General features: G+C 35.2%; 1 protein-coding gene and 1 long non-coding RNA gene across 2 annotated transcripts; both read right to left on the reverse strand.

The window, feature by feature from the left end:
- Positions 1 to 6,199: 6,199 nt before the first annotated feature.
- Positions 6,200 to 18,707, reverse strand: LOC145675835 (uncharacterized). Its single transcript, XR_014129223.1, has 2 exons — positions 18,580 to 18,707; positions 6,200 to 8,202 (listed from the first exon to the last, which is right to left on the reverse strand). It is a non-coding gene; the product is annotated as an uncharacterized LOC145675835 (long non-coding RNA).
- On the reverse strand, positions 18,580 to 55,623 carry LOC145675834 (uncharacterized). The gene is made up of 2 exons (XM_081746575.1): positions 54,870 to 55,623; positions 18,580 to 20,346 (listed from the first exon to the last, which is right to left on the reverse strand). The coding sequence occupies exons 1-2, from the start codon at positions 55,229 to 55,231 to the stop codon at positions 19,266 to 19,268; spliced, it is 1,443 nt and encodes a 480-aa protein (XP_081602701.1). The 5' UTR covers positions 55,232 to 55,623; the 3' UTR covers positions 18,580 to 19,265.
- Between the last annotated feature and the right edge of the window lie 16,466 nt (positions 55,624 to 72,089).

Here is a 72,089-nt window from a genome sequence, read left to right on the forward strand (position 1 = left end):
GTAAGTTTTACCAAATTTAGGACAACTTTAAAATGTATTATTATTATTGTTGTTATTATTATTGTTATTATTACTTAAGTGTTATTAATTTCATAGTTCACCCTGTTCCACCCAGCTCCCGCCTAGTGGGGATTGTGCTGCACAAACACTCTGTGTGTAGGTTTTCTCCGGGTTCAGCTTCCTCCCACTTTCTTAATTCCATTATTTCTTTCATTCTCATCATCGACGTCTTCTGTAACTTAACCGGCATAACCATTACTTAAAAACAAAATTTTCTTATGGCTCTTGTACGTTCTGTATCCCTAGTTTCTACATGAAATTTACCTCGAAACTTTCCGTTATAACATTTAGCTAGTTGTAGGGACGTATGGAGAGGGTGTGTCCTGATGGTCCTGACACTTCTCTTCAATCCCGGCTATTTTGTAACTTCCGCCTAACGCTACAGGCGATTTTACACATTTTAAAACAGTGTGTCGTCATACAGTATTTGTCCTTTATATTATTATTATTATTATTATTATTACTGTATATTTGAGATCTCAATATTACGTCCTATTCCAATGTAAATTAGCATATTCAAGTTAAGAAAAATAAAAAAAAATATTTTGGATCCTCTATAAGGATAAATTGTCTTAAAAGAGATACTTTGGAAAGAAAAAAGGATGAAAAAAGATGTCAGCTACTGGACTATATGAAAATCGAACCTTCGTATGCCTTAACAGAAACTAAATAGAATTTGTCTTAATCACGATACATAGTAACACGCCTTCTTTGGGTAAAAGACATTGGATTATGTATGCGTCATATTGATATGTTAACAAAATATAGAAACAAATATAAAAAAGTTTGTTGAACGAATATATGGAACGTGTTGAAAATGGCGAACAAAAATATTATTATTATTTCTAGTTAGAGTGGAAGAACTTAATAAGAATTCCACAATGACGTTCCACACAAATTTAAAACTCATACTAGGCCTGAAGGATGACCCGTTTGTATTCATGAATTGTTTTCGAAACACGCGAAGTTTTCAGAGAGTAGGATTCGAGATTGTAGACTGTGACTCCATATTTTTAATTTTACCCCTTTGGAGGAAGTCTTTTGTAACTCGCTCTAGCTTGTAAGAACGAGAGAAATTGACTATTTTTCATGTTATTATACTTCAGAAATATCTACATTTTAAATTATGATTTTTTTCTGAATATCCTAGGTGGGACGCAAACCGCGGACCACTAACTCATGAAACGAATGCTCAAGCCACCTCCCTAAGATCGCTCTTTTAAGTAAGAGTCAAGAAACACTCCTCTATGTAGCAAATTGCAAACGTTAACAATTCCAGTATTTTGTTAACGATGAAACACTGATTTCGGTCATGATGAAATACTATAGTCCAGATAATTCAAGTTTAATTTTTTTTTAGAAAAAAGACGGAAAGTATCTCCATAACTTATCTCTATTATATTCGGTTATTCTCGTTTTACATTTATTTCCAGTAAGCTTGAAAGACAGGGACACGAACAGATACAGCGAGGATATTTAATATTTCAAAGGCTCTCCCACCGGGAATCTAAACTGAGACCCCGCCTACTGAACTATCTGATGGGTGGTGTGCCTGGTTCGTTCCCAAGGCAAGTAAGCTTGAGACGGACAACATCGTGTTCGTGGGTTTCCTCGTGACACTCACACTTTCTCATTCCACTATTTCGTCCATCATAATTCCCTTTCTTCAATCATAGTCTTTCTGAACTTAACAGGCATAATCGTTGGACATTAAACGTAAAGATTTCATATTCAAGCTGTTAACCCAAACCAATTAGAATCGAAAAACAGTTGTATTTTCTATTGCGCATTAACGTGTTTTCACAAACTATATATATAAAAAAAACATGGGGAATCGTAATTCCATTCAAAAGTGAAACAGCAGACTCATAATACCTTAACCTAAAACGAAAATATTAAATTTTTGGAACTTTTCCAAAATATATACGGATATTCGGAAAAGTTTCAATATATTGTCTATTTTCAAACAAAACTGAACCAAATTAGGGTTCGTTTTCCGACATAAACCTGTTTTAAGTTTAAACCGAACCCAAACCAGTTAACCCAGAGATGGCGTGGTTCAATAAAACCTTGACCCAGGACCCACCGTAACAGTCTGATCCATAACCCATTGTGACCCACTATGACCCACTTTCCACCATGACTCACTCCGACCCACCATCCACCATGAAGCACTGAATAAACCAAAACACATTATCAACTCTGACACATGATCAACGGCCTCTTTACCGATTGAAGAGTTTACACTTGTAATACAATCAGGTTGTGAAATTCTAACTAATCCGAGTTTGAATTTCTACCGTCAATTGCTCAACCACCGCTCTTAAAATAACGATGGATTTTACCTTTACGATATAAGACGGTAAAATGTGTGTCATGGTTAAAATTACGAAGAATTTCAATTAAATTATCATGGTCTAATTATTTCCTTGTTGAATTATCGATACCTTTAAGTGGGAAAACGGATGAAATTGTTAATTCTGAATTCAATGTCAGTAAACCAACGTACAGATGCTTATATTACAAATTTTATGTCTTTTTTCTCACAATGATAATAATAATAATAATAATAATATAGAAGAGAAATTCTATATGAGGACACATTGTATTAAAATCTGTAAAATCGCTCGTAGAGTTAGGCAGAAGTTACAAAATAGCCGGGATTGGAGAGAAGTGCCAGAACCATCAGGACATACCCTCTGCATACGTCCCTACAACTAGCTAAATGTTATAACGGAAAGCTTCGAGGTAAATTTCATATAGAAACTAGGGATTCAGACCGTAGAAGAGCCATAAGAAAATTTGTTTTTTAGTAACGGTTATGACGGCTAAGCAACAGAAGACGTCGATGATGAGAATGAAAGAAATATTGGAATAAAGAAAGTGGGAGGAAGCGGAACCCGGAGAAAAATACACACCGGGTGTTTGTTCAGCACAATGCTTACTACGGGGAGCTGAGTGGAAGAGGGTGAACTATTAAATTAAGAAGTCTTTAGTAATAATAATAATAACAAATGATGGTATTAAAAGTTTTAAAGTTGCCCTAAAATTTGGCAAAACTTACTTAAAAGTAGGGATTTCGGAGAGGGAGTTCCGTACCTTCAAGACACAGCTCTGCAACTACCCACATTTTAAACAAAAGCTTTCAACTAAAGTTTCATGTAGAAAGTATTCTACTGTATGTTTTAATTGAAATAACTGTAATAAAAATAACTGAATATCACTCAACAGTACGGCATATAACAAAGTAATTTTTAGCATATGCAGAGGCAATTATAAAAGTTTTGCTATAAAAAAACCTACACAGACCATAATTTAATGAGCTCTGAAATACAAAGTAACAAAAAACCTATAAGATTCAGTCTACAAAGTAATTGTTACATAAAGAATGGTCATGCACTATTTAAAGAATCGAGAAAAGACGAGAAATGTTTACGATACTTTTCGTCTCGTCTCGATTCTCATCTCCAAATTGAGACGATAATTTGAGTTAGCCTTGTCCCGTCTCGAATGTAAAATGTTAGTTCTAATTTTTCGTTTGTGTTAGGAACGAGATAAAAAAAATTCTTTTCGTGGGCAACATTAAACAAAACCAACATAATCTTGCCAAATGTCAAGTTTCAGTTCGTAATGCTATGAACTAAGCGATAATTATCTTCTAGCTTTTAATCATCTACGAGATAATAATAAATATTATTAGTTTATTATTATCACTGTTATTATTCATGAATATTTTATAGTTCATTCATTCATAGTTATAGTATTATAGTTTTATAGTTATAGTATTGAAACATTCGAGTATTCAAATATTTGAATATAACAAAACGTGTGTCATCGTCAATCAATCACCATCAACAATTCTAAAGTAAAAAATGCCCGACGTGGATTCGAACCAAGAAACTCGAAATTACTGATCCAGCGCCTTGACCACTATGCGGTAAATGATTCGTCTTTAGTCTCGTTACTTTAGGTTTCTTTGCCTCCGCTCGCAAAGTTTTATTTCTTCGTTTCATAACGTGTTTCGTATTCCTTTCATGATGATATAATTGAATAATATTCGGCAAAGTTTATATTAATAACTTGAGTTGTTCTTAATCCATTGGTTCGCACGTATATTTGTTCTCCACACGAAACCACAGATATGACTCATTTAATTCTCATACTCTTCCTTTGTTTCAAAGCAGTCGCCTTTACCTGATCAACGATTTATATCCGCCACGATACATTGTAACTAAGTTACAAGAGGTTTAATTCATATCAAAACGGCGCCTCCACCGAGTCAAGTTTTGCAATATCCCAATAAGTTAGCTTTCAACGTAGCTAAAGGGAACGTATGTAAACGAGTACAAAGAGTTCTCCGTAGCAGAATGGATAAAGCCATGGTTTGGTAACTACAAGGTTCGTGTTCGAAACCAATCTCGGAAGTTCCAGATTTTTTAAAATCTTAATTCATCAGTTCTCAAGATCTTTCTCTGCCTTCGTAATCATCTGATGCTCTAAAAAGAGTTCTTCACCTTAATTCGAAAATTGCCTAATGTGATTCTTACAGTTCGAAACCTTTCCCTCTTCTGTTTCACAAAATCACAATTTTCGTCATAATACGAATGCTGACAGATCATTTTTCCCCAGTTCTAAATCTGTATATATAAATCATCCCTCTCTTTCTCCATACTTGAATCTCTTTGTCCCTCTCCCTCTCTCTCAATGTCGTCCAGGTACTCATAAGGCTTGAGATCAAACCTTCGACTCTTGAAAGAATATGTAAGCACTCTAGCAATGTGCTTTCGTAACTCTATAGGCTTTTGGCTAAAAACAGTGTCTTTTAGATTTTATTTGTGGAGGGTTTTCTTCGCCGACATGATTTTCATTTTTTGTTAGTGTATTACTATACATTTGATCAAACAATACGTACAGGTATTTATGAAGCTAGAGGGATGGGGAATTACACCCTCCTGTCCTGCCCAAAATACCCCCCTGGAACATTTGCTTGAAGTTATTGAAATGAACTGAAATGAACCATTGAATAATACTCATTTCTGTAAGTAGATACTTTAGAACTCTGTGCGTGCATTACCGACTTTAGGAAGCACACCACCTACTGCCGGTATTGCCAATTTCCATAGATTTCTTAGGGAGCATTTTACTAGCTTGCAGTCTTTAAAGAAGGGAAAGAATGAAACTAATGGTCTTTATGAAGCTCTGGGTACATTGAGTGACTTTTTATAAATTTAAGCTGTTACAAATATTTCAGAACAGACGAATGAAAAAGACTGTTTTAAAGTTTTAACGTTGTAAACTTGATTCCTGTTTCTTTTCAAGCTGAATGGAAAGAGTGAATTATGTCACAATCACTGCTTTAGACAAGGAGACATGGAGAGGGGGAGGAGTTGTATTGAATACTAGAAACATGTATTTCCAGCCAATCGATTGAAACAAGTATTTCTGGATGCGTAAGAAAACGGGGCAAGAGTTTGTTATTAATTTGGACTTAGAATTTTTGTAACAATTTCTATGCCGCGAGCTGTACATTGACTCTTTACATATTTCCTTTTTGATGCACACTTTGCTCATATTGGCTTGTAACATTCAATCTGAATACTGCTCTTTGTATTTGAATGGGGAACCATTTTCAGCGGCCATTTTGAAACAGGCTTGCCCGAGAACAAAATAAGCTTTGTACTAAGCTGTTTGGTTTTTCACCATCTATCAAAGAAGATATCACTCGATCTTTAGTCCCATTTGAAATTTTCAAGTTGGTCCCGGGGCCCCATGATTGGATCAATAAGGACACCGCAACAATACCATTCCGCGTTGACTATGGCTTTTTCTTTTTTCCTTTTTTGTTTCATCTGTTTCTAGTCAGATGTTTCAGATTTATAAGTACTGGTAATTTTATTTGACACGAGACCATTTTTCGGTTCATCTTCAAAACGGTGACCCATACCAAAAAAAATGTTTCTTACAAAAATTGTTCAATTTTATAAGCTCTTTCGAACGAGGTATCACTCGAGTTATGTTCCTATTTGAACATTTCACGTACATACTCCTCCCACAAAATGGGGGAATCTCGTGCTTGACTCATTTCTTAGGCCCCTTTGTATTGTACATTGACTCCTAATATTTTTCTTGATGTGTAGTTCGCGAGATATTGGCTTGCAACACTTATTTAAATATATAAATAAACTAGAAACTATAGTTATATATATATATATATATATATATATATATATATATATATATATATATATATATATACAGTGAATCAAAAGTCTGGACACGGTGGAATAACTCGAAAACTTAACTTTGGATCGAAAAACCAAAAAAACACATGTTTAGTATTATTAAAAGAACTATGTGATGAAACCAAACTCGACCCTACAGTTCCTACATAATACACTACACACTTTTTGATGTGAAATTTAAGAAATATAATATTACTGTTTTCAACATTCCCATTAATGTTTTCCCGTCCTATTTCGCAGAATTACTAAAGGATATATATACACAGTGTTCTCTAGAGAAAATACTGTCTTCGATTGAGGACTCTGAATTTGTAGCAACCTTCCTATTAGTTGTTGTAAATGAATTCTAATACCGACATCTCTTTCCCTTTAGCTTTGCAAAGCCTTCTTGTTTGGTTTCAACTTTTCTGCAGTTGCTGTTAGTATTCTTGTTTGACCACTACTCTTTTTCCCACGGTTGGTTTTATTAAGGGGGTAGGCAGCCTTCGGATAAGGACGGATATTCTGAGTGGTTACTAACGTAGTGGAAGATATTGCTCCAAAATATAACAAATGTAGTTTCTTGGATAGCTAATGTAAGCGAGCTTTAAGGCAGAAGCTCTGATGAACCATGATCCATACCCTCAGATGTGCCAGCAACATTCCGTGCCGTAAGGTTGTCTATAATTTTCGTTGGTGAGACGGTGCGTTTCTGTTCAACGAGGAATTTGGACGGTCATTTACTGAAGATATCAGGTATTAGTCTTCTGTAAAAGGAACACTGTTGAAAGGGTATTTTACAGCCTTTTTAAATTCAGATACGATATTCTATTGTGTCGTAGCACAGGGGTATACCGGTCCTATAAACTCATCAATAGAACGAGGAGAAATAGTTTTTTGTTGAATTGTTAATCAGCCAGTCATTGTACACCCGATTGTAATGGGTCTTCAGAGGTCCACAAACCGAAACTTCCAACAGTTGCATTTTGTGATCTCAATTAGGAGAAAATGTTCATAACACGCCATTTTGGTAAGCGTTCTCTACTTCAATGATATTTACGTGATTTTGTGGTGTTAGAGGAGCAATATGACTGGATTTTCTTTCGAATATTTTGAAATTTGGTTAATGTGTTCTAAACAAACACCAAATATCTCAGCAATCATCCATCCAGTGATCCTTGCTAATGTCAAGCTATGAGGTGGTATTTTCTTCAGGAAGAAATCCTTGTACCCTACTCTCGAATGTAGAAAAACTCGAGGAATGCTATTCCAAACTGCATTGAAAGTACATTGGACTGTCACTTGTTTAGCACGTTCCACTCAAGTTACCTGTCCGACTTGTTTCTGTCCTCGCGAAGCTATCACACGTGGCGTTGTGTGTACGGTACTAAATCCAGTTTGATCACAGTTAAAAGTACACTTCAAAGCGAAGTTACATTTCTCATATGCTAACTTCAAATTGTTCAAAAAGTCTGCTTATTGAAGCTGGTACTTCTTGATAAACTTTTGATTCCAGAGATCGCAGTGATAACTAAGGGGGATGCTCCATAAAGCCATTAAGCCAGCCATATCCCGCACTTTTGTGCACAGTTTAAGATTCCGGTATATTCTTCTTCAAGGCATTTTCGTATGCGTGAGTCAAAGTTCGTCCGCGCCTCGTTCTAAGCACATAGTTCATCTTACTTGCACTAAGGAGAGTTTCCCACAAAAAGATTTTCTTGAAATATTACAGCATCTATTTGAGTCTTCCTTGCACTTTTTAATATGTCTAGCAAAGGGTGATTTCGATATGTTGTGTTCTCTTGCTACCTCTCGTATACTCTTCTTTTTCTCTATTACTTTCTTTACGGCTTGCAGAATATCACTCTTTGTTGTTTGTATGTAGTCTAGGTTTATCTTCTTCCACTTGCGTGGCATTTTTCTGAAACAGATGTGAAAAATACTAAATAAATATAGCGTTATCCAAGCGGAAACATAGGAGTTATAATAAAGCTACCTAATGTTTTCACACTTGTGAGTAGAAAGGAGTGGGACAGTGTCCCAATCCTCCTCAATTAATCATGCCATAATCCTCCCTGTATACCCACTTTTACTACTGTCACTATAAAGCCACGAACTCTGGTATTAGAATGATACAAAAATGTTCTAAATATACTTTCAATACCTAACTTTCCACTCTTATATTAAATTCTCTACTACCTCTTCATATTTTATAATATACATCTCACATAATAGTTATCAGCGGTGAAGGAAAATTAGTCTTTGCTTCTAAAAATTGTGCACGTTCAGAACCTGGTAGCGATGGTCTGTTTAAATGTTGCCACCAGATCTGCTAGCAATCACTATGGCTTAACCCAAATCACCAGAGAGATATATCACTCTCCCACTTCTCCAACTTTCCCAAACCTCACACTTTTCCCATATATTTTTGTTGGCTCCCTGATACGGAATTTTATAAAAATTTCATTATCTGAAAGTGCCAACGGAGTATATATTTGAGCAAAATTTTACTTTCGGTTTCACAGCGACTTCAGTCTTGTGATAAAAGCATAAAACAAAGAACTCTATGTTGCTTCAAGAAACAAATTACCTATAAAACACCATTTAGAAATAACATCATAAGTGAAATTATAACGTAAAGGTATGGCCCATGTTTGTTTTAGCTAACCACCCGCTCGAGGTTTATGCCCTCAACGGGGGAAAGAGAAGTCAAGGGTATAGCGAGAAAGGAGTTAGACATGGTCTAAGGGATTTTCAACATTTTGTAATAACTTTATATCATAAATAACTTAAGTAAATAGAACATTACGGTCTTTACAATCGTAATCATAATGAGGGTGGAGAAAGGAAATTGTACAATGAATTATAGACATCATGATGAAAGTATTTGGATTTACATTTCATCATATTGCGTTGATGTGTGGAATATCTATGAGATGAGGTGCATTCGGACGAGACAAACTATAAGATATTGTAAAATGACGGATATAGGTTTTCTTCTCCCTTGGGAGCTGCTTGAAGCTTTAATCAAAGGAAATGGGACACTCTCGTAGTGACAAAAAATTATTGTGTAGAATATGATTGAATGATATTATGCGGAGGGGGATAGAGAAGAAACTTTCTGATGAGCGGAAGATCTTGATGATTCGGTGGTAAGGAATAATGATACATTGTAAAGAAGAGGAAGAGGTAGAATGACATGCTGTGAACGATATAAAAATGGATATGGGCGTTGATGGAATCGGAGAGGAGTGGATGATGAGGACTAAGCATTCCGGACGTATTTGAGGGAAAGTTTTTCTACATTTAACTAAATGTATGGAAAAGTCACGCGAGCATAGAGCTCTGAAGCAGAGCTCGGGAGTTTGATGTGCTATAGAATTCTGAGTGTGTGATCTTCGAGAACCTTAAGTTTTTGATTAAAGTTGGTAGCTGCCAAAACCTAACGGTATGGCCGTAACTAAGCACAGGTCGAAGGATGACTATATAAGTGCTTAAGAGTAGCTTTGCAGAAATACTCCAGGTTGTGCCAGTAAGTCGTTTTATTCGATTGAGTCGGTTATATGCCTTTTTGTTGATATCCTGGATATAAGTCTTCCATCTGAGGTATCTATCTATGGTGAGTCTTAAGTATTAACGGTTTTGGAGATTCTAAGACGGTTGTCGTTAAGAGTGATGGAAGTAAGTGTGAATTATTGTGAAATCTGGAGAGTTTCTTAGGAGGCAGACATACTGTAGTTTGGGTTTCAGCAGCATTGGATTTCAGTCGCCGTTTATTGCACTACAGAACAAAAGTGTGTATTATTGGTTGTAAGGCGTTGTTTACTTAGTGAATAATACGGCAAATTGCAAGAAAAGATGTATCATATGCGTATGGAAATAACTGAATATTTTGTGGGGGAAGAGGCATGTCAACAAAAAAGTAGATATAAAGTAGATATAAAAACGGTGAAAGTAAAGAGCCTTAGATATGCCTGAGTGCATAAATATGGTTTGATATGACTGTTGATTAATGTATTTGTAAATACGGTCGCCAAACAAGAAATTGTAAATAAAACGGATATATGCAATAAGAAGGCGAAAATGGAGCAGTTTTGAAAGCAAACACTAACGCTACACGTCAATAAATGCCTTCTCTAAATTAAAGAGTACCAGACAGGATGGCTTGGTGGTATTATATTGCTTATGGATGCAGTTGAGGAGACGCAGAAGCTGACCGTTGATACTAATTTGTGGGCGGGAACCTTCTTGATGGTGTGGTAAAGGTGGTAATGAGAAAGATGAACATGAAGTCATTTGACGATATTTTTTCCTAGGATTTTGGTGAAGATTCGGTTGAGCTGTATCTTGATTTTAAAAAACAAAGAGAAATTTGGATGATTTCTAAGATTGAGCAGTATTGATGAACTTCGTCTTACATGTCGATAGTAGTGATGGGTAAAACGATTCATTTCGGAGAATCGATTCATTTACTTTGATTCACTAAAATGATTCGATCATTTAATTTGTTCATATGAATTGGTCGTCCACGCATTTCTTTTGCGCAAGTGAATTGGTTGGGAATGATTCGCTAATTGAATCAGTTAGGTTTCCGCGCATCTCTTTTGCGCAACGAGTTATTAGATCATATGAATTGAGTGGGAATTATTCGATCATATGAATCGGTTGGGCTACTGCACTACTTTTATGCGCAACTTAATGAATTCCTTGTGAGGAAGTAGGACCTCGTGTATCATCTTTGCCATATGACACGGCCAGCATTGCATTGGGGTGAGTGGAGTGGCTCGGGAACTCTTAAGTTACAGTGCAATTATAAAGTTTCAATAATATGTTGATGCTTGTTGCCATTGTTGTTATTTTTGCATCCTGCTTTCATATTAAAGCTTGAGAAAAACACTAAAACTGTTGCAATCTCCACGTTTTTTTCTGCCAACTTCAGTTTTTCGAGGTAATATTTTGTTGAAATATACTCCGTAAGATTTTCACGGGATATGAGCAGTTATTACAATTTATTTTCAACTTCTTATTGTCGTACATATTAATATGGGGAAAAATATAGAGCTCTGTATAGGCGACATTCATGCTTTTGGTTTTAAATACAGAAAGCATTATACAATGAGTCTGTAGTGTTATATTCATTTTAGTAGGTATTATTTGCCCAGGTCATGTAAACTTTGTAAAGTACACATCACGTTAATGGATTTCTTTTGTTGTAAGTTAGAGTTACACCTTGTAGGGTAAAGGAGATGCGGATGATTAATTAAAGTAAATTGTTATCTCGCAGTCCATTCTATTCTACCCTAGGCGTCACCGTGGCTCACTGATAAAACTCTTGCCTCGTTTGCGCGGGGTCCCTGATTTGATCCACTGCTAAGTAAGTTTGTGGTGTAGATCATCATGTCCATGGGTTTTATGGGGTAAACCCACTCCCCTTTCCTTCCATACTCTCATTCCAACTATTCTCTCATCGTCATTTACTTGCCTTAATCATTCGTTTTCCTTAGTCTAATGGACATAAACATGGAACGTTAAACTGGAAGATTTCTATTTTATTCTATTTTATTCTAAAATATGTTCTATTTTATTCTTGACTGGAAAAGATACTGATCTTCGAGATAAAGAAAAAGAGGGAGTTGACACATGAACATATATTTAATACTATTGTGATAATTTTAAAAGATTTCGCTCGGGGAGACTATGAATAAACGCAAAATGAAATGAAATTTTAAAGTTGTACGTTCCTTGATTACCATCGTGTAGTCTAAATGAAACAATAATGATGAGAATCAATGAAATGGTGAAATGAAGAAAGTGAGAGAAAACTAGAGAACCCCGAGAAAATCCACACATATGGTGTTTGTCCACCATAAATCCCACTTGGCGCAAATAGAAAAAAAGGGACCCCATCCACCAGAAGTGAACGCTTTACCACTGAGCCACTACATCTTCAATAAGCAAAAGATGAACCTATAATTGCGAAAATACTGGTAATCCCAATTGAATCCAATCTGAGAAATGCTCCGGGAGAAATTTCTTGGCCTGGCGGATTTTCTCCCCGGCCACCCCTGTTATCATCAATGTTTGTCTACATTTCTAAGAGAAAACCGTTAGTTAGTTAAATTTCAGTTGATTTTCAGTTTAACGTCCAGTTCAGCAGCGAGGCTATATGAGGCGTGGACCTACTGATTAATATGAAACCTGAACTACGTGAGCTTCCGCCGGGAATCTATCCCGGGTCTCCAACATCTTGTTTACATGGAAGCTCAGAAAACTATTTTTGTCTTCATGTATGTTTCAATAGAAGTAAAGGGAAAAGTAGGTACCACTAAGCTTCGTTCCATGTGCACAAGTGTTTTTACTGTAATATGCAATACACTATCTTCCCAGAAAAAATCTTTATTAGGGATGCGTTCGAGTCGAGTCGAGACAGAATTTTTCTGACAAAATTTTAGTCGAAACACAGCTCTTCCAATAGAAAAATATATATTTTTCGAGTCGAGACATCACTTTTACAGCACATTTTCGAGTCGAGACAGTTTCAAATCTTGTCTCGTGCGCATTCCTCATCTTTATTCGTCTCTCTTCATATACATTTTTAAAATCAATTATGTACAGTGCGAATAATTACAGTGCACTTTTTGAGTAAGTACTGTATTTACATTGAATACAATATAGTACTTTGAGTTGATTATAAAATATTAAAATTGACCTTTTGGCTACTGCAGTTGAAAGTGATGAAAATAATGTTATCCAATGCACGTACAGTATCTTAATAAAATGGATAAATGCTCATCAAGAGTATGTTGAAATTAACTACGAAATCGTATTACATCTAATTGAGTAACACTGCCAGTACTTCACGACAAGACGCAAGCAACAAGAAAGTTTATTCTGAAAGTAATCTAACAACGCGGCTTCCTTTCTTCCTAGGAAACAACCCTACCACGCGGAAAGAAAAAATCGCACGCATCTACAAAAGCAGGAAGAAAAGACGCGCGTTTGGTTTTCTTTTTTTTTACACTCCCCGTGAACTAGAAGCGCATTTGCAGAAGCAACCTCACCAATTGTCTCACACAAGCTGGCAGTTTGTGATTCTTAATTCATGTCGATCACGGAAAGCAATTCAGTGAGAAGTACAAATGATTCATTAGAAGAATCGATTCATTTGTGAAAAGAATCATAATCCATTTGATTCACGCCATGATTCGTTCATAATGATCGAATTGTTCATGATCGACACAACACTAGTCGATAGATGTAATTGATTATAACATTTATGATAGACGACATTAGTGATTTGCGTAGTAGACATGAAGGTAGTGAGTGCTTTGTGAGTAGATATGTTGGTTGAAGATGAATATGTGGTGAATTGAAGTTGAAATGGTCTATAGGATGATAATTAAAATGCTAAGTGAATGATAGAGGTGTGAAAATCTCCTATAATTAGGAAGCAAATGTTTTAGCTTCTTCTTGGTCTCTGTGCAATTCCTGATCGTGATGTATAAGAGGATGAAAGGTTTGGGCAAATTTACCAGCTAATGCGTTGAAACGCATCTAATATTGCGAAGGTTGTGATATGGCAGAAATTGTGTTTGAAATTTTAATCCATTGTCGTAATTTATATACTTAAAGATAATTAAACACTGTTCGGTGGAGGGCTCTATGATGCTAAAGAGCTTCGTGGTTGCCAGTGCAAACATATTCTGTATAGATTTGACGTGAGTGTTTAACTAGACGAAAGTAGCGCGGAGGAATTTTAGGATGATGAGGTGATATACATGCGGTTTGAGAGATGAACTTCTCAATTGCGAGTTAAATGATTGGTGGTAAAGAATAGAGTGGATTAACCCTTAGAAAACCAAGCCTACAATGTTAGGTAAAGTGGGTTATTTTGACAATTCCTGCTTCTTGTAAAAAATTTATATATCAAGTTTCATTCAGAGAGTTAAAATTTCTAACGTACAATAAAAAGGGCAATGTACCTGATCGTTCTTTACAGTACATTTTTTACGCTGTATAGACTGTCAGTGGCGTCTCGTGATTCTTTCAAACAATTCTTGAATTATAGTACGGTAACATTAGAAATTTATACATAGAAATACGCTAGGAATACATTATGAATAAATTCCTAATAATGTCTTTGTTAGGAACAGATTCTGTCACAGATTGTATTATGATTACACCTGAAAGTCCTTGCAGAGCAGTTTGCTGGTACTGTGCTCTTTGGAAGCAAGCGTGTGACAGATTACATACTTTTGAGGAGTAAAGAATCACGTGTTTTGCGGAATGGTTAACGCAGGAATACCTAAAATATTAGCCCACTACCTCTCTTTGATATTGTAGCATTTCTTTATAAAACATCATCTGGGCCAAATTGACCCAGTCTTGGTATTGGAAGGGTTAAATACATTTTCAGTAAAAGGAGGATAGGTCGCTGACATTGTATGAGTTTAGTAAGTTTAGTAGCGATCTACATTCCAGAGGATCTAGAATGTAGATGAAAATACTGTGGGCGAGAGATCATGTGATCACTATGTCAGGAGTAGTGTTAGATCAGGAACGGATTGATTTTGGTAATGGGTGAATGAAGCCTGTAGTGGAGGCAGTGATAAAATGGTTAAAAGCAATTTCTCTCGGTCTTAGCGGCTATAGATGTATAAACACAGTAAGTATAAACACAGTAAGAGCAGATATTTTCCCAAAAGCGCTGTAAGTGAATTTGCCTAAGTCACGCTAAATGATGTGTGGAGACTGCTGCATAATTGAAACGTGAATTTCCCTTTGTGTAATATACTGCTATTAGGTGAAATCCTGGTTTAATTCCTTCTAGTTAAAAAATATTTTATTTTGAGTGCCGGTATTTAAACAATAAGATAGTCACATAGTTATCGGACTTAATTTTAACAAGAGAGATATTTCTTCAATAAAAACGTACAATTTCGCTTAAAGCGTATCCACTGTCTGGTGTTTGTATCTAATATTGTAAATATAATACAAATTTAAAATCCAAGTTCACATCTTATCAGACAAAAATGTTCCTGGGTCCAGGAGGCAAAATGTTACCATTCATGAAAATTTTAATCACCTTACCAGTATACGGTTAAGAACGATGAATCTCGTGAGGGTAAAGTGTACTGACAGAGCGTAATCCTTAGGGACAAGGGGTATGCTGATAGCGATTTGGTGTGGGGTCTAAAGTGAGGTACTATATATTGCATGAATAAAGGGTGCTGAGTTTGGAAGCGTTTTTTGATATAGGTGAGATTTACTTTTTCGATATAGTACTGTAATATGGGCAAGTTATGCATTGGTATAGCTCCAGAGTGGGACAAGTAATCGGACAAGGAAAGCTATGTGGAAAACTTTTGGTTAGAGGGTCAACAGTCTTTGATAGATTTTGGATAATGCGGCTATCCACACTGTAAATCTGAATGTTAAGTTTGGCAGTAAGAAATATTTGTATGTACTTAGGATCGTCTATGCTTAAAGTTCAAAAAGACGGCATCAAACCGCAGAAAAGTTAAAGTTCGTGCTACTGCTTCGGGAAAAATATTTGTGCTATCTCTGTGCTTTATCACTTCCATTATGAACCCGGTAGTAAGGATACGGCTAGAGTCTGCGTTTTACAGTTGGAGATGCAGTGAAATATCGTTATCATTTATTGGTAGAGAACACTCAATTAAAATAATTTACAATGTTCAACTCAGATGGCAAGAAAAGAGTGAGAGTGACTTGGACAACGTGATCCCACGCTAGGGAAGTGTCCCAAATCAGATGCTTTATATTCTGCATTTAATGTGGTGATTTAAGGGGAGTGAACAAAAAACCACCTTTAAACTATACTACCAAAATGTAAAAAGCATTACAAACAATTTTAAAGACTATGACGTAAATATGGCTGTTTAGTGGTGAGCAGAACATGTCTGAAAATATCGATAAAGAACAGTGGAATGTCGTTTCTCAACCAATTCTCTACATAGAAAAACGACCGCAAGACCATAGAGGCGGATTGATTGTAGTATTAAAATTAAAGGGGTAGCAGGGCACAGAATGTTCTCGTACGTGAGTGTGAAACTATTTGAACAGAGGTAAGTCTGTCCAAAAACAATCTTCGTCGGGTGTTTCTGCAGACCATATAGGAAAAGTGCTCAAAGTTTACTTGAAAGATGCCACGAATCATTTCCAGATGTTGTCAGAAGGTGACAAAGTTGCTCATTTTGGTGACTATAACTTGGGCTTAGATATGGATCTACAGTAAACATGGGATAACATCATTTTGTCGACTATTCTACTCAAGCACTCAATTTGAGATAGTACAATTTTCATAGCACGCGTAAAAATAACAGCTTAGATTATTACATCTCTATTCCTCGAACAGAATGCGTCATCTTATATAAACTCTCCCCCCGTGTGAGATTTTTGTCCTTTGTGGATTATCATTTATTTTTCAATATGTAAAACTTGAGTAAATGCCTTGCTACGCTCTTTGCATCTCTTTGGTGTTTGACTTGTGTTCAACAACATTGCAAGGTATGAGCGTAGACTATATCGTCTTTCGCACCTCTTACGTGTGAGGTTTTGGTCCTGTGTTGGATCAGCACGTATGAACGTGAATAAATTCCACTCCGGGATTTTTGTAAGTGTGAGATTTTTCTTCTGTGTGGATTGGCATGTGTGTAGCCAATTTCGAACGTCGATTAAATGGCTTACCACACACTTGGCATGTGTGATGTTTTACTCCTGTGTGGATTAACATGTGTGCAGCCAAACTTCAACGTATATTAAATGATACCACACTCTTGGCATATGCGATGTTTTTCTCCTGTGTGGATTAAGATGCTTCAGACAAATTTAACGCAGAAAAAATCCCATACCATGTAACTGTACCAAATTTTTGGTTAATAAATTTTTCGTATAAACGCAAATTCTGCATTAGTGCATTATATGACGTTTAGGGATGCGCACGAGACAAGATTTGAGACTGTCTCGACTCGAAAATATGCTGTAAAAGTGATGTCTCGACTCGAAAAATATATATTTTTCTATTGGAAGAGCTGTGCCTCGACTCGAATTTTGTCAGGAAAATTCTGTCTCGACTCGACTCGAACGCATCCCTAGTGACGTTCATCTGAATTTGTACAATTTGTCTGTTATATGTTTCTCATTGATTGTGCTGACACCTGGTGGTGCTAAAAGACAGTGTAGAAGAAAAGGAAAATAAAAGAAGAGAGACGCATTAGTCGGTTTTCGATGTAAGTGTGTGTGTGCAAACGATGACTCGACAAAAATTCTAAAACAAAGTCAAGTCTAGACCCTAATGTACTTTGAAAATATCTAGATATTATTATACTTTTAAAAGAAACATCAATATTCGCAAAACTGTGTAAACTATCAGTAAAAATAGTGTTGCTGATATGGATGTTTTAATGGTTTTTACGTAAGTCGTTGTCAAAATAAATCAGCCCCAAATAATATTTTATAACGACAGGGGGACGTGATCGAGATTACGTGTGAAACAAAAGACTTCGCAAGGTGCACTTGAAGGTAATGGACTCCTGATTACCGACTAATGAGAAAAATGTCAGAATGTCATTTTCTCGAACAGTAGCTGCAACATAATGCTGTCATCACGTCACCCAAGAAAGACAGTTTCGTAAACTCTTAAAATTGGAAGAAAGAACGATTTCTACAAGAAGATTATTTCGGATTCATAGTGTATATACTTAAAATGTGATCACAAAAGCAGGCGCGCCATGACGAACTAAAACTATTCTTGTGAATAATTTTAAAGCGTATCTACGAATTGCTACGTAATTGGGGCAACATATCAAAAATACTCAATATGTTACAGGTATGTTTAACTATTGAAAATAAACGGCACTCTAACGTTTAGTTTTGTTTGTTTTCTTTTCTAGATCGCATGACGAAGTAAGAACATGGTTGTTATGTTACTTGTGAGCTATCTATGAAAATGGGTGATGTTCTCATCTATTTTTCATAACACGCCTTAGGTCTTCGCCCAGGTGTACCCGTCCGAATCTGGACTATTACGGTGAGGTGTATCGCGCCTTCCTTAAACCATTGTCGTGGGGTCGAACTTTCTGAACCCACAAATAAAATAGTGCAAAGCTATATTATTTGAGGACGAAGAGTAGAGAGTTTTCCGCGGTTGCCGGTTAAGGATGGGGCGTACCGGGCAGCGCCTTGCTGTACCGTAATAACCACACTATTAGCATGTGAGGTGTTTAAATCCTGTGTGGTTTAACATTTTTAGTCAAACGGCGATTAAGTGACTCACCTGGCACTTGGCATGTGCGATGTTTTTCTCATCTATGGATTAACATGTGTAGCCAAGCTTGAACGTAGATTAAATGCATAACCACACTCTTGGTATGTGCGAGATAACTCTCGTTTGTGGATTAACATGTGTGTAATCAAATTTGAACGACATTTATCTAAACCACACTCTTGGCATGTGAAAGGTTTTGCTTCGGTGTGGATAAACACATGTGTAGCAGAAATTGAACGTTTATTAAATACCTTTTCACACTTGCCAAGTCTGACATTTTTTTCCTTTGTGAATTATCATGTGTGTATCCAAATTTGAACGTTGATTAAATATGTACCAGACTGTTGGCATATGTGAGCTTTTTCTCTTGTGTATTAACATGTGTGTAGCCAGCGTTGAACTTCGATTAAACGTCAACCACAATCTTAGCATACGTGAGCTCATTCTCCTGTATGGATTAACATATGTGCAGCCAAACTTGGACGTCGATTGAATGCCTACCATAAACTTGGCATGTTTAATCTTTTTCTTTTGTATGGACTATCATATGTGTAACGGAATTTGAATGTAGTCTAAATCCTTTACCACACTCTTGGCACGTGTGTGTTTTTCTCGTGTGTGGATTAACATATCTGTAGTCAAATTTGAACTTTGTTTAAATGCTTTACCACACTCTTGGCATGTGTGAGATTTTTTTATTTATGGATTAACATGTGTTTAGCCAAAATTGAACGTTGATTAAATGCCCTACCACACTCTCGGCACGTGTGAGGATTTTCACTTGTGTGGATTATTATGTGTGTAGCCAAAGATGAACGTCGATTAAATGCCTTACCACACTCTTGGCACGTGTGGGGCTTTTCTCCTGTGTGAATAAACATGTGTGTAGCCAAATGTGAACGTTGATTAAATGCCTTGCCACACTCTTGGCACATGTGAGAACTTTTTCCTGTGTGGTTTAACATGTGTGTAGCCAAATGTGAACGCCGATTAAATGCCCTACCACACTCATGACATAAGTAATCTTTTTCTCCTGTGTGGATTAACATGTGTGTAGCCAAAGATGAACGTCGATTAAATGCCTTACCACACTCTTGGCACGTGTGGGGCTTTTCTCCTGTGTGAATAAACATGTGTGTAGCCAAATGTGAACGTTGATTAAATGCCTTACCACATTCTTGGCACGTGTGACGCTTTTCTCCTGTGTGGATTATCATGTGTGTGGCCAAATTAGGACGTTGATTAAATGTCTTACCACACTCTTGGCACGTGTGAGGCTTTTCTCCTGTGTGGATTAACATGTGTGTAACCAACCTTGAACGTCGATTGAATGCCTTACCACACTCTTGGCATGTGTGATGTTTTTCTCGTGTGTGGATTAACTTTTGTGTAACCAAATTTGAACGTCGATTAAATGTCTTACTACAATTTTGGCATGTGTGTAGTTCTCCTCCTGTATCAATTACCATGTGCGTAGCCAAACTTGAACATACTCTAAATTCCTTTCTACATACTTCACATATGTGAGATTTTTCATCTGTATGCACTAACTCACCAATTGACAAAGTTGAACTTTGACTAAAGCGTTTATCACTCTTTTGGTACGTATGACGCTTTTCACTTTCCTGTGTCACCATATTTCTTGTCGAACGTGATCGATGAAATCCTTTCCCAAACTGCGTCGAAGTATCAGATTCCTCATAAGAATGACAAATGGCTTCATTTAATGTAGTAAATGTATCCCTTTCCCCGTGGAAACCTAAGATGTTATCGCGCCTGTAAGAAATTCAACAAACAAGGAAATGTGAATGGAGATAATGATTAAGTACCAACAAAAAGTGTAATCATTCACTATATTAATGATAAATTTACGCTTAATTTGTTTTTTTACATTAAATATTGTTGAAAACTGAAATGAACTACCAGTGAAAAGTCACATTATCATTATTGTCTCAAAATAAGGGACTGTAGTTTGTTTCACTATATCATATTGAACTATCACTTATATCGTGGCGGTCATAAGTCTATGACCAGGTATTGTCGGCTGCCTTGACACAAATGCACAGTATGAGAATTAAATCTGTCTTATCTGTAGTTTCGTGTGGAGAAAAAACAAACTTGCGATCCAAAGGTTTAAGAACAACTCAACGTATTAATAGAAACTGTAGCGAAGATCAATCACTTATATCATCATAAGAGAAACACGAAAGGCGTTTTGAAACGAATTAAAAAATTACACACGACTTTCCAAGCTGAGGCAGAGAAACTTAAAGTAACAAGACTAAAGACGAGTCATTTAAAGCGTTGTGATCGTGGTTCAGTGGTATAGGCGCTTGACCAGTATTCTCGAGGTTCTTCGATAGAATACACGTCAAGCATTTTTTTTTGTTTTAGGAATTTTGATGGAGATAGATCGGCAAAAACACACGCTTCATTTCATTCAAATATTTGAATACTTGTTTGCTTCAACACCTGAACTATCAAATTTTCAGAAATAATATTAGTAACAATAACAATTATCTCGAAGAATATTTAAAAATTAAAAACTTATTATCGCTCAGGTCGTACCATTACAAGCAGAGACGTGATATTAGGCAAAAAAAAAAAAATCGGTTTTGTTTAATGTTGCCCATCAAAAGACGAATTTTTCATCTCGATTCTAAAACAAACCAAACAAAATCGGGATGAAACATTTTAATTTGAGACGGGACAAGGTTATCTCACACTATCGTCATGTTTTGGAGATGCGAATCGAGACGAGACGAACCTGTCGTAAACATTTTTCATCTTACCTCGATTCTCGAAATAGTGTATGCTACACTTTAAGCAACAATTGTTCTGTAGACTGAATCTTATATGTTACTTTGTTAGTTTGTATTTCAGAGCTCACTGAATTATGGTCTGTGTATATATCTTTGTAGCAAAGCTTTTATAATTACATTTGCAAACTTCACAAGTTAGTTTATTACAAGCTTTAGTGTTCAATTATACTCAGTACATTTTTTACGGATATTTTAGTGATAACGTACAGTAGAATATTATCTACACGAAATATTAGCGGAAATATTTCGTTTAAATTTGAGTAGCTGTAGAGGTGTCTCATGAAGGTACGGAACCCTTTTCCCGAAACCCCTTCGACATCTTCTGTCGCTTAGCCGGCATAACCATTACTTAAAAACAAAGTTTCTTACGGCTTTTGTGAGTTCAGAATCCCTACTTTCTACGCAAAATTTACCTTGAAACTTTCCATTATAACATTTAACTAGTTGTAGGGAAACTTTCCTTTATAACATTTAGCTAGTTGTAGGGAAACTTTACGTTATAACATGTGGCTAGTTGCAGGAACGTATCGAGAGGGTATGTGCTGTTGGTCGTGACACTTCTCTCCAATCCCGACTATTTTGTAACTTATGGCTTACGCTACGGGCGATTTTACAGGCTTTAATACAATGTGTCCTCATACGGAATTTGTTACGTATATTATTATTAATATTATTACTGAATATTTGAGGCCTCAATATTACGTCCTGCCGTAGCAAAGCTGGGATAAACGCAATAAACATGTGACAAATCTTTGGAAAAAGACGAAAATCAATGTGAAGGTTACGATTATATTTACAAGAATCTAACAACTACCAAAAACACACGATATCAACCACATGATGACCGTTTTCCGGACTAAATTATAGTAATCTTCGTACAACTGCTTTTACAATATCATTAGTTATACAGCCCTAATAGCATGTTGGTTTGCAGCAAGTCTTTCATTATATTTGATTTTAACTTGCTAGACTTTTCGTGCACTGTACACCTGCTGCAGGCTTTTTGAAAGAGTTACCCGCAAATGTCGTAATTTGATTTTCACTTGCTAGATTTTACTTGCCTCGGAGGCTTGTTGGAACTTTGTAGCAAGTGTATCAGTTCTAGTTTCTACCAATAGGTGGCACAAAAGTCTAATCTTAAAAATCTCCCCGCCAGGTCGCCATTTGTACAGGTGCTAAGTGTAGGCATATAAGATAATTAGGAGAAGAAGTGGATAATTAGGATAATTACGTAAGTATCCAGATATAGAGATAATTTATATTTTAAACGTGTATTGTTTGAATAAATTGTTGAGAAAAATATACTGAGTGTATGTTCGTATACAGTAAATATTCGGTTTGCAAATAGCATACAAAATTAATCAGTTTCTACAGCAGAATATGTCTTTATATGCGTAAACACACACACACATATCTTAATTATCTGATATGATCCGTAATTCCTACTAAAAAAAAAAAGATCAAAATAACTTATCACTGGTCAATCTCTATCATTACTCGATGTTACTATATATTGATTAATAAAACCAATGTAAAAATATGTTTTATAACATTGTTTACAATGTGACTTATGTATTTAATATGTACTCGAACTCATGTTTAAATACTGTGCTACTGCAAGTGAAGATTTACTGTGAAGTTTACTTGCATTATACCCTTGTGTACATTGATAGTTAATTGAATACTTATTTAATTTTAGCTTTTTGATCCTGATTTCCACTCCATTAAAATCGAGAACGGGGTAGAGATACCGATGGTAATTGCAAATAATGGCTTAACTTTAATTATTCCCCTCCAGTGTCAAACCTAGAAAAAAAATCGAAATACTTAATTCAGAGAGTACTATTACCTTTTAGATGTATCCCTGCTCTATCAAACCTACGAAAAAGTTCAATAGCCTACTTAATTCACGAGTGGCGGCTGGTACTATATGTTGCATGGTTGTGCCACCGGATATTTTTTTAATACTAAAGATATTAGGTATTAAAAAGGTATTAGGTATTAGATATTATATTTTTCGGTATTAAAGTAGTGTATCAGTAAAAAATAAATCTTTGCTCTTGGGCACAAGACAGTATTGATGCATTTCTAAAAAATTGAATTAAAAAACTGAAAGAAAGAGAGAGATTTACATTTCCAGTTGGAGCGAGAGTTGCCACTGGAAGCAGTAACGTTGAGCATATAGCGGCGAGCGCCTATCTCTTAACATGAGGAGCCTCCTTGCAGTTGCAGCACGTTGCGCAACTGGTGTATCGTCAGCTTCTGTAATAGTTACGAATTCCTCCGCTTGGCAGCACTTGACTCAATTGATAGGGTAACATACAGACGCTTGGAAGAAAGAAGTCATTCACAAAACAAACTCACAAAGAATAAATACGCGTCTAGTGGTAGTATTGGTTCTTTCTTTCTTAATATCCGGGGAGTTTTGCCCTCCCGAAGTTGGGTGGTTGTGGTCCTAAGTATTCATTATGATTAAAAAGGGGAATTATCAAAATATAAAATAATTCTGTATTTTAATTTTGTGCTTGTATCGGTGAAGTTTTTAAGAATGTTTACTGCCTCAAGACCTGTCCCTATCGGTTCTCTTTCAAGCAAGATGTTTTCCTTTTTTCTGGGGGGGGGGTATTGTCATATTACCAGCCATGAAATCAAGAAATCCCAACATGGAACACCAGGAACTATGTATAAATATAGTCAACGGGACTTAATACTGTATTTATGATATTTCTTCCCACTCCACCCAGTTAAGTAATTTGTAATTAATTTCTCATCAATACTTTTTATGGCCATATACTAAAGAAGATGATGTGAATGAATGAAATGTTCGAATGAAGAAAGTGGGAAGAAACACACATATACGGTGTTCGTCCAACACGAAGCCCACTAGACGCGACCTGGGATAGAACCAGGGGCGGCCGCAAGTAATTTACAATATAGGAAATAATTTGTGACACTGAAAGAATAATTATCTTACTATGCACAGAAGTATACAGATTATTTTTGTTTAAGAGGTTGCTTGATTTTGTTCTCACAAAATTTGTCCAATTTATAACATCGTTACAGTTTAGAACAGAAATAAAGAAGACACAATACCGTTAATCAAATATGCATATAATATGATGTACAGAATGAATGGTAAACCAAATCAAATCAAATAAACATTGATAATAGCAGAAATATCTAGTCCTTGGAATCGCAATTCGTTCTTTTTTTCTACTTTGAGATATATACCTACCATTCCCAATAGAGAAATTCCTATATTCAAGATATTTTCAGCATCAAATTCAGTGATTTCGAATTCACGGTTAATTCTCATCGATTGAAAACTAACAAATCATTCCAAATATTAATATTTAGTAAATCATGTCTCGAAGGAGAAAAAGTCCTATCATTGGTCTAATTCCTAGCTCTGTGTCTTTCATGCACATGATCCCATGTTCGATTTCCTGCGGAAAGCATAAAAAAATAATCTCAAATCATTCACTTTCAATAATCATCTGTCTTCTTTAGCCTAATTTGTTGGAATGTTAAACTATTTTTTAATTATTATCTTCGAAGGAAAACATCTTAGATTTCATGTTTCTTTATAGTAAAAGAGCAGACAAAAATACGTGGTTACTGAAAATGGACTTTTTGTCCCTTATATTCATACAAAGAAATGCTAACAAAATGCGTATTGTCGGAGAGACGTATTTCCGTACCCTAAAGAAAATAAAGCGGAAAATATTTGCGGTAGCGATGTTTTTTATTGAGAAAAACTTGGCAAGGAGCATTTCAGATTTCAATGAAGTCATATAAAAATTTGAAGTTCGAAAAGAACGAAGAAAGACCTTTTATTTTAAAATAACGCATATCTCATTTAAATAAATAATTTTTGTTTAACTGCTTGCTTGAATATATGCAATTTCCTTGCTTTTTCTTCTTTTGGGTTAACGCCATCATTCAAGGCTTACAGCACATACTATATATTCAATTTATCTCTTGTTCAATAACACCAGTGTAGAAGTTTGTACCTGGGTATATAAATATTTTATGAACGTACATTTATAGTGGTTGTTTCAAATAAAGAAAATAGCTTATATATTAAATCAATATTAGAGAATACACTTCAATCAATAAATATACAAATATAGCTTAAAAGGACTTTCCTCTTCATATTTCCTGAATATTTTTTTGGATAAATCTCAAGAACGCTGGGGGAGGGAAATACTTGCGCGCATCTACATACCTTTGATATTGCAACCGGTGCTTCTACAGACTACGAACCGCTACTGTAATTCACACAGTATTGCCGAGCGAACGAAGGTAGGTTAGTAGCCCCGCAACGCTCGTTGTGTTCTTGAAATTCATTACCGTGGTAGTAGTAGTAGTAGTAGTGGTAGTGCTAGTAGTAGTAGCAGTAGTAAGAACTGGAAATTACCATTCCTTACGTCATTTCTCAAACAAATTTTGCAGATGTCTTGTCAAAACGGAGGGGATTAACTAAAGTTAATCCAAAATAATGGAGAAGTCTAGGAACGCCCCTCCAGTTTCACTGTGCAAAAAGCTGCACCATTACTCGAGCACACAGCTCTACCAAATTTTCACACATTTATTGCGTTTTCCGATTTATTCTTGCAGAGCATGCACATTAATCCATAACCCACGAACTAATTTGTGCAATGTGGTCACTAAAAGCACGAATGCTATCTAACCGAGTCAGGGCAGGAGCGCAGCAGGGTACCCGAGCGGAGTGAGGGGTGCGTCCGTAGGGAGCAGGCGCGTCAGCGACGGGGGCCATACGCATAAACAAGAATAGTGGAAAAGTACATAAGACATCCGCAATAATTTTCACCTTCAAAAACACTTAAACAATTGTAATAACTCTTACTTTCAAAATGGCTTCACTGGTTTCCCGGGTACAAATGGCCCGCTGCGAGGAGAAATTAGTTTGTTTTGAATTTTTACTTCTTTTTCACACGTTACATAGTTGATTTCACGTTTCAACACACCATGACGCTGCAAAAACTTTATAATACGACACTCCTTATCACCCAAACGACATAAATGTATTAACCGCCTGCGCGGAACACCAACATATATTGCTACAAAAGTGCCGAAGCCCCCCTTCCCTATCATGCTTGCTCTGGGACGAAGAGCAAGGTTGTAGAACACTCTCTTTCTCCATTGAGTTGTAATAAACGTAGAAGCAACGTGCCGTGCGGGACTTCAAACGCACTTTCACTTGCTTGGCAATAGTTCGTGTGGATTAAGTATTGATTTGTTGTACAGAAAGCAGCCAATCTGACTCACGTGAGCGACCAGTGTTCTCAAACCTTCCCCGAATTAAGCTAACTTAAGCTCGTAATTTGTTTGGGAACTATGGATCCGCATCCAAATTACCCCAGGGCAAACAAAGGCACAAGATGATCGAGTAACCATAGGAAACCAGGAAAGGGGGCATGTGTTACTTTTAGTCAAAGTTTTGAGAAAATTACCGTCCGAAATGGAGATTTTGTCGTTTGTATGCTTGATAATACGTGAAGTATTTGTTTCAAGAGTGATGATGGAATTACTTAGCGGAATGTTACAGCATCATTGGAATGTGGGAACTTTCCGAGCGGTACGTGCTAATATTTAAGAACGACACCGCGTTTGTTAAATCGAACAGATATTGAACGAGGTCCAGCAAAAGGTGAACTATTTGTATTTTCCAAAATACAGGGTAAATAATCATAGTGAGTTTTTTTAGCTACAATAACTCTTATCACATCTGTTTACACAGCACATTTAAATAAATAAATAATATGCTATGTATTAGTTACAAGTTTTCATCTATTTTGTCGCATAGGGTGACCCTGTCTTTCAGCCATCAATTTGATGGTATTCTTTATATGAACATACTGTTTGACAGTGACATAATCTGACGCGTTCAAGTAGTTCGGCAAGCATCATATCGTTTGACACAGAATGGCATTGTAATATGCGCTTGTGGTTTTACAATTTATTAATATTTTATATTTTTTTTTAAAAAAAAGCTTTACTTTCATTTGGAAAGAATTAAAGGAAGTCTGAAACAAATACCTTATAACCCTCTATATTAGCACCTATCCAGGACGCGGAGCCGTCTCCGCATAAACCCATCTTTTTTTAAAGTTAATTTTGTGGACTGTCTCATCAGAATCTTACAGGCCCATGGGATATAACACTGCCATATTTTTCTCTGAGTACAGGGCCGCGGTGGCTCAGTGATAGTGCTCACTTCTTGTGCGTGGGGTCTGGTTCTATTCCAGCTTGCGTTAAGTTGGCTTTGTGGAGAACAAACACCATGTGTAAGGGTTTTCTCTTGGTTCTCCCGTTTCCTCCCACTTTCTTCATTTCACCATTCCATTCTTATCATCACCGTCTCCTTTAGCCTTGGAGCAAAGTTTTGGAACGTTAAACTCAATATTTAATTTCATTTTCTGAGTACAGGAGTTCTTCCTTAAATACTTCGGGTACTGAAGTACCATTTTTTTGTTGATATCTGAAAGTTAATAATCGAAACAACTTTTGCAACATTATATGAGAATCGGTACTATTGAACTGTAGCATCTTCTTCAATACTAGTGTGAACAGCTATTTTTTTCTACGAAAACGGAATAGTAGAATACGTTATCTGCCATTAATCGATTTGTTACTTTCATTCTTGTTAAAAGTTCGCTTCATTCGTATTTAAAGTTATATAGCCTAATCTCTTTCATTATTACTACTATTCAGCTGATGATGTAGGGATAGTGTGTCTGGTTCCCAAGCATCGTTCGGTAGGTTGAGCGTGGGCACCAAGCTTGCTCCGGGCAGCCGTCTTGACTAAAGTTTTCCTAGTTTCTCAGTGCCACCAGGCGAATTCCAAAATAGTACCTTTTATAAGGCCATGGCTGCTTAATTTCAAGATCTTTGACCTTCTCATTTCCCTACGGATTATATGCGTAAAGGACTAGATAAATTTTATTCAATTTATTATTACTATCTCAATTATTTATATATTGGGACCAGAGGGGATGTGGGAAAAAATCGTCGGAGCTGATCATTGATTTGTAATCTTTAGTTGGGCCGAATGACTTCTTGATATGTCTTCAAGTTCCCAGGTGTAGCAAAAACCAAGATGTCAACTAAATCTAATATAGCCGTCACTATGTCACTCAGGTCGTTTCTCTCTGTAACATGGAGATTTAAAGCACATATAGTGGCTAAATCTCAACAGAACACATTACATATTATGCTGGGTCAAACAAAGAACGTTTGTTTGTTTTCCATTGTTGAGCCCTTATGATTCTTCAAGAAAAAAGTGAAGCAATAACGAAAAAAAATGAAATCTTTAAGTTTTACGTCCCACGGTTATGCCGGTTAGGCTAAAGGAGACGGTGATTATGAGAGATGAGTGAAATGGTGGAATGAAGAAAGTGGGAGGAAACGGGAGAACCCCGAGAAAACCCACGAGCACGGTGTTTGTCCACCACAAAGTTCACTTGGCGGGGGCTGGGATCGAACCCGGGACCCCAAGCACCAGAGGTGAACGCTCTACCACTGAGCCACCGCGCCCCCCTAAGCAATAACGAGTTAACATAGTTAAATCACATAATGCTTATATGGTTGAATATTGAACGCAAAATATATTTCTATTTTCTTCAACTTATTGTGCTAGACAAAAGTAAAAGAAAGAAGATATTCCACCTGGAACAAGGCAAAGAAAAAAGTAAAAACAAATCATCCTTTAGCCAGCACAAGTAGCTACTGCAGTAAGAGCTAGAATAATAACAGTAATTCCAAAAAAGATATATTTTAAGGTTTATACCACATATATGTATACTCATCGCCAGAATTACATTTGCATCTATGTATTCTTACTTTCTTTGCCTCAAACCTTCTGCCCACGACCAATATCTGGGAGTTTATATGCAGAGTGGTCCGATTATCATGTTACGCTCTTCTAACTTTTAAACTAATACACAAAGAGCGCTGAAATTTTGCACCCTTAAAATAATGGCAAGGAGAGACAGTCTGACGTACTAGCTAATACCACCAGACTAACAGTGTTGCAAACCCAACAAAAAGTTTTTTCAAATTGCACTACGTCACGTTGTTACAAATTTGAAATCTGTATACAAAATAAAAACGTACAATACCGCACTTAATGTTCAGTGTTGCAAACGAAGAGTACCAGAGTATCACAAAAATCAAAAAGCATTTCAATTTTGGAGGACAGTACAACAGTAACAATGCAAGTGGAACGGATGGGGCAATGCACATCGGAAATACGCTAGTTTAGAATACTACGACCACTATATGACGTATTTCTAATATTGTGTTTTCGTTTTGTATATAGACTTAAAATTTGTAATAACCTGACGTATTGCCATTTGGAAAAAAATATAACTTTATGTTGGGTCGGCAACACTGTTAGTCTGGTGGTATTAGCTAGGACGTTAGACTGTGTCCCCTTGCCATTATTTTAAGGGTGCAAAATTTCAGCGCTATTTGCGTATTCGTTTAAGAAGAGCGTAACATGATAAATGGACCACTGTATACACGCTAGTCTTCAGCTGAGGCTCAAACCATTCTGAGGAGTCCTAACATGAGTAGTGGTTCGAATCCCACTTTAGGCTGTAGAACCCGTTTCTATATAGCCTCGCTGCTGAGAAGGGACGCCAAAAGCCCTAACAAACGAAATCTTTCCCTCATTGCAGTCGTGAAATGTGATGTTATGCAGAATATATTATGCGTATACAGAATATGGACGAAGCCGAAATGGCTTACTTTACAATTGTGAGTTTCTGGACTCGAATTCTCGTACCGACCACTCAGTTAAAAATAATTTTATGCTTTTCTAGTGTATATAATTTTGCATTAATAGTTAGTTATTTAATGTACCAAGCCACATTTTTAAAATACTTAACATTAACAAATATCTTAGAGAAAAAAGTTGCAGCACAATTACACTATGTTTTCATGTGCGAATTCCTTATTTAGTTTTTCCTAATATACTTGTAGGCTAAGAAGCAAGAATGGCGACGAAAGATTACGCCATTGCAAAATTTGTGGATGAAAATGATGCACCAGGAGTTGTGCCAACAAATTGGATATTCGCAAACGAAACACAATGCCTGTATCCAAATGTGAAAACGGAAGAAGCCAAGGAGCGACTGATAAAGCAAAGGGCAAACCCGGATATGTCTTGGACTGTGCACGCCATAAAAATATTGCACTAATGTGGTTGGTTTATTATACATTGCATTATATTTTTATGATTCTCCTATTATTCGGTTTCATGCAACAGTATGGTAGCATAAGAAAGAGTCACAAAAAATTTAAAATAAAAAGAAAACCGACTTCAAAAATCAACATATAGAGAATTTTGAAATTGGGTGTGAGTTACTACGCATATGTTTGAGTTAGACAGGCACCTACTTCACAATTCAGCTTAATTTTGAATTTTGAAGTCGGTTGTATTTCTGTTTAAAATTTTATTTTATCAAGTTGAAAAGATAAGGAGGGAATACAAAGAGCACAGTGGCTAGCATACTCAGTTCTGGTGGTATTGATGTTAGATTAGATTTCTGTATGGATGTCCAAAGCTAAAATAGTATTACAATCTGAGAAAGTAAGGTTTTAGAAAGCTAGGTAATCTAGGCATAGTCCAGAGAAGAGAATGTATAACTTATGAACGCAAGAGAAACACAATACCAGGTTGAAAATGCGTAAGTGTTGCGGTTATTTACTGTTGTAATATAGGATCCCTAGTATAATACAAAATGAATACAGCAACTACATTGTTAATGTTACTGACACATGAACTTATATTGAAAAAATTAAACATTTTGTTAGTATTTTTAAAGGCCCCCGGAATACATTCTTTTCAGCTTTATAGTGCAGTACAGATGAATTTCAGCCTGCAATATGTTTGGAATTTCGGTAATTCGAGATTCCCTAAGTTTTTTCAGATACATTTTTTAGTTAATATTTAGAGTTCGGACTTTAATTACTAAAAGGCTTTAATCACATAGTTGTGGTAAAGATGCGAGTTTCAGATTAAAATGCGGTCATTCAGATTGTCCTTCAAATGATAATATAAAATACTGAAATTTGTTTTAATCCTGGGATATCGTTCTGGATATCGTTAAAAAACAATCGATATTAAATCAAACAACCTTGTGTTCTACTAATATAATTTCTCTACTTTAGTGCGCCTTTATACGCAAGAGAATAATCATCCACATTCTAGTAATTGGTAGTTTATGTTGCTTTCCATGTTTCTTTTGGTTTTTAATTTAGACAGTGCTTTGATTTTAATGTCAAAATTGAGGGTATATTTTGTGCCATTTGCACATCCTGACATCTGTTTATACTTGTATTATTATTATTATTTAAATAGATACGTATTCTGCTGGGAGGCTTTCTTTGAGGACAGCAGAAGAAACTTCGGATTTCGCATAAGATGATGACTGTGATCGACGTCGGAAGAGAAAGCCCAAGGATGTCATCCTTCCCAGCGAGGAAGAATATATCACTGGCACCACTCCAGTAGAAAGAAAAAGGAAGCGAGTGACCAGTTCTCCATTTCCATCCTTTCCTGCAACAAGTTCATTCCTGTCTGATACAAACTCTATGCAAATAAATACTGAAGAAGCATCTAAGACAGTATGTGCTACATCGTCCTCTCCAATAACAGGATGTCATAATAGTTCATCTTCTGGTCAATGTGATTTAACTTCATCGATAGTTTACTTACGCACGACTTCACCTCTCAGAAGCTTATCTACAAATACATCGTTGATGAGTACAGATTCTTCATTGATGTGTAGCTGCTGTTCTTCAGGCACTTTTTCCCTTAATAGCTACTTTTAAGTGTTTCTTTTAAGCTTGCCAACATGTACTCCCATGCGCAAAAAAAATTGCGCGTATACTGTAACTCAAGATTTTTCGCATTTATTCCATTTTCCTTACGTTTATGGGTAAAATTCAGTTATTAGTATGTGGAGATAATAGAAAGCAATCCATCTAAGGAGATATTTCCAAAAAATATAATAATAAAATAATAAAAATATAAGCAAAAAACAAAATTATGCACGGTTTTGTGTATACTGGCAACGATGATTTCTAGGGATTTTTTCAGTAGCAGATCATAATTGCGGAGGGAATTCAGTAGTTGGATCAAGGAACTGGATACTGGAGTAAAATGTTGCATTTATTGGTTAAAACCTAGTGTGTAGATTGCCTGCCAAATATAAATTTGCTTCTGTTACTAAGATGTCGTACGAAAATATAGAATTAAACAGAAAAACTCTTATCTTAAGGTTCGAAGCGATACGGACCATGGTTATGAAGATTATTTCTTTTAAAAAAAAGAGCCAGTACAACGTAGCCTCCGTGGTTAGGTGGATAGAGTGGCGGACTCGTAGTTATATCATTATTTTGACACCACATCGAATCCCATCCCATCCTTTTTCTTTTTTTTTACAAAACATTATAGGAAGTGTATAATTTTGATGTTAATAAGAACCGAAACAACATAATAAGGAAACATTTTATTGCTAGTATCCTTTACTCGACGTATTTATTCAGTATTAGAATACGTGTACTATTGGAAACAGTTATTGTTTTCAGTTTATAGTCTTGTATGTTACTTCCCGTTCTTGAACAGCAGACAACTCACTTCGGGTTTGTGTGTCAGGAAGAACATACACGACCTTGACAGTCTGCCCAGGCTTACCCCTTGTTACATCGACCTGATGTTAAATGATCGTTTATGTGTGTGTGTGTGTGCTTGTTTTTTGCTTTTTAGAGTATTGACTTTCTCTCTCTCTTTTTTTTTTCATATCCACAAGTGCAAGAATGCTTTCGTTGAACGCAACTAAATTATACAGATCTATGTATGCGGAACACGAATATTTCCAAATATAGAATGAATATGAACGATAATCATACCTATAGTAGCGTGAAAAACTGATATTAAAATGATATAACAAACAGGCATAAGCTTTTATTTTTAGCATGGCAACACATTAAACGTAACTCATTTAATTTTGGGAATTACAAATTATCACCTTACGTGTCGTTGTATTCCTATTCCTTTTCACGTTCAAGCGACGAAAGAAGAAATTGTAGTAATAGTAATAAAAATCGAATCCGAGATTTCAATGAATTTAAGTTTCACGCCCCCACATATCAAAAAAGTGATTTTGATGTCTGTCCATCTGTTCGCTTGTTGGTTCGTCACGCTTTTACATGCATTCAAATAGAGGCCATACTGTTCGACGTATCTGGACCTAAGTCTAGACATGAAGTTTTTATAACACTTTATCGTTTCGAATTCTATATTCTCCGACACCTAAAAATAAGGGTAGTTTACTGAAGGATGAAAATTTAAAATAATTAAATTGTTTCAAAAAATAGCTGTAAAGATTTTCCTTATTTTTTTTACAAATATAGTTTGAATCATTGCTCTGAAAAAAATACATAAGGTGTAATTTACTGTATGGGATGCGTTTTTTCGAGCAATTTTCTCAATCACATTTCATAAATAATTGTATCATTAATAACCTAACAATATGACACAACTCGTTCGTCCTGTAAACATTCAGAAGAGGTAGTTTATTCTTTTCCGACGATTTTCCCATTAACGCCTGACGCAATTTTGTTCATATTTCATAAATGAATGTCACATAAATAACCTAACAATATGGTATAATTCCATCATCCTAAAAAGCTAGAAGTGGTATATTACTTTTCGGGGCAATTTTTACCCTACGATTTTGTCGAGAATGACTCTGGCAATTTTGTTCGTATTTCATAAATAGCATAACTCGTTTGTCCTGAAAAGATACACAAAGGATATTTTATTCTTGGGGATGACTTTTTTGACGATTTCTCAGAAAGTACTCAGACGCTTTTGCTCATAGTTCACATACAATTATTTCCTTAATAATTCTAATATATGGCATAAGTTATTTCTAACAGAAATATGACCAATGTGTACTTTACTTTTGGACATAAGTTGCTTCGAACAAAGTTTTCCAAAAACACATTATTTTATTCGCATTTCCCAAATAAATGTTTCAGTAATAGCTGCAGCCTAACACGAGTCAGTTTAAGAAATTCGAGCGAGAAAATTCAGTGCGTTTCATCCATACCGATTCTTAAATATATTTTAAATGTTACACCTAATCACAATTTTCCTAACAAAATCGAAACTTCTATTTAAATGTGCCTTGTTGTTGCCAAATGGTTTAAGTCCATTGGTTCTGGATTTGATTCCTGGTGAGAGCCAGTGTATTTTTATTCAACGTTAAGGTATAGGTAATAAGTAGGTGCAAAGAGAAAAGTGTTGAAAGAAGCCTAACCAACCTAATAAATAATACAAAGAAATAATACAATATTACGAAATTATAGAAGAAACGTTGTTAATATTAGATATTTGCATGTGAGATTGTCCAACCGATGACTGTCAACTTCGAAGGTAAGAAAGTGAAACATCCAATACCAGGTTAATCAGTGGTCTCTAGGTAAAGCTATCCTACTAGGAAGTGACTGAGATACCAAAAAATGTTGTATCACTGGGAGACATGTTAGGAGAATACATTGGGTGAGAAACTTTAACTCATGAATAGTCTGCACCTTCGTTGGTGTATTGAAGTGCGTAGGTGGTGTGTGTTTAGCACATCGTGTTCCTTTGTTGTTAGTCCCAGATTTCTAGACCGGATGCAGTTATTCCCGGTAGAAAATACAAGAAAATATACATTTCTATTACTATTAAAGTAAATAATTACACTCATTCCCTCAATGTGATACTTGTTTCTTTAACTGTATACAGAGAGCTGATCCGTGGAAGAATCGTTTATAATAATAAATAAAATAAACTCGACAAATATTCTTGTAAATAATAGGTAAAAGTTTGCGTCACACTGTTCATTTTGCTGGGCACACTGGAATATAGGGTATGGCTTTCTAATTTTTCCCAACTATTTTAACTGCTTAATTGAAATTAATTTATAAAAATAAGAGAGTGAATTTAGTCTTCTTACCCTTCGATTTAGAAATAAGGTCCGTAGAATTGTATATATAAAAAATAATAATACTCAGAATTTTAAAGAGTAGTTTGTTTTATTCGAAATGACATACTTCATGCAACTGTTTGGGTTGGATTTATTTGAAATCAAATCTTTAAGTTTTACGATCCACGGTTATACCGGCTAGGCTAAAGGACACGGTGATGATGAAAAATGAATGCAATGGTGGAATGAAAAAAGTGGGAGAAAACGGGAGAACCCCGAGAAAACCCATGCACATGGTGTTTCTCCACCACAAAATTCACTTGGTGCGAGCTGGGGTCGAACCAAGGATCCCATGCATCAAAGGTGAACGCTTTATCACTGAGCCACCGCGGCCCCTCTGAAATTATTTATAGGAGAGAGTGACTACTTTTATGAAAACTTGATATCGAACACATTTGTTTAAAAATACCAGCTTTTTTGTGAAATATTGCTTAATATTCAGGAAAACCTAAGTCAATAAAATAATAATAATAATAATAATAATAATAATAATAATAATAATAATAATAATAATAATTATTATTATTATTATTATTATTATTATTATTATTATTATTATTATTATCTTAAATTAAAAACTCTCTGGACCTAGTGCATTGGCACAATTCCACGAATTCAAAAGAATGTGTTTACTTCTCATGTAAGTGTAGAAGGACTTAATCCCTGTTGCTTTCAATATAAAAAGAAAGTGTCCAACTGTCAAATGATATGCTACATAAAATGCCCTATTCAACATAATGCAGTATAGAGTCATCATTCCAGATTGTCTAAAGAACACTTTTGTTTTAGCATGAAAGGAAGAAAATAGAAAATACTGACAAGGAAGGGTCACGCAGTGGCTCCGCTGAGATCCAAACGAGACAATTGTGTTTGCATTTGGTATGTTATAACTAGATTAATCCCAAAGTTATACGTGCCACCGGGCGGAATATTGTGAGTTACAACATATTTTGTAATGTAAGAACTACAAAAAAATTACCTGGCAGAATAGTTTGAACCGAGTCATTTCTTCGGAAACGGTTGGGCAAGTGCAAAACTCGGACAATACGTATCCCATCATTTCCAAGGACACACTTTTTCGGATAAAAAAGTTTGCCCCAGGGTCCTCGCAGGGTCCCAGACGGGGTCCAACTCAAAATTTTCAAATGACAAGGGGGGTTAAGTAGTACATCGTTTGAAAGCTGTTGTAAAATGAAAGAAAATGCACTAAGTTCCGACTCTCTACGACAACCCTGTGCAAAGTGGCGATGGGTCAAAATGCAAACAAAAACAATTGAAAAGTCCATGGTCACCCCTATAAGTCGGAAACGGTGAGACAAATGTGAAAACAGGAAAGGAAACGTGGCGTTATTTTCAAAGTACGACGATTTAAGTGAAAACGTCTTGTCCCAGCGTCCCCACAGGGTCCCAGGTGGGGTCCAACTAAAAAGTTTCAAATGGCAAGAGGGGTAAAGTATCTCCTCGTTTGCAAGATCTTGTTAAATGAAAGTAGATGGAGCAAGTCTCGACTTTCTACGACAACCCTGTTCGAAATTGCGGTGGGTCAAAATGTAAACAAAAGCTTAATTGAAAATCTATGGCCACCTTGAATCCAAGATGGTTGCTTAAAACCTATATCGAAAGGATAAGCATACCAAACTGCTGAAGCTAGGAAAACCAAATTTGGCATTAATGTTGATTAGTAGGTGACGAAAATATTTGAAATGTTCAGAAACGCGACATCATGAGTTTAAAATGCCGCACTATGTATCGAACGCATGTCCAGCTCACACCACTGGTGTTGGAGAAGTGAAATGTTGTATTTGCGTTTATGGTTAACAGTAGGTATCCACAAAATATCAAAGAGTATAATCTGTAATCCAATATGGCTGTCAGCGTAAAAAATGAGTTCGTATATAAATATGTTATTTCTTGGAATACTGTGACCAAACCAACAAAGTTTGACGCAGCTCGATGTACTAAAATGACTTACATATGGTTTGGTACTACTCGCCAATCTTGCAAATTAATCTTTTTTTGTATATCTGGTATTGCTTGAAGTATTGCGATCAAACCAACGAATGCCATACAAATGTAACCATCATGAATACGCTGCAATAGAGCTCCCAACCTCCTGGTGCAGCAAGTCCTTTATGCATGAACTACGTATGACAAAATTAGACAAAATACCCGAAGGTATTCAACTTTTGTTTAGCAGTATGAGTAGGAAGTCAGAGTTGTGTGTTCATCGCATATTCGTTATATTCAAGTAAATGATGTCGAGAGAACCGTGACAAACGTGCGTTAAGAACAAAACGGATGTCTTGTTACCGAATAAAATAATAGTTGAAGTGAGTCGAAATTCAATTGTTCTTTACTCTTCCTATTGTTTCTAAATACATAATAGAGAAAAATATAGACTCAGATTTGTACTGTTATGAATGACATAGGTTTTAAGCGGCCATCTTGGATTCAAGGTGGCCATAGTTTTTCAATTAAGCTTTTGTTTACATTTTGACCCACCGCAATTTTGGACAGGGTTGTCGTAGAAAGTCGAGACCTGCTCCATCTACTTTCATTTAACAAGATCTTGCAAACGATGAGATACTTTACCCCTCTTGTCATTTGAAACTTTTTAGTTGGACCCCACCTGGGACCCTGTGGGGACCTGGGACAAGACGTTTTCACTTAAATTGTTATACTTGGAAAATAATGCCACACTCCCTTTCTTATTTTCACATTTGTCTCACCGTTTCCGACTTATAGGGATGACCATGGACTTTTCAATTAAGTTTTTGTTTACATTTTGACCCTCCGCCATTTTGCACAGGTTTGTCGTAGAGAGTCGGGACTTGCTGCATTTTCTTTCATTTTACAACAGCTTTCAAACGATGTACTATTTAACCCCCCTTGCCGTTTAAAAATTTTGAGTTGGACCCCGTCTGGGACCCTGTGAGGACCCTGGGGCAAACTTTTTTATCCGAAAAAGTGTGTTCTTGGAAATGATGGGATACGTATTGTCCGAGTTCTCCACTTACCCAACCGTTTCCGAAGAAATGACTCGGTTCAAACTATTCTGCCAGGTAATTTTTTTTGTAGTTCTTACATTACAAAATATGTTGTAACTTACGATATTCCGCCCGGTGGCACGTATAACTTTGGGATTAATCTAGTTATGACACATCAAATGCAAACACAATTGTCTCATTCGGATCTCAGCGGAGCCATTGCGTGACCCTTCCTTGTGAGTTTTAACCTAGTAGAAAGTTTGCAGATTTAAGGGAAAATGCACAGAGTTGTTTGATATAAAATGTAGCTCGGATTAATGGAGTAAGACACCGTAAATATTTTATTGTTTGAAATATACTGGGAGTGACCAAGCCATTACATATGGAAATATTGAAAGATATGTGTTAGTTGCAAACTTTTTAGAAATGAAAAAAATAAGGAAATCTCTAAAACTCTGATATCACAGATCCAAATTGACTGACTGTTAAGTAAAACTGCTAAATCTGAGTAAAGCAAAAAAAAAAAAGTATTAATGACTTGTGTTACAGTTTCAGACATATCATTCTCATATCAAAACTACGATAGAAGTAAATTATGAATAAAGGTGAATTCACAGTTCTCGAATACCAACAAATGATTTTGCTAGATGTAACTTTTCGGAAAACTTTTTTATAAGGCATTAGATTTATTATTTTTTTGTTTGTTTATTAGCTTCCCATGCCGTAAACGTCGCCAACTCTTAGTAGCCCACTTGCCGGTAAATGGTGATCGTCGATATAGCGACGCGCCGAAGGATTGCCGCTAGCGTGCCACTAGTGGCAGGGATTCGTCGAGTCGAAGCAGATATCTAAAATCGGGGGTATTGAAGTTACCACCACGTAAGAACCAGGACTTCATTTTGGTCCGCGCTCGTTTGATTTGTCACGGAGAATCGTAAAGGGATCAACATGAACTATCGCCAGTCATGTGCATGCGGTTATTATATATTATTTTCCCCTGACGAATTGTTATTATAAGGACAATACTTGAGCTCCGGGGGTCAAGAGTAACTACTGCCTTTACATCATGAAGTGAAAAATCTTGATAATTGTATGAATTTAGTTGGCAACTGTAGCCGATCACTAGCAAGTGAATATGGGAGAACTATGAAAAAAGTAAATAGACGCTTGCCATTTTGTTATAAAATTACATGACGAGTGCATTTGATTTGATTCCGAAAAGTTGTCTTCAAATATACACGGTTAAAGGAGCACTCTGATTAGAAATATTAAAAAGACTTCAACGATTTATCACTCTACAAGCCTGTGTCTTCATAATCGCCTCCGTGACGAATTCGGAAGAACACGCAATTAGTAACTCTAAGGTAGATGGATCACGCCCAGTTCAGGGCACTTTCGTTTTATTTTTTTAAAAAATGTTTTTAGACTCATCTTGATGCAAAGAAATTACGAATATAGGCGATTTAACGTATTTTAGGGGAATAATTTTGTGGTTCGTTGGCGTTCCGTCGCTTCTGTGCCGGTGGTGGTATAATTTTTAAAACGGAAGTGGGACCAATTTTTGGCTGCGGGACCGCCAATTTTTGGGGACATGTCACTAGTTGCCTATCGGTGGTCCACCGACGCTTACGGCATGGAATTGTCCCCTCACGAGTGAGGCAGACTGTAATCGACCAAGAGTGTTTTGGAAAAATGGGAAACATCTTCCGACTTCGACTTCTGAATAATCCGTTTAGGATTAAGTCGAATCAAGGCTGCGCCACGGGAAGGTAGAACAAGTGAGGCAATCGTTCCAAGCACTACGCTCGACAGCTTCCGTCTCATTCAAGACTTAGACTCTTCAGGAAAAGTAACAAGTTTATTACTTGTAATTTATTCTTTGAGTCAAAGTATTTTGCAATAAATCATCGTTTTGTAAGATATTTTTACGATTGTATACTATTAATTTCGAAAATTGTACTTATAATATAATTTCCCATCATGGATTTGAAAAAATCAAAGTTGGAACAAAGAAAGATCTCCGATCCACATGTCTCTTCATGTTTGATATGGAAGTCTCATCTTCATTATTGACCCTTAATTTATTTTAGTCCTAGGCAACGCGAATTGACGGGATGGCTCTAAGTGAAAACATTCATTTAGATGGTTAAGTAATCAGGAAATTCCTACTGTTATTTCACGAAACACAACATATCTTGAGGAAAAAAAACAATTTTGCTTACCAGGGGGAGAGAGTAAATCATCTGCTTACGTTTGCTTAACTAGGAAGAAGGCAAGGGCGCCGATCCTGGGGGGCCGGGCCCGCTCAAATCTCATGTAGGCCTCCTTTGTATTTATGAATATACAATATTTGGCATAATTTGAGTGTAATTTGTCTTAAAATCCTCATATATATATATATCTTCTGCATTTGAATGCCCGCCCCCCTAAATTTACAGAGAAATTGGCGTTCTTGGAAGATCTAGTGAAATGAATAAAAATTTGATAACGTAATACTTGAACAACTCTATCTAATGGAGGAAAGTAAATTAGTATTCAACACTTCTTTAAGTTTTAAGTATTTCAAAGATTCTCGTAATTTAGTAGCGTCCCGGATTTGCATTTTTAAAGTACGGGAACTTTATCTATACCTTAACGTGGGAATCGGTTTCGGACCATGCACTTATGCCGCTTTGCCATAAGAGGCACAAGGAGTTTTTCTTTCGATTTCCTTAGGAATATTGCGAATGGTATAACTTTTAAAACTATGTTTAAAAAAGAACACACATCGACATAATAAGATGATAATCTGATACCTAGGAAATATGTTGATTTGTTTTTAATTTGTTCTCACGCTACCAAAGCAGTACTTATGCTTTTTTATATTCCAGCCTTTTAATATAAGCATTTCAGACTATTGTCTGTTCTAGGACGATACAATTCTAGTTCATGTATATGCTAGCTTTGGAAATACAGTAGAGTTTCGCTTATCCGACATAAACAGGGAGGCAGAACGCTAGATAATATGGATGTGTTAAGAAAAGACATATTAAAAGTAAAACTTATGATATAATTTTACATATTACGCATCTAATAATAATGTTTTATAACAAATAACTGCACTGCACTGAATCAGGGACGTATCCAGCGTGAGGGCCTGAGAGCTGTCTCTTTCCGAAACTCAAGCATTTTTTAATAAACTTGCCTTTACCCTTTTAAGGTTCTTTTATATCAGTTTACTAGTAGTCAGTGTCCAAACTTTGGGCAATGTGCTGTTGTCTTGTTATAATTCTAACATTCCATAATGCCATTATACCAGGTGCAGTGGCGTATTTACTGGGGTGGCTTCCGGGCTTAAGCCCTCCACGAAATCTTACTTAGTATAGTAAAGTAAATGAAATATCTTGCAGAATTTTCACATTTCCAGGCAAGGCCCCCCCGAAAGTTAGCAAAGCCCCTCCCGAAACAAAATCGTAAATACGCCAATGACCAGGTGGAATTAAAGAACAGTTTTAAATAGGATTAACGTTTCGTTTCCGTTCTGTTTTTAACTTTAATATATTAGAACGATACACTCCATGTGTTCTTGCTATTTTTGTTATGTGATATACGTAGCAGATAGTTTTCTTTAGTTACATTTCTCTCGAAAATATGTTTCATTTTGTTTGTGCTATAATGCAGTTTCCAAAATAAACCGGTTTATAAATGAAAAGTAGGAAAAAGTTTAAGAGAAGTACAGAACTGTTGCATTATTATTATTATTATTATTATTATTATTATTATTATTATTGATATTTAAAAACATTAGAATTACGTAATTACGAGGAATCGTGTTGGTCCCCCTCCGAATAGAAAACCTGGATACGTGTCTGCACTGAATGATAGACGTATGAGTCAAGGTGTAGACGGGCGCCCTAGGCGATAGACTCCACAGCATGAAAAATAGATTAAGACCACAACTTGCAGATTTTCTTGCCGATTGGTGCTATTTGCAATGATATATCGGATCATACGGTATGTGAAACAAAGGATGGTCGGATAAGCGAGACCATGGTGTATTGGTGTTTCACACACCTAAACCTGTAAAATGTTTGTATAAACAATTATCTTTCACTCCCTAGCTAAATTTGTGGGTATGATCACACACCTTGCCTTATAAAGTATAGTCTTATAAAGAAAAAAAAAATATTTTTTTAGCTAAAACCTAAAGAAAAGCAAACTTCATTTTTTTTTAAATAATGACAATTAGCCCACTTCATCACGATAAATCACGTTTGGTACTAAGATGTCTTTTTCTGTCCGTATATATCCTTCACACTTCGTTGGAGACAAAATTGTTTTTCCCCCAAGAAAACAGGATGAGAGAAACTATACAACAGCATGAACAGAAAACAATAGCTATTAACAATAGTTCTCTAATCCTGAATAAATACGTCATTACAGCAAAATATCAGTAAGTTGTCCTTATTATATTGCTTCGGTTCTTATTAACATGAAAATTATAATGTTTTGTAAAAAAAAAAAGGCTGGGATGGGATTCGATGTAGTGTCAAAATAATAACATAACTACGAGTCCGCTACTCTACCCACCTAACTACGGAGGCTACGTAGTATTAGCTCCTTTTTTTAAAAGAAATAATCTTCATAACCATGGTCCGTATCGCTTCGAACCTTAAGATAAGAGTTTTTCTGTTTAATTCTATATTTTCGTACGACACCTTAGTTACAGAAGCAAACTTATATTTGGCAGGCAATCTACACACTAGGTTTTAACCAATAAATGCAACATTTTACTCCAGTATCCAGTTCCTTGATCCAACTACTGAATTCCCTCCGCAATTGTGATCTGCTACTGAAAAAATCCCTATAAATCATCGTTGCCAGTATACACAAAACCGAGCATAATTTTGTTTTTTGCTTATATTTTTATTATTTTATTATATGTTTTGGAAATATCTCCTTAGATGGATTGCTTTCTATTATCTCCACATACTAATAACTGAATTTTACCCATAAACGTAAGGAAAATGGAATAAATGCGAAAAATCTTGAGTTACAGTATACGCGCAATTTTTTTTTTTTTTTTTGCGCATGGGAGTACGTTAAAATACATGGGTGTTAATGTGAGGGTAACCAACTCTTGGAAGATTCTGGAGATCAAAAAGAGAGAAAAAATTATTTGACACTTTTTCCATTTTAAATTCTTTCCTGCGAGGCTCCGTAAAGAAGCAATTTGAATTTCATTTTTTGGATTTTAGACTATTTGACTCAGATGGATAAAAATGTACGATATCGGAAAGAAATATTAATAGAGCGGTTCATTTGAAAATCTTTTACTGAGTGCAAACTGACAAATACCGGGACCTTACCTTACACATATTTTCTATCCGACCTCTTTCCAATATCTTACACTTTTCCCTTCCCCATAATGTGCCAAATTTGCCATCAAACTAACAATGAAATTCGAATTATTTACAGGGACTAAAAGAGAAAAGGGGTCATAAAGGAAAAATACATTTTTTTTTTATTTTCTCTGTATACAATTCTCTGTTGATTCCTGTTTGCTCCGTACAAACGGGATGTTCGTTCGATAGATCGGGGTCACGTTGTGTCCTGGAAATAGGCAGCATTCACTTTCACGTTGTTTTCCACCATCCAGTGTAGACCTTCCTCGCGTAACTTGATTGGGCGACAATGATGAATCTGCTCTCGAAACTATATACACCTTGGAAAGTTCCTTGTCTATCCTCTAACGGTATGAATTGGCTTAGATCTGTCTGTGATGTGTGAGATAAATGATCACATCAGTTAATGTGACCAACCACTTTCATTTTCATGCATGTTTCAGAGTTTGGAGTGAGGAAGTTACTTTAAAAAAAAAAAAGCTATGCAACCTGGAACGTAATCATCAGAACGTAATTCGCCATGCAATTCTAATTCCACTCATGATCATTCAAACGTTATGCCCTATTGTCATTTCACAGTTCGAACGACGCAAAAGTCATTGAAGCGTCTGTGACCGATTAGTTTCAAAATCCTGCCACTAATGGTGCTCTGATAATTAGATAATTTGGGTTACATAACTCCTACTTTTTATTTTATTTTATTTTTATTTATTTATTTATTTTTTACAATAACTCCTCCACTCCAAACTCTAAAACATGCAACAATTTTTACTCCGCCGTTTCTCGCATAGTGTAAAAATTGAACTGTTACATTGTGTTGGGGAATTCGGCTGGACTTTAGTTGGTCGAATCCGGCCCTTAATTGGTAATCTCTAACCGGCAAGTTTGGCTGACATATTTCTGAAGGGCCCTATTGTGTTTGCCTGGCTACAGGATCTTTATTAGCTGTTGTTACTAGGATGGTTAAGCCATTTTCCTGTCAGCTCCATTAAAATAGGCGTGGTAAAATGTGGGTGAATAAGAACCATAATGTTTTTTTCTCGTAATAACGGTTAACCTTCCGATTTTGATATGCCAAATCCCTGTAGGTGCAAATTATTTTTTTAAGGAGTGTAAGTTACGTGACGAACCGGGGATCAAACCTGGGACCCTCGAGCTTACGTCCAATGTGCTACCAACTGCGCAGCACATTGCGCAGACGAGAATGACGACCATTTTGCTTCTTTGAGCGTGCTACCGTTGAAAATATTGGAAGACTTCCATAAGTTTGAACAACAGTTGAAGGACAACGCTAAACTCAGATTAAAATTTGTAAGCAACATTTTGCTTTGAATGTAGCTGTGTATATTATATTGTAGTTGGAGTTTATTCTAGGATCCTAATTCTACAGGTGCCCCTGTTCATCGATGTGTCAGGCGTTGCTTTTTATTTTATATTTATAGGTTATACCTTTCTAGCTTGTAGTGAATGCTACTTTCTTAGATCTATGTTTTTTTTTTATTCACTGATAGAAGTCATGGGGAACCACTCCGATATTTCGTTCTCTCAAACAGTCTGAAACTACTTGGCACATACATTATGTGCTTCCCATCTAATGCTGTATGGTAAACCGTATTCCTCAAAGTACTGTTTACGTGGGCCTGTTCGAACCAGGGTCTCATGGTGGCTCAGTAGTAGAGTGCTCGCTTCTGGTTTCAAGGATCCGTGTTCGATCGCAGCCCCTGCCAACATCGTGCTCGTGGGATATATCGGGGCTTTCCCATTTCCTTCCACTTTCTCATTCCACCATTTCCTTCATCCATCATTTATCGTCTCTTTCACCCTATGCTGGCACAACCATGGGGAGCTAAACTAAATATTTCGTTTCATTTCGCTTAATTTCTTTTTGAAGCAATGTTAGCTTTAAACAGTCCACGGAATCGATTGAAAGTTAATTTTGAAAGGCGTGGAGCGTTGGGTAATCATTCGCTAGGTTGTGAGTTCTAATTACGTTTATAGACATCCTGATTTTTTTTAAAGTTTTTTATAGTTCCACGTAGAAATTTCCGGAGTGAATCACTGAAGAGAAACGAGGGCTTATTAAACCCAAGATTTTTTTGAGTTCGACAGTTTCCACTATAGCTTGAAAAACAGAAGGGCAAAGATTGGCATGTGGGAATTGTCCAATCAAATTTATTACTGCCTAATACATTATGGAATATTTCTATCTTTCTTTTGTAGATGCTAGTGATAACATGAGCAACAGGCACAACATTGTTGACATAAGTATTGTATATTATTATTATGATGATGATGATTGCTTGAAAGTTTGCTTGTCATGTAAGCTTGTCATGTCATGTAAGCTGCGTACTAGACTTTTACAAATAAACTTGGATTATGCTTACTTTTAGGCAAATACGATATTTTATTTCTGTAGATATTTTTAGTTTACTAGAAAAGTGAAAAGATAACTAATAGTTAAAACCTCTGTATAGTCTTTGTTAAACAGGTTAATGATCTAGCTTCTTCTGCTGCATGCTTGCAAAACGTGCAGAAGCTTATTCGGAAATAATTTCTCTATTGAAAATTTTTATTACATTACCGAGCTCCAGTTCCTTTACTGTTGCTTGAAAAGGGCAAGGAACTATCTCCGATTATCAGTTACTGCTGATGGCCATCACTCGTAATGATTTTATTTGTGCACCAAAAAAGAGAAAGCTTATATACCAGATGCCTCTACGAATAGATGGCAGAAACCTCTCTGTATTTTTTTTAACTTGGTTCAAAATTTCAGAGAAGGAAGCTCATAATCATGTAAAGGGTTCCATTTAATTTCCATATTATCCGTTGTTAAAATCAGTTGACTGATTCGTGATTAGCAAATAATTCAACAGTGAAATTGTTGCAGGAATGAACAAAATAGAAAATCACAATACGCCATGCATTAAATCCTTTATGTGGATAGGAACAGCCTTCTCTGCAAGCTTATACTCTCTAGGTTTAAATGTGTATTAGCCACTATTGTTTAATGTGAGTGGGAAAAACACGTTTTAGAGGAAAAAGATAGTTCTTAATAAGACAATTTTAGTCTCTTACATGTAATACGTAAGCATGTAGTTGCTTATTGTGGAAAATAGAAGCATTAAATATCTGCATTTTTTAGGTTCAAATGTTAATCAGTACTGGTGGTCGTGATGAGAAGACGCTCATCAATAATATGCTCCGACGCCTCTTACATGATGAATTGGGCCAGATGTTCACATTAAGTGGGAGATCGACGATGAAATTGGATAAGAAAGCGTTCATTGGGACACAAATTGGGAATATTGTATTACGTAAGTACTTTATATAAAATTTTCTTTATACTCATACCTATAAATCTCACTGCTCCGATCGGACTACCTGATGAGCTTTCCTCTTATGTCTTTAGTTCCAGCCGACGAATGATGGGATGGTAGATTCTGGGACTCTGCCTGTCCACATTCTTCCCTTCCCTTATCCCGGTCTGAGCCTTAGATGCCCAAGAAGTATAACTATATTCTTTCAAGTTTAGTTTGTGAATATGTCTAAGATTTTAAAAGGTGAGGGCAGTAAGCTATAAATAATATATTTTAAAATTTTTGAAAGATTTTGCAACTTTGTTATGCTATCTCCCACATCGTAAATTGCACCAAGACACCAACATGGCAATTCTTCATTAAGATGTCAGGCAGGTGTTGCTGAAAGAAATTGAAATAATTGCTGGGAGTAAATTAACTTTGGAACATCGAAGATTCTTGACGCTATATTCGAATTATTGAATTAGGCAGCTGTTTAGCGTGATTTTATTTTAAATACATATTGAAATAGTTGTCATGACTTATGGCTTAAACCTCGTATAAAAAGAGGTTCCATAAAAATATTAAATGTAGTTTTAAAATATTTATATAGGATTGTGCTTTACTCAGCAGAAGGAAGACATTTTTCAGTATTACCTATATATTGTCTGTTTACCAGAAATGTGGAAATCTTTGCAAATTTGTGTAGCTAAAAATATCGGGCCTGAATTTTAGTCGTAATTTTTAACAAATGCCAAACATGTAAGACGAGTCCGAATTTCTTTCAACAAAATGTGTCGTTGCAAGTTTAAATTTTTCCTATTCTTTTTTGTTACTTTATACGTAGGACGACCTTTGGTTCTTACAAGTTGTCTGTTGCCGTTTAAATAAGTTTTCGGGGCCAATTTACTGCTGAAATATTCGCTTGTCGCCTGCGATGACGTTATTGTTGGAAAGTGCTTTCTCCCGTGTACAACAATGATCCGGTAACTTACCTTGATTCGAGGTTTTGTTTGCCTTTAGAGGCGCGTAAATATTGTCACTAACGAAGACGTAAACACATCCGCTTCTAACTCGAAAATATGAATTTGAGAGAAAAATCGATAAATAAAAAAAGGTCCGATTATCGAAATTCGAGAAAAAACTTCTGAGTTTTTCTCGCTTTTACAATTTCAAATTTGATCTTTCTTTGAAAGATACAATCGTGGGAAGCGTTCTCATATAAATCAAATAATAAATATTTATATACTAATGATAGTGGTCTCCACGCTTTTCCCTTCGAAAGTTTTTTTTAAATGTTTATTTTATTTTTAAACTTGTTTTGCATAGTTGTTTATAAGAATTTAGATTTTAATTCTCACAGCCAATAGAACTACATATTGTATGAATAAATTTTATACTTTTTTTTTCGCGCTACAGTTTGCAGTTTGTGAACTCTGCAGCAATGTCCGTGGTGCTTACCTTGTATTTTTCATTTAAAATGAGAAAAATAAAGGGATGGAATTAACTCCACGTTCAAGCTGCTGTGTACAATATGAATAAATAATTCCAGATCTTTCTGTCCTTACAAAAAAAAAAAAAAATGTGAATATATTGATGTAGTCCTGTTCATAAAACTTCGTCTTTACCAGTGTCTTGCATTGCTGTGTATACTCAAATACAATTTTTTAAAATTAATTATTTCTGTTTTCAGATGCGTGTAAAAAAAGTGTACATTAGTACTACTGATGAGAAAGTGAAAGAAAACATAGGCGATTGGCTGCACAAAGTTAAAACTAGGTTGACAAGGCTGTAAGTAGTATGCAATTTTATAATTGATGGGTTTGTAAATGGAAAGTAGATTTTGGGCTTCGTAAAACTAAACTAGATTGGATAATTAATCGATTTCTTAATCGCCTCAGCGAATGATAGATCTCTGTATTATAACGCAAATGCCACCTATAATGCAGCCCTTTATTACAAACTTAAAGAAATCTTTAATAATTGTCAAATATCATATAAAGGTTTTACGTACTTCTGCTTTGTACTAAAAGTTATGCGTTTCGCTTCTTTATGCTGATTCGTTGAATGGCTCGAGGGCTGATTAGATACGCAGTAAATCTGTTTAAAATATTGTCGAGGACCCAAGTTTTGTCCTCGAGTGTACCAGCTAGATTCAGAAGGATGATGAAGTCGGAGTGTAGTACTGAAGTACAAGATGGTCATACAGGTGTCTTATTTAGGATTGAATTTAGAAACAAAAGTAACAAACTGGACATCTTTTATTAATTTGTAAGAATGAAACGGAAACACACTTGAGAATAGGTGATTGTTTGAAGATAAAGAATATAGTTAGCTGACTGGACATTCATGAAGTCACGTTTAGGTCTCTTAAACTGAACATTTTAAGAATACAAGACTCGGAGAAGAAACAATAGGTAACGAAGATAACAGGCGACAGTGTTGTCCACCACTGCCGCAGCAAACCAACAAAATACAACAGTGCAAGGAAGTGCAAGGCGGAAAAGAAACCGTAAATACTCTTGAATTCGAGCCGGCCCACGTTATGAACGATATGTACCAAATAAACCAGAAAGTCGATTACAGTCAGGAAAAGGAAACATGCAGTGTAGAGATAGCGAAAAAGGAAGAATAGTTACGTGTACCTGTAGACAATTGTTTCTAATGTAATTGTTTGCCGGTAAGGGATACCGATGTTTCACACATCATAAGCGATAGCATTGAGGTTGCGCGTATGCGCCTTCTCGAAGAAGCCAGGGAAGGCTTGAGAGTTCAATTGATGATTTTGTGTGATAACGAAGTTACAGCGTAGTCGATTTTGTGTCGGAAGCAAATGGTTTTGCGCGACTTAACGAATTCAAATTTATTTTTTTAACCATGTATGTCTAACGTAAGTTGCATTTTAGTGCTGCAAATCCATTCCGACTTTATCAGCTTTGAGTATTGTAGAAGGAAACGACTTCAAATTCACAGTTTAGAGTGTAAACCCGCCAAGCGAACTGTGTTTTATGTAGTGAACGTCTCGTACATAATATATCGGTCGGAAATGTTTACCGTAAACAAGTGCAAAAGCAACACTTTCAATAAAGCACACGCAGTCGAAAGTATATTTCCGTTATAGAACCCAAATGTAACACCAAGGTTAAGAAGGAAAATAAGATGGCCAATAACACCCAGTTGAGTTTTCATAATACATTATTAACGTAAACTCGATTTCGAGGAGCATAATCAGCAGAATTAAAATGAGCAGACGTGATTATAATATCAGTATATATCAGATGCAATATTTATTAATTTTCAGTTGCCGAAATGTTTGAATTTTCAAGTTAGTACTTCGCTATTGCGAGATTGTAAAGAGCGAAAATTTAAGTGTAGTGCTGCTCAAAATTTAGACCAGTTGATTGCTCGTGATGATAACAATGTTCGTCGACCTCCACGTACAACGTATTCTCAGCGCGCACAACCACGTATTAGGCGTGCAGTAGGAAATAAGTTGAGAATAAAAGGAAAGTGCTTTGTTAAGCGTAAATCAAAACAAACTAAACTCGGTCAAAGACGAACTACATGCAAATTAAAGTCGAGCTGTAGGCGAGGTTATTCCGAGTCAAACATGCGGAAGAAGTATACATCGACTCCGAAGAGTACTAAAAAGCTTAAGCGAAAATACGAACGAACATTTTATAGTAAACTACATGGCAAAATATAGTAACAGTAAGCGCAAACATAAAAAGAAATTTATGACAGATATCGCAATGCAGCGTAAATCCAATTGTCGTAAAGGAAGGCGTGTCATTACGTGGAGAATTAGTAAATGCGCTGTAAAAAAGAATAAAATTCCGCAAATTAAGCAAACTAGCTGGAGAAGTACATGCAAACGTGCTAATTTACAGCTTACAAGCGTAACCGGCACAGATGGAAAATTAAAATCTTAGCCCAAAAAAAGCGTGAACTTCACCCGAACCCGGACTAAACCCCGCAAGAGATGAGAAATCAGAAATACCGAATTTGACGTTTTAAACTTTTAGAGAATGAGAAAAGGACTATAGTTTATTTATTTGATTATTCCCACGAATATCGAAGGTTGCTTTTCAGAATCAAAGTGTGTGCCCACCGCCACTTACCCACCAGTCCAAGAAATCATCAATATCGCTCTACAATCAGGTACAATCACTCAGATGTCATGTTTTATGGTTTCCTTACAGCTTTTGGAGATGAAAGATGAACGTGGAAAGGAAAAGGACAGCATTGTAAATTTTAGACAGGTAATTGATTGAAAACGCGATTTCGGACTTCGAAATTGTAATAATACCGCACCACTTTTGAAAACTATGACTATCCCATTTTGGATTAGAACTTTCAGTATCGAATTCTTGTCAGAATGTTTAAGTATTGTATTTTTTTTTTTTCTTTTCAGGTGTTTCCAGTTTTGGGAACCATACTTCATAATAAAATTTTATTATCAAATCTTGTTTTGAGTTTTTAATCATTCTCCTTTATGTTTATATTAACATTTAGCTGTCTCCATACAATCAAGCATTTAGAGACATGTTAGGCAATTAGAGATAATTACGAACATAATTAGAGAACTAGTAGAAATAACTACAATTAATCATAAAATTAAAATTTTGGGTAATTAAAAAAATGTGCTCTTCAGATAGTTAATTTTTTCATCTGATGTTGTGATTGTATAATGGAAAATATGCCAAATTTGTAATGTAAGATTAAGCCGCTGTCAAAATACTGTAAATTACACACAATTTAGTTAAACATTAAAAGTAATTGACAATTACCTTGAATTTGATAAAGTTGTTCGTTGATTTGTTCGTCGTTCGATATATATATGCCGTCTACTATGAAAAGTCAATGTGCATTCAATGTGATCATTGATACCTGAAGTTAATTTACTTCAGAGAAAGCGATATTACAAGTTAAGAAAAGTTGAATGTTAAAACATAATTCATCCCCTAGGGTCATCAGTACTTTCGTTATAAAATTAAAGAGATGAAACCAGTGCGACGCTTGGTTGGGCCCCAGCTAATGTGTAGATTCGGCAATTGACTACAATTTCAAAGTTTTTCTAACTTTTAATGTTTGGCATAATTAGAGAAAAGTATAATAGTAATAAAATTGATGTTGGGATTTAGGATTTTGATATATAATACTTAGGTTTGATTTGGATTTATAGAAAATAATTAGAGTTTTGATTTGGATTTAGAGAAAGTAAATTAAATGTTATCCTTATTTATTTTTGAAAATAACTCTTGGTTTCTTGTGCCGGGAATCATAAACCGATCTCGAGAAAAACAAAAAGGGAAGCCCGTTTACGATTACACGGTACCCTTTACTACGATAAACACCGGATACTATGATGTATCGATAGTACGGAGTGCCTATGTCAGTTAGGCAGTATATAATAAAATTAAGGTTTATGTTTTGAGAACTTATTAAGATTGCTACGTACGAGTAGGCCCTGAACAACAATAATGTTTAATGAACAAGTTAATATTCCTGTTACCTTATATTTCACTATTGTGACAAATGCTCTCGGATGTGATTTTATTCTCGATAAAGATAAGTGCAATTGCTAGTAAGCCACACATAAGTATTAGCTAGCGCTCTTTAAAAGGTTACATTTGTAAACCTACCAATTTTGCGGGTATGAGCGGGCCTCAAGTAATACTAATGATTAAAAGATTGATGAATTGAAATGTGGGGCTGTAGCATTAAATTTCCTCCCAGGGTATATTTCTTGTCATCCTTTAATAATATTTATTTTCTTAAAATGCGTCCTCAAGGCCTGAATGTTGGCAGCCCAATTGGGGTTGGGAAATTAACCCAGATGTGTCATGACTACAATGCCGAAGGCACGCAACCAGGGTGGTATGTAAGGTCTTAGGGTAGAAGCGATTCATTCGAATCGTCAGGGACCGTGCAAGCTTCAACTGTAATAGATTGTCAGCGCCGTTGGTTTTAGGAACCAATTCATTAATCTGTATTTTTTATGAATGACTTACAACCTGTGTTGTCAACCGATGTCGCACAGAATGGCGCTCCGTAAGGCTTAACCGCCGTTTAACTCATTTATTTGTATTAAAATGTTCAAACGGTTATTAGTTACGTTGTATAATATAACGAAACTGACTTAATATTGACGGAAATTCTTTTAAAATTTGGCGGTTTTTACAGTGACTGCTTTCTATATAACTACAACAACAAACCCTCCTTGTAATTAGAACTGATGCTGATCCCAACATTAACGCCAAAATAAAGTTACATGTTCTATCGTAGAGGGTAGTTGAACTTTCTGTATACAGTTCATGGTTTTACCTACAGAGGACTGTGACACTCCTTTCATATTTTGTGCGAAGTAATGCCCGATGTGCAAAGTTACCCAGCGTTACGGTAGCTAGTAACCACTGTAAGCGAAATGAACATCTTTTCTATGATATAGATGAATATCTTTAGTGTGATCTTTCTTTGTAATGTAAATATTTTAAGATTTATTTGAATTTTGAAATATATAAAAACAGATACAATTTATATTTTCTCTAAAAATACACTTTCTGTTTTATTGTTACGTATATATTTTGTATTATTATTATTATTATATGTTGTATTATTATATATATATTTTAAATAAATGTATTATTAATTGTAGCGTTTCTCTTGTAATTATGATTATTATTAATTGTAATAGTAACTGTATCTGTTGACGAAGCCATGAACGCTAAGTTCTTACGGCGGAAAATGAAATAAATAAATAAATAACTATCAAAATTCAATGTGGCAAATCATAACACGGAACTATAAAAATGTTTGGGAATGAAGGGATCCATATAATTAAGAAGTTACTTCCCTAATGTATTGTGTTACTTTGGAACACAAAAATAGAAGCAAAGAAAGCATTTAAGAATGTTACCTATAAAATACTTAGGAACGTACTAGAACACATTCAACACGTCAGACATGTAAGCCATCCTAAATACAGAATTTTGCGCTATCTTCGTTTACACACATTCTGCGTAATGCCCTAATCTGCATAGCAATCTTATTTTTACCGTCCATTTAGCACATGCTGGTGGCGTTGTTTTTACAATATTTCATATATCATGTACGCTCACTAAGCTCCTAAAGTGATCCCATATTGAGAAATGGAGGTCCATACCCTAGAAATGATTCCTGGGAATGTATAAGGTCGACTTCCGTGAAAAAATGAGTGCAGCTATGAAATGGACTGATGTATGGACCTCTACAATTAATGAACATTCATTGTTGGTTAATATATTCTTCATCTTGTATTTTGCTTACGTTTTTCGAAGCCCGCCGGAAAAATGAGGCTATGTTCGAATATAGTACATTACAGGTTTAAAATTGTAAAATTTTAGGATAATTACCATTCTCACAATTTGTTATTTTACATAACACTCTATATAAATAAAACATATGTGCCACAATTAGTGAGAAATGTGTAACCAATAATAAAGAAATAATTATTTAACAAGATATGAACTACATAAGAATTGTATGGGTGGTATCAATCTTATTATTATTTTTATTTAGTATACAGCTATTCTATGTGTGCCATGCCATTTCGAAATTGTAGGTTACTAACTTACGTTCATGATATCTCCCATACCTAAATATATCTCGTGCAGTATTGCTTTTAACCAACAAAGTTTCCGAACCCATGTAACCGTATCATCAATCTGAGCCAATTAATATATGAAAAATTGAACATTACCTTTCTAGTCGAACTGAATTTAAACTTTTTGTTGTTAATTGTTCGGAGTCATTAGAGTACGATGCGCAAGTCTCCTGAACCACTATTTTTTTTAGCGTTTTTATATTATTTTCAAATGCAGGATCTTCTACTGCTAATTCTGATTTCACCTTATCAACATCCAGTTTCACATCCAAAGAACACATAGCTGTATTCTTGTCCATTTTTTCCTCTCCTTCCGTTGTAGATAATATTAACTCTTTGTTGTCAGTCATTAGTTCGTATGTCCACCCTTTCCCTTCGAGTGGATCTTCATGAGGTATATCATAAGCAATTTCTTCTTTGCACATCAATTCCAACTTAACAGACGCCTCACCAGCCATTGTGAATTGAAATATAATAAGAATTTAACACTGTTCTTATACTCCCCTTATATTTTACGTTGCCAGTGTTAATGAAATGATTTACATGAACGTTCAAAAAAGCAACTTTATATTTCCATTCATCTTCTTCTGTAGTTGCTTAATTCCTCAGCCACGATTGCTCTCTCGGCAATTGATTGTTTGTTTGTGGTAAGCATCGCAAAAGTTGTGCATAGTATCATTATCACTGTATTGAACAAGAATATCGGCAATATGGAAAGGTAATTAATCGTGTAAAATGTAAAGATTTGAATAGCTGAAAAATCATTAAAAGTAACAAGATGTGTACAAAGTCATAAAACAGATAGAAAGTAGTACGAATGATAAAGCAAAAAGAAGTCTCTCTCTCTCAATGTCTTGATGCTCCAGGAAATCGTCCGCTGAGCAACACAGACGCTTAAATGGGTATCTATACTTGTAGAGATGAATAGTACAGGATCAATTTGGGAACAAAATAAGTAAACACAATCGAAACAATCACTTCATGTGGAACCCCGAAAAACTCAGGAATAGTGATTTTTTATGCGACGAGACTATAATATCACTTCTAAAGTAGTTAATGGGGAACATGCATCTAAGTTAGATGAAAATCTAATTATCAAAGAGATTACAAATGATCCACTCATCGACATAGATACCTCTTCTAGGTCAGTATGTTATCAATCAAATCAATGTAATACAGTTGAACTAAAGGTACTGCATCAGAATATACAATCCATTAGAAATAAAATAGATGAACTAGACATACTAATTAGAAACGACAGTGAGCTGATGAACCCAGATGTAATTTGTATTACCGAACACTGGTTGAGGGAAGGTGAAATAGAGTATACAGTCCTACCAAATTATATATGTGTTGGTGGATTTTGCTGGACCTTCAGTAGATGCGGTGGTGCTTTAATGTTTGTGAGAAAAATATTAAAGTATAAAGTAAAAACCAACAGCATGTATCTAAATGAGGAACAGACATTTGAGCATGCGGTAATAGAAATCGAAAAATCATTACATATGTTCACTATAATAGTCATGTATAGAACACCTGACAGCTCCTTTCCCCGTTTTATTGAAAAATTAGAACAACTGCTAACTCTAGTTAAGAAATAAAGTAAACCAATCGTATTATGTGGCGACCTAAACATTGATTTCCTGACACCATCAAACCACCTAACATTTTTATCAAACACTTTGCAATCCTTCGGCCTACAACACGCTATAAACACTCCAACCCGCATTACAGAAAACTCAGAATCTTGTATAGATCAAATTATAATAGATAATGAAACTAGTTGCAGTTCAAATAAACATAACACTTCAACCCCAAGATCGGAAAATTGATAGAAAAGAATGTAAGTGGGCAAGAAACTTTCATGAAACAAACGTTAAGTACTTTCAATATCTTCTTAGCAAGGAAGACTGGACGGACATATTACTAGAAAATGACGTAAACAATAAATACAGACAGTTCATTAATACCGTTAGGCACTATTTCGAAATAGCCTTTCCACTTAAGAAGATAAAGGTATATTCTCAAAAAACTAGATGCAACTGGATAACACGAGGCATAATTTATTCCTGCATGAAAAAGAAACAACTACACACAATTGTGAAAAGGACGAATAATAGGAAACTAAAAGAATATTTTAATAAATATAGAAGTATTCTTAAAGGAGTAATAAAAGAAGCAAAGAAAATGCATACGTCAAATAGGATATCTAAATCTGATAACAAGAACAAAACACTATGGCAAGTAGTAAACGAACAATCAACCGCATCAAAACCGCAAAAAATAGGAATTAAAAAAATAATACACCATGGCCAAGAAATAACCAATAAACACCATATTGCAAACCTACTTAATGATTTTTTTGCCAACGTTGCGAAAACATACGCAAATTCTGAGCCTGAAAAGACAAACAACATAAAATTATCTAGTAATTCTGTATCTATATACTTAATACCTACCACAGAGTTAGAAATAAGATCGATTATTAAAAAAATGAAGACGAAGAGATCTTCTGGGCCCGACGACATTCCTTATTATTTGCTTAAAATGTGTGCCGAATATTTTCTTATACCGTTGACTGATATATGAAATTCCTCCCTTGAAACGGGAACATTTCCAGAAGATCTTAAACTTGCAAAAATAAGACCTATACACAAAAAAGGATCAACTACTGACCCAAGAAATTATCGTCCTATCTCTATTCTATCTGTTTTCTCCAAAATTTTAGAAAAAGTTATGTATAACAGGTTGGTGCCCTTTTTGGAAAAGAATAATATCTTCACGAAGAGCCAATTCGGGTTTAGGAAGTGCAAATCAATTAACAATGCTGTAGCTGCTTTTCTAAGTGATATATATAAAGCGAGAGAGAGAAGAAATAAAATATAAGGAATTTTTCTGGATCTCACAAAAGCCTTTGACCTTGTTAATCACAAAATTTTATTGAATAAATTGCGTAGTTATGGCATTAGAGGTCATGCTAATTTATGGTTCCAATCCTATTTGACTAACCGCATGCAACCTAGAAATAGGTCCAACCAAGTCAGAGGTAAGACACATTAGGCACGGAGTTCCACAAGGATCAATATTAGGTCCTATACTTTTCCTTATATACATTAACGATCTTCCCGATTATATAGTTCCAAACAAAAGCGTACTTTTTGCGGATGATAAAAACATTTTAGTTGAAATTCCAAATAACATTTGCTCCGAGGAATTCATATTTAAGAACAGGACAGATAAAATTGCAGAATGGATAAAAGCAAACCAACTTAACTTAAATACAGCGAAAACAACTATAATGAGTTTCAATGAAGGAAAACTGAACTCTCTAAATATACATCAAATACGTATAGACGGGGAACTCATGCAGATATCTGACACTTGTAAATTTTTAGGGTTAAAATTAGACTCTAAGTTAACATGGGATGATCACGTGAATGATTTGTTGAGAAAACTAAGCGCTAAAATATATCTTATACGTAAAGTTAGTAAGATTCTAACTACAGAAACATTGAAAACAATTTATTTCGGATTGATCCAGTCAATTCTATCGTATGGAATCATTTTCTGGGGTAATACCTGTTATGCGAAGAAAGTATTTACAATGCAGAAGAAAATGTTACGAATAATGTCATCAGTTCCGTTTCATACACCAAGTAGACCACTGTTTCAGAAACTTAAAATATTACCATTGCCATGTATATACATTCTCGAAACAATATCATTCATACATAAGAATAAAAGAAACTTTCAACTCAATTCGGACCTACACCAATACAACACAAGAACAACCAATCATATTCATATACAAAATTTCCGTCCAACAAGAACTCAAAATTCGTTACACCACATAGGAATAAAACTTTATAATAAATTACCAGATCGTGTCAAACGAATGCCAAACTTGCAGTTTAAAAGGCACCTCAAGTTACTGTTACTTAAACATCTTTTATAAGGTTTAGATGAATATCTTCAGTGTGATATTTCTTTGTAATATAAATATTACGATTTATTTGAGTTTTGAAATATATAAAATAAGGTACAATTTATATTTTCTCTAAAAATGCACTTTTAGTTTTATTGTTGCGTATATATTTTGTATTATTATTATATATATTGTATTATTATATAATATCTTTTTAAGTAACTGTATTATTAATTGTACCGTTTCTCTTGTAATTATGATTATTATTAATTGTAACAGTAACTGTATCTCTTGACGAAGCCATGAACGCTAAGTTCTTACGGCGGAAAATGAAATAAATAAATAAATAAATAAATAAACACTAACTATGTCGAAGAAACTATATATTACAAACTGCTATGAATAACAAGAGCACTGCACTGTTGATCATTTTGACACCATTACAAGTTGTAGTTGTTCACTATGTAATATTGAAGCAGATGATAAAGAACAAGGTGTTTTTTTTTAGCTAGTAAGAAAGATACTGTTACGAGGTTAGTGAAATAAATAGAATGAGTGACTGTGATGAGTATCGGACGGTAACCAGGCGTTAGAGAGCACTGAAAGGTCAGGTGGTCAATAGAACCCGCATTTTCTCAACAATAACAAAAACGTGAGGGGCGCTGCTGCTGTTTATATTGCTGAAGGGGTGTCTGAGCAGTATGAAGACAAAAGCGAGAATATAAACAATGATGTTTGCTTGTCCAATTATAAGGGGCCTCCCATTTTTTCGTGGTGGGAGTCGGTTCTAGTTTCCAATAATAAATTCCTGGTCCTGATCGTTGTTGTTGTTGGTAGGTTCGCCATTCGGTTTGCCGTTTCTGGAGCAGCATCTCGGCGAAAGAAGATGCTGGGAGCCGGAGACCAATCGGTGTGCCATGTTGCGTTGCATATCTGCTCACGATATCGCTAACTTCGTTCCCGGGGATGTCGCAGTGTGAGGTCGTATGAATTAACGTAACCACTTTATTATTATGTAATATTCGAAGCTGTTGGCGAATATTGATGTGTAACCATGTATTGGCATATGTCCATGGGGTTTTACATATTCCTTGTAACGCACTAATGCTATCACTACAAATACCGACGATAGGTAGTTTTCGTTGTAGGGCGACTTTCAATGCCGTGCGAATTGCCCAACTTTCTGCTAAAAAATGGATGTATTTGGTGGAAGTCTGTGAGTCTCTGCGTAATTAAGCGCTGGTATATAAATTGCTGCTCCAACCACAGATCCATGTTCGGTATGCTGTTTAGAAACATCCGTGTAAATTAAAATGGTATAGGAGTGATGAGATTGAATGTGGTATTCCCAGAGATGGCGCACTATCTGAGGCTTATTGGAGCGAAGACGTTTGAAAGAGACCACCGGTTGCTCAAGTGTGGGAGAATGTTTAAGAGTATTATATTGTACAGTATAACATGGTGGTTTCGGTCCTCGATGCAATTGATTGAGCCAGTTATTAAACTAATGAATGCTCGATATGTCCAAGGTAGCTGTTTGTAATATGGAAGTCGGGTATGAAGGTTGCTATTGTATAGGAATTCTAATATCGGTATTAATAGGGAGGAGGTGCAGCATATGCGTTGCAGGAGGAATTTTTTAGCCACAAAATACGTTTTCACTGGGAAAGGAATTATTCCAGCTTCTTCTAAAAGTGCTGAGGAAAGTGCCGTCTTTGGTTGTCGGAATATAATTCGCTGTGTTGTTGCTTGAAGACGGATGTGATGTTCGCTGATCCATTTGGGTAGTGGAGAGAGTAATATTCCACCATATTGAAGTATTGCATCCACACATTGAGTACTGACTTGTTGCAGGGAGGATATATCTGTTCCCCACCCCTTGTGGCTGATGCAAGAAAGCAACTTAAAATAAGGTTGGGCTTTAAGTGCTATTGCTTTGAGATGATGCTTCCAATTTAGTTTAGAATCGAGATGAAAACCAAGATATTGTAAAATAGGTGTAACTGGTAAAGGAGTGTTATTTACCGTGAGATGGATTGGAAGTTGAAAACGTTTCCGGGTGAAGAGAGTGCAAGAAGATTTCGCCCAGTTTACTGACATGCCGGTTTCAGAGGTCCACGCAGTCTTGGGAAGTAACGTAACGCAAGTAACGCGTTACTTGTAACGCGTTACTTTTTAAGTAACGTTTCCTAGTAACGCGTTACATTTTTTCCAAAGTAACGGTAACGGTAACGCGTTACAAATTTTTAAGTAACGTACCTAGTTTGCGTTAGTTTTTCGCGTTACATTTCGGATGAGTATCTACAATATATGTATATTTTTTTCGGAAACAAATGTTTCTTACCTGTAAGAGAATTTCTCAGAATGGAACAATGGAGCATGAACGATGTCAGTGACCGACAATTCTTGCACTGTTCGCCTTTTCCCGTTTCGCCTTATGACCTCTAGCAATGAAATTAGCATGTAAAACCTGTTATCACTTTTCACCTTAATGCAAGGCGGAATGGGAAATCTCGATGTGCATTTTCACGTTTCGCCTTACGAACTTTACGTTGGTAGGCTTGCAAATACATCCATAGATACAATTTGATTTGTTTATTTACATAACAAAATATAGTGCCACTTGCTGCTTTTGGAAGATGGGGACAGCCTCAGGGAAATCACGTGTACTGATTGCAGGCACCTGGAAGTTTTTGTCTTAGATTTTGACAGCTCCAAATCAATACATTCAGAGAGTGAACTACGAGTGCAATGGTACTGGTAGTCTATTTTACTTTGAATGGTGTTGTTTTTATAAAGATAGATAACGAAAATATTTTATCGTTCGAACATTTGAAAGACTACATTTTCTTAAAAGCTGAAGATGATGGTGAACAGCAGTGGCGTATTTAGGGGTGGGGCTTCCGGGCTTAATCCCCCTCCCCGAAATCTTACTTACTATAGTAAACTATATATAAAATATCTTGCAGAATTTTCACATTTTCATGCAAAGCCCCACCGAATTAAAATCATAAGTACACCACTGCTGAACAGAATTTAAAAGTAAAGTGGTGCCCCGGCGGAAAATATTTATCAATCATTAGGGAGCCATAATGAACGACGACACATATGAATAAACGGTGTTCTGATGATGTAATGTTGATGGTAAGTAATATTAGGGTTCTTTTAGATCAGTTTGCATATCCTAAAGTCCCGTTGATTATAGAGTTTGGAACTAGCTTTAAAAAGCATAGTAGGTTATTGCACATATTGTGACTCCATACATGCACCTGCATGTACTCGAAAACAACGGAAGAAAAACCCATCTGTATTAAATAAGAGAGAGGGGGAGGGAGAACACATCCGGTAATATTGAAATTTGAGAAATAACAAGATGTGAAAAACAACACAAGCTGGACTAAATTCAATTGAATGGCTGAATTGTAGAGTGGGTGATGGTAGGGGTGTGAGAATACAGTTTGTATTGAAAATTGAGAACAACATGAGAGAGAGAGAGAGAGAAAGAACAGGTGATGTGGTAAGAGAGAGGGAGAGAGAGAAGCTTCATACTTTGTGTGAATGGTAATTGTAGTGTAATGATGCATGATGTGTTTTGGTCTAAGAGAGTTTCAATTATATTGTTATATTTCAAGCCATAGAAAGATGTAATGATGCAAGAAAAGAGAGCTCGTGTTCACAAGACCCAAGAGAATATATATATATATATATATATATATATATATATATATATATATATATATATATATATATATATATATATATATGTGTGTGTGTGTGTGTGTGTGTGTGTGTGTGTTGAAAAATCATGAGAAAAAGAAACAGACTACCCCTGCATCTTGTTTACGTGAATGAGAAGCCAGCTGTGAATGAATGCATGCTACATTTTTTTCTACTTTAGGAAGAGATAATTCTTTTTTCTGCTTTAAAAAGAGGGGGAGAGCATTTGTGTTCTGGTTTGGTAAGTTGACCATGAGGACCGATTTCTTCTTCTTGTACCATCTGTTGATTATCCGCCCACAGTGTTTTTAACTTGAAAAAAAAAAGTATGAGGAAAGAGAGGTGCGGGAACCTCCGTGTTTAAAAACGTGGGGGTATGGGGAACTTCCATGTAAATTGTAATGTTGCATTTAGTTATTATTAAATTAATCTTGAAAAAAAAGAGAATATGACTAAATTATATTGACGAAGGCCGGAATCGAACTAACGTATTGTAGCTGAACGGAGTGAATGCACTTTGTTATGAAGGTAAACCCATAACGATTTTTAAATGTTGTGAGTGGAATACAAATCATATGACAGCAAACGAAACATGGAACCTTTATATTAGAGTTACATAAATGAAAATGAATTTTATGTGTTTTATTGTATAAGAAGTTTATCTGATCCTTCCTATGAAAAGATAAACAAACCCGAATGGATAATGACTAATCATAGATTTGTGAAACAAGAGAGATAATTAGTTTCATTAACATATGTAAGAATAGATTGCGTGAAACTTGTACTCATTTAATAAATGAAATGAAATATTACAATTTTTGAGGCATGTTAGGTTAGGATTTAGATTTCTGGGCTTTTAACATTTAAGGCCATTTAACCCTGCACGTTTGAGGACTCCTCGGCGAGAACACAATCCGGGGAAAGGGAAGGACAAAAGGATTGGGGGAAGCGGTCTGGGACCTATAAGTTAGGTACCACCCCAGGCATTTGCATGGTGTGAATGAGAAAAAACCCTCTATTAGGACAACTGGCATGAGAAAGATTTTACACCTTTTCGACTGAGTGTTGTGCCCATCGGGAATCGAACCTGTGAATTATACGCGAGTACACACGATGATGATGAGATGCATGATATGGTGGTATTATGAAAATGGGAGGAAACGGGAGAACCATAAGAAAAACCAACGCATATGGATCATGTCCAGCACGAAGTTTAATTGGCGGGAGCTGGGATCGAACCAGGGACCGCTCGCACCGACGTCAAGAGCGTTAGCGATTGCACTTTTTTCGACCGAGTGCCCCACCGGGAATCGAAGCATGGACCGCTCGCACCGAAGGCAAGAGCGTTAGCGATTATGCTACGTGGACTCAATTATGTATAGGCAACGAAAATCATGGAGTGAATGTTGTTTGTTATCGGGAATCGAAGTATGGATCTCATGCTTGATAGCTAAGTGTTGTATCAATGATGTAAGATATAGAGATATTTTTTGTACAAGTTCTAAAATGAAAACTTACTTGAAAAAAAATCCAAGCTTGTGAACAGCTGGTATAGACAGGCGATGTTTACAACGAACGTATCCTGTTGACCCTTTCACTAACAGATTGCAACTGTGAATTTTGTTGTTGTGAAGGAAGGAAGAGCTTTGTTTACTCATGTGTGGATATAATCGGTAATGTATTTAGATAAAAATCAGGTTTTCTGCTTGGTTTGACACTGGTATAGATTTACAGAATTTTGAGACGATTTTAAGAAGAAAAAAAGAAGAGAAGAAGAAGATAATTTGTCCTCGAAGTTAGCGTGGGTTATGTATATATATATATATATATATATATATATATATATATATATATATATATAAACAACGTTTAAAGAAGTGCAGTATTTTGATTACGAGTGCTGTTATTTGAAGTTGGTGATTCATACGTGTGCTCCAGCGTAATTACAAAACTTTGTTACTATCACTTATATTGAAAGGTACGTTGATTTCTGTTTTTCTTAATTATATACATATGGAAATAAATTCTGCTTGTCTTTTTAAATGTTTAATATTCAATTTAATAAGATGAGATTTAATTTATATTATCGAGAAAATTGATAAATATTCATTTTAATAAGATGAGATTTAATTTATATTATTGAGGAAATGTTAAATAATCATTTTAGTAGAACACTATTTAATTTATTTTTGCGAAATGATAACATTAATGTATGAATTTTTGATAGTTGAGTTTTAAGAGAAAAAAGTATTGAATACAAAATATGAATATTGTCATTACAGTGTAACATTTTCTTTTGTTATTATTCAATATTTTTATTCAAATATAATAATAAATTGTGTTTCTTTTTTAGATTAATTCCCACGGTGGACTATCCTCAGTGTTTCGGTGGACGATCCTCAGTGTTTCGGTCAGTGAAGATTGAAAAGTATCAGGTAAGGAAATATTTACTCTTTTGATCAATTTATTAGCACAATAAAAATAATATGCAGATAAACAAATCATTTAGTTGGAATGTTTGTTTCGTTTCGTTAATCTACGAACATTTGAAGATAAATATCGTTGAAACGACATATAAATTTATCAAGTGTAGCAGTGCTTTGAGCAATGGGGTTACACGAAACGGAATTTAAATTCGTTTGCTTGTTTAGCAACTAGTCCAAATGAGACGTGGACCTCGGTATATTCTAAACTTCCTACCAAGAATCAAATTATTTATAGGATCGAGTAATTAATTACGAGAGGTTAAATAAATAAATAAATAAGGAGTATACACAACAAACCCCTAACTTGCGATTATAACTGAGCGAAAGTTATTGTTGGATAAGAGTGATAGGGTTGGGGAAATAGATTTCGTAAAGTATACTGTTTGAAATTGATTTTTGTTTTAGTAAACGAGGGAAAGGATACGAAGTGGAATATCCATGTTGCGGGTGTCGATGTCCGAACTTAAATATTGGAGATTTATTTGTCACGTACACGGAAAATTTTATAAAAATGCGTCTTATTAGAATAGATATGGGATCTTAGAAACAATGGTGTTACATAGAAAGTATTTCTGTTTTCTTGGATACTACAAGAAACGAATAGGAATGTTGTAATGGTGTAGCAAGACATGTTTTATGGGAATTGATATATTTGTAGTAGACTAAAGAAAGGTGTGAAGTTAGTATCGTACTCTGTATAAAGTTTGAAGATATATAACCGATCAGCTCCGGGGTACATACGTATGATTGTATTTATTTCTGTATGTGTGTATGTAATTGTGAGCGTAGTCTGGGCGTACAGCTCTTATACGTGTTATGTCAGAACTTTTAAGATGAGTAAACACGGTAGATTAAATATGTGAGAAAAGATAGGGGAGGGGGAACCAACCACAATTATAAAATAATCCAAACCTGAGGTTTGTTATGAATTGGCGCGAGCTGGGATTGAACCTGGGACCCCAATTACCAGAGCTACATGAAATCTTTTCAATTTTCGTTACGATATGCCATATAGATGCTTTTTTCTAGTTTTAAAAAGTAGGAGGAACATGAGAAAATTCATGTACATGATATGGGTTATCACTAAACTAGTACGGTATTGAAAAACAAATACACTTGATAGCTAAAGAGAGATGTTAATGCTGAACTTTGTGACATGTAACTTTAGGAGAAATACTTTATACAATTTACGAAATTTTATTAATATATGTAGAAATTAATTTTTGGTAGGGGTCCATGAAAAGTTTTAAGAATTATGTTTGATTGAATGACTATACCTATTAGGACTTGAACAAGAGACCGTTCACAGAAAAAGGCGAGAACCTTATCGAATACATCAAGTAATTTACTCAAAATACAATAATTTTGCTGAATTTCTTTGGAAAAACTGTTTCCTCTATTAACATAATGATTTAGTTAAACTAATAAGTAACTTGATTAAACATATGAATTGAAAAGTACTATGCTGTGATATTAACAATTGTCCTATGATATTGTCAAGTTTTAAATAGAAGTCTTGGTTAGACATACGTTTGGGTTAATTTTTGGAACATACTTTGAATTTTTTTGTAAAAGCGATTTAAACTATTTTTGTACTGTTGATACATATGTAGCTAAACTATTATTATTATTATTTATATTTTAGTAATGAAATAAAGGGTATAGGAACAAAACTTGTGAAAGACTGAGGGACACACTCGGAAAATTTTTTTTTGTCGAAGGGGGATAATAAATGTGTATATATGGAGAAATTAGATTACAGAAAAGGATAGAAATTAGATCATTTTATTTTGGTTGGGTATACTGGATATCGGAGTTTTTATCGATGGGAAATATTATTATTGTATTATGGTTGTTAACATTAAATTCTTATTAATGTAAATTGAAACACAGTTAAACGAAATGTAAGATTTACGGTTTGAAGAATATTATTCTACACAGAATCGGGAAAAAGCAGAGAAAAGGTTGAAATCTGCAGTCCCTAAGTGGTAGGCAACCCAATATGCTTCAGTGCGTTGTTGTGCTATCTAATGTGAAGGAAAACATCCACTAGAAAGAAATCATTTGAATACACTATAAATAAAATGTTTATTATTATTTGATTACTCTAACATAAGCTTTGCTATCTGAAAAGGTGATGATATTTTTAAAATTGTTTCACTTAAGTTACAAAAAACACATACGGTTTCGTTGACGATGGTATGAAAGACATATACGTTATTTGCTTAGGTGTGAACTAGATTTATATTACAGCAGTGCTAATATATATTGTAGAAATAAACCCCGGATATATATTTTAAGTTTAGGCTATCCATCGCGATCATGAAAGCTGAAAAATTTACGAGCAAAATGATTGTTGATTTTTAGTTTAACGTCCCTTTGAACAGCGAGACGTGGACCTACGTTGAATACGTACCGTTCCCGCCGGAATCGAACTCGGGTCTCCCACGCCAAAGACTACGAGCAAAATGTTTGTACACCATACAACGCTAGCGGAATTAAACTCAGACACCGGAGGTGAAAAATGTACCATTGAACGATTATGTCATTATTATTACTATTTGTAAAAAAGTTCGCTTATAATATAAGAAAAGGAAAAACTGTGTTTTGATTTTAGGCTGGATTAAAACTTGGAGTATACTATTATTGAGAATCGGATTTACTTCATTGTAATAATTGGTTAGTCATAAGGATACTTAACTTAGATTCTATAGACTTGTAAAATTTCAATTAGTAAAAATTTTCTTCTTTTTTTCCCTATAGGATGGCCGGTTCAATGACTGTTATTGATACATTTGATGACATCGATTACATTTTGATCGACATTGAAAAAGAAGAAGAAAATGAAAGAGGAGAGGAAGCACAAGAAGAAACAGAGAGGGAAGAAAGAGGAGAGGAAGCAAAAGAACAACGAGAGAGGGAAAAAAGAAAAAGGGAAGAGGAAGAAGCCTTGTGGGCTCTCTTCCCCTTAGAAGAAGATGAGGCTGAAAGAATTGTTATAAGTGTTAAAAGAGTCGAGGCCATGGAGCAGCTTCGGTTAAAAAAAAGAAAGCAAATGTAATATATATTCCCATATACATATATATATATATATATATATATATATATATATATATATATATATATATATATAATTAAAGTTGTATGGACAATTTAAAAGCAAAGTGTATTTTTTCTCCTTTTTTTCAAATTGTCATTTTTAGCAAGAGCATTGGTATTTTGAGACATGAACTTATATTTACAATATTCACATTATTATTATTATTATTCAAATAATATTCTCTGATCGTGAATCAGTTACAATGTACATTGAAAAAACTAGTAGTTTGTCTGACACAGACATTAAGAGAGAGAGAAGAAAATATTTTTATTTACAGCCTCTAAGAGAACGTAAAGGTGAGTGATTTTGAAAATCCTGTAATAGAATCAACAGACATACGGAGAAGAACAGGAGGACCAATTATAATGATTGAACTATATAACACGTTGTCTTACAGCTAACATAGAATTTGAACCGATGAAGTTAGATTTTTCATTTCAAAATTATTATTATTATTATTATTGCTGTTTTGATTTGCATACATATGAAACCTAAGTCGAATTATAGGTAACTCAACACAGAGAATTTTTTGCTAATATACATTAAATGTCTAGTTAATGATATGTAGAGAAAGACACAGTGATTTCAGTTAGAAGCTTAATACTGAAAAATTGAATTCAGACATAAGATAGGATTATGATTTATCAACTAAAATGAATATCATTTCAAAGGCGATGAAAAATGTAGAATTTGGATAACGATTGATCTCCTGCGTAAAAGTATAATATATTTCTTTTTAAATAAATAAATAAAAAATGGTTGGTATTGGAAATATCTTTTGTGGTAAGTCTGAAACAGGTTTTCCTGCTTCCTACTTATTTAATCCTTCATGTTCTTTTACAAAGAGAGAGAGAGAGAGAGAGAGAGAAAGAGCGTGCCCACAAGTTGTTGTTAGAGCTGGTACAACTCCGTCCATTCCCCACTCACTTGAGTTCCAGCAAAATGAGAAAGATTTTCTTCCTACTTATCCCAAGTTAACAACAAATATACATGTTTCAACTATGAAAGAAGCCAATGAATAGGGGCAACACCGGTTTCTACCTGAACCTTTACCTCACCTCGTGCATAGTGGCCAACGGAGAGGGGGGTGGACAAGGTTTTCAGAACTTTGTAAGTATATATCAATGGGTCATTCATTCATTCTTTTTGACGAAAAGGAAAGTAAACATTTCTTAAAAAATTAGTCTGAGTAGGGAAACTTATGAGATTAGGGAAGACTACGCTCTGAAATTTAGCATCCAACACGGAAAATTACACTGGTTTTTAGAGATAGCTTGGTGTACAAAAAAAGCAAATGGAACATAAGCTGTCTTATTAGAAAATAAGGTTTATTTTTTGTTAAAAGAACACGGAGAGATATGAATAATGAAAAGAAAAAAAGCCATAATCTTCGTGTTGCATAAATAAAAATTTTGATTAGTACAAGCTGATCCACACAGTGGAGATGTTTTTTCAATAATAATAACTATATAAATGTATATATTAGATATCTATTCTGAGTTGGGGGTGTCATGGAGAAACTTATTAGCATCCTTTTGAGCAGCGAGACGAAAACCTAGTTATTGTCATGGAATCCGAACCGTTTTGCCTATAAATGAACCTGGGTTTTCCACACCAAAAGGCGCGTACGCTAACCGCTTAGCGACGGAGGAGCTCTTTTTAAACTCGTTTAAAAATGCAAGACACATCAAATACGAGCGCACACACAAAAATAATGACTGCTGAATTAGAGTGTAGCGTAGCGTCCCTTTCAGCACCACGATACTATGAGACGTGGACCTACATTTTGAGGTACCATGATGTGTTCAAATTTAGTTCCTCGGAGTTTGAGTAACAAACGATCCAACTAAAATTTCACCGGGAATCGAACGTAAGTCCTGAAGGAATGAAATGTTGTTTATGTTTTGATTTGAGGTGGATACACGTGCAATTACTGGTAGTATGTATATTGTTGAATTGCATATATAACACATTTGGATTGTTCTACGGGCGCCATGTTACAGTTTTTACTACATACCATCTCCTTCCTCTGAGCTAACTTTGAGACGGTTCCTACTGGATGCTCTTGAAATGAAATGAAATATTTTAGTTTAACGTCCAACAATTATGCGCTATAAGCTAAGGGAGACGGATGTTTAAGGCAAGTGAATCTTTTATATTGCTTCGCTTTACACAGAAAGCTAAGAAAGTGGGAGGAACACCATAGTGTTTTGTTTACGACAATTTATAATATAATTCAAACCTGAGGTTTGTCATGAAAATGCTACTAACAGAAAGTTTACTTGGGATGTGTTGGAATTGGGAGGAGTAACCCGAGAAAGCTTACGCATATTTTGATTAGTGGGGGGACCCCAAACAGTAAAACCACAATGAAATCTTGAGTTTTACGTCCCACGATTATGTTGGCTAAGCTAAATGAGAGACGTTGCTCTCATGAAATGGTGGAAGTGGGAGGAACACCACAATGTTTTGTTTATTACATTTTATAAAATAATTCAAACATACGCTTTGTTATGAAATATTTGCTGGGGCAATAGAAATGAGCGCTTTGCCACTGAGCAACCAGCACCAAAGCTGAAAGTTCTACCAAAGCTGTAGAACAATGGCGGAGTATAGCTTATGTGGAAAGCTTAATGAATGTACAACATATTTTGAATGGATGGAGTATAACTTGTAAATCATAAAGAAATATTTTTTTACAGAGTGAACGGAAACAGTGTACCACTGACTCATTGCTTTGAAAAAATTCAAAGATGGACAAAATCATCACTAGGTCACCATAGTGCTATAATGAACCTTAACTAATAGAACTAAACACTCTTCCATTGCAGCCATACATCAGAAGATAACTATAATCAGACAGAAATTTCTTATTGTCTGTCATGGAATTTGAAGTTTAAAATCGTATCTGTTGTTTTCAAATGTGTGAAAAGGTATCAGGGATTAAACCAAAATAAATGTTAGATGCCCTAGAGATAAATGAGATGTCCATATTAAATTGAGTTTCATTAGGGACACAAATGAATTTCAGATAGAGCTTTTGAAGTTTTAGGGGGGCAGTCAATGTAAATAAGAAAGGAAAATAAATGATTAGATATTCATATAGAACAATCAAAGAAACACACAGAAATAGAGAGAGAGAGAGAATGTATGTTAGATGTAGAGACAAATATAAACAGAGATAAAACTGATTCTATCATTAGGCTTGTGTGATCATGGTGCAACATTAGAATATTTTGCAAGTGTTCTCTTGAAAAAACACAACAGTTAGCTCATATTGTTGCTATCCGAAGATATGTATGTAAAAATTACTTATTCATCAGACTGATATGAAGGAAGTAAATTGCACTAGTAGTGTAATAATTGAATATACATATGGGGGTCAAAATGATGTCTACAGGAAAAAAGATTTCAAAACTGAAAATTTACTATTAGTATAAAACCTTGAAATGTATGGACAGGACATATAATACTTTAAAATATACATATTTAAATGTACAAGTTATATCGTGTCATGCGTACAAATGATATTACCACTACGAACTAAAAATAAGATATATGACTAGAATTTCAAGTACAGGATATATGTATAAACATTTATCGATAGACATTTGTCATCATTTATTTATATTTTCCATATATATATATATATATATATATATATATATATATATATATATATATATATATATATATATATATATATTGTTCTCTATAATTCTTATAAAGTTGGACTTACCAAATGTCGTTTTACTTTTTTCAGGAAACATCTGAATATCATTGTGCGAAAATTAAATATGGCGGGAAAAAAACACGGGAAATGACAAAATATTTTTGTCGGTAAACGTATGATTCATTGCCGTTTCTACAAATAACAGTAGATCAAAAAGTTTTGGTGTTAACCGCACAAAAGCATGTTTAGTACTGACAATTATAACTATATAGATGGTGCTGATGGTAAAAGACAGACTTTTCCGTATAATAACTTTAAATGATCATAAATCGTAAACTATTGATCGTAGAACAAAATGGGTTACAGAAATCGATCTGTCAGGTCAAAATCTATATAGAAAGACACCCTACATGAT

The sequence above is a fragment of the Thermobia domestica genome, chromosome 18 (genome assembly GCF_964235325.1).
Source record: "Thermobia domestica chromosome 18, izTheDome1.hap1.1, whole genome shotgun sequence".
NCBI classification, from domain to species: Eukaryota; Metazoa; Arthropoda; class Insecta; order Zygentoma; family Lepismatidae; genus Thermobia; species Thermobia domestica.

What these genes read in the sequence shown, in the direction of transcription:
- LOC145675834 (XM_081746575.1), bottom strand. Translation starts at nt 55,231, where the DNA reads ATGGCTGGTGAGGCGTCTGTTAAGTTGGAATTGATGTGCAAAGAAGAA. An exon ending in AATTCAGTTCGACTAGAAAG is followed by an intron (nt 20,347 to 54,869) that starts GTAATGTTCAAT and finishes AATTTCTTACAG; the next exon opens with GCGCGATAACATCTTAGGTT.